Raw genomic sequence first — 72,089 nt, forward strand, 5'->3', positions numbered from 1 at the left:
AGTGCGGACTCTACCAGAGTCACCCGATGCAAAGAGAACCGCACTTTCTTCACCGCAAAGATAAACTAGGCATCGCCGAACGTTCATATACTTACATGTTGTCGAATTGGATCAGATGTCGAAGTTTCAAAACTTACCATGACTTCCTTCCAAATCGAAAGTTAAAGTATGATTTTGCTGAATTTTTCAATAATAAAATGGGGCCATTCAGACGCCATTCTTCTCCATGCATTCAAGTGTTCCGTTGGCCGGCATTTTCCCCCTGAACTTTTGCGAAAATCGCTTATAACGTTTGAACCAAATAATGGTAAGTTCTGGAACTTTGGCACCATCGTACCAACCGCTAGCTCTACATTTGGATGAAGACGGGGCATTCGGCCATGTATAGTTTATTCTGCAGTGAAAAAAAATACCGTATTTACTCGAGTGATAGCCGCACTGTTTATGAAGAAAACCTGAGGGTCCGCTTTTCCGCGAAGCACGCAGATTGCCAATCACCGCGAACGACAGCATGATCCCAGCTGTTTACAGGGCAGAGATAACGCTTTCGTGCGAAAATACCAACTGTGAAAATTGCATCTGTAGTGAGAACCGTGTTCTCGATCTGGTTATTCGCAATGTTATTTATGCGCAACGCAATGATTAGCTGTATATGTGTTCTGTGGGAAAGTAGGCGCAAGGGCCTTGTTCATAAATAGTGCGGTTATTCCTCAAGTAAATGCGGTACGGTTTCCTTTTCTATCACACACCCGGAATTTTTCGCCAACAGACGATTTCTCCGGCGCCACAGATGAGAGAGGCTAGCTCTAGAGTCTAAGCAAGCAGCAGTCGATAGTTGGACGAAACAACTGTTGTCAGAACTGGAGTAACCATCCCTACATCTTTCAGAATAAACTCTGCGTATACGAGAACAAAAAATCTATCGACTCGTTTATTTACAAGTTGGTACAATTGGACATTTTATACACCGTTTAAGTTGCTAGATAAAGAGCAGAATATGTTTTAAACAAGGACAAGGTGATACCGCGCTGTTAACCTGAGACACCATAGAGTGGTGGAAACACGCGCTGCCAATATTGCTAATCTCTTTATTTTATACTGATCGCCGTAAAGCTTCGCTTACGGCATGCACTAATAATTGCAAACAAATCCAGATTTACGAAACATTTAACGAGAAAAATAGATGGCATCCAGCTTACCCAACTCTACCTAGCCTGCTGCTTAATTAAGGCGACCAACGTAGATTTAACCGAAGTTTAAACGAAAACAATTAAGCGGTAGAGTTTAATAGATAATACAGAAAAATATTAACCAAAAATATTAACCAAAACTTGGCGTCTCCAGTCATGCAGAGGACATTCACAGCAAAGTAGTGTTTCCGAAACAAAGCAGAAACTAAAATGCCTCATCTATAAAGATTCATTTCTTCAGGTACAGTAGGCCGCACAAATACAAGGGGTGCGTTTCAGACGTTCGTCCGTCTCCTGAGTCGTGCACTGACTAGACGCAATGACTTGCAACTTTAGTGGAGTAATAACAGTGCCACCAAAGACTTGGACCCCCTCGAAAGCTTTCGTCCATTCGGACTATTTACACATCCATAGCACATGGTAAGCGAAACAAAATCCCCAGTGCATACACCCAATTAGGATTACTTTCGCACGATCGCAGATTCATCACATTTAAGCAATACAACTCGACCTGGCTCTGTTCTTTTGTTACACTATAGTTCAGGAAGCATTTGCTCGTGCAATCACATTCAACGTAAGAGGTGAACGACCGTAACCAAAATACTTTTGTGTTTACTTGAGTCTGCAAGTAACACTACTAAGTAAAAGAGACCAATCACAAACCAGAGCTGATGAGCCCAAATTACTCGTTCAACAATCTTAGGTGTCATTAAACAACAAAATGCCACATTTCTGCAGCGATAACAATAATAAACAATAACGCAACAAATATTTAAAAAAAAAGGGTCACCCACACGTTATCACAGATTGAAGTCCGCCCAGCACCGGCAGTCTCATGCAGAATGGACACTTCGCTCAGCGCACCCCAGTCGGAGGTCTGAGTGGCATCCACCTTCATTGTCGAACTGTTACTTCGCGGCGTCTTCTAACGGCTGGTTCACACTCTTGGGACTGCGTATGGCCTTGTGCCTCAAAACCTCCTAACGACGAGAACACACTGCCGTCAGCTATCGGGCAGCCCTGGAACACTTGGCAATTCCGTATATTATCTTTTTTTTCGTCATCCTTTCTCTTTTGAAATAGCTTCTGACAAGGTTATAGACAACCATTTCCCACAGCTATAGTACGTACATTTGATCTCTCAAATACCGCAAAACCTTCGCTCTAGTGAAAGCCGTTCCACGGTCACCTCCTAGTGTGAACGGGCCTTAACACGAGACAAAGCTTAAGACTTTCCACATCTGCCTCGCTTAGAGGTTAGTCAATGCTGAGCCCCGGTGCTCGCCGTCTCCAAGAGCCCGGCCCGGGGTCTCAGTCCTTCTCGACGCTCTTGACGAATATGCTGTGCATTCGAGCGAGGCGAGCACCCATGGAACTCGCACGCTTCGGGGGCTCCAGGTGGGACTTGCTGTTTGCCGATCCGTTCGACACTGCGGGGTCGAATGCCTGCTGCGGCTGCGCACTGGACTGTCCAGCGGACACCTTGCGTGGGAGGCGAGAACGGGTGTACGGAGACGGCTTGATGGTATTGGTGTATGGACACACTTCGACCACCGGATCGTTCGTCCACAGTCTCTGTAACGAGTGAGAAATTCGGGGCATTGAGTCGGTACCTTGAAGCTCGATTGACATTGCGTGCGACAAACTAAGACAATTTGCAGACGACGCGCTCTTTTGTCTGCTAGTTGCGCCTATCGGGAGGTGGCGCCACAAGTGACATTCATCGCTAACTCGGTCGTCTGCGAACACGTCCACCGTTGTCTTTGGCAAGTTTATCTAAGTTTTTTTACAGGAGCAGAAGTACTCCTTGAAATTTTATAGGGTATAATACACTACCTCAGTGAACTTTCAATGAAGTCTGAGGTTTATGTGCGGGTGCCGAGTTTTCCTGCCCGCTTCACATGATAAGGTTCACGGTGACCACCCTGTACCTCACGGCGGTAATTCTCGATCTCGAAGCAGACAACAGGAGTGACTAGCTGTAATTATACAAAAAAAAACACTTAACACAACTTTAATAAATATGAGACGTCTATCACAGCGTCTAATTAAAGCGGCCACGCCATCAACAGAAACTTGCCATAGAATGGGCGCTGTTTACAAAGTATGTATACCGCGAGTAGCACGTATAAAAGTATTAAACATGACAATTGAGAATAAAAAAAAAAAAGCTTTTGTTGCAGAACAAATATGTAGAAACATCTGCAATGTTCCTTGTGACCACATAAGTGTACCTCTTTTTCAAAGTTTAAATTTGATGCGTGTAAATAGCTAACACGAATTTCGTTTATGCATAAGTTATAAATCTAAAGTTTTGAAAAGTGTTCATAACCTCACTGAATCGCTTCTCTAGCCCACCCAAAGCTCAAACATTCCCCACCTGATGCACTGAGAATTGGAAGGTATTTTGTTATAAAACAACCTATGGTGAACAAATGCTGTCAAGTGTGCTTTCTAATATGGTTGATTTTCTGACCTCAAATAAAATTGATCCAGCTAAGTCATCAGTAAAAGGTCTTCGAGCAATATTTACAGATATGGAAGCTTAAACACGACTCATAACCACTGTTATCATAAACATTGTGTGTATGAATGCGAAAGCGTTCTTACACGCAGCGCATTCCTACCAGCAGCGCGCCAGGTCTCCCTATCGCACACGGCGCTCCCGCGGCGATATCACGCTCCCCCACAGCGCAGGAGCGGCGAACCCCGTCGGCCTCACGCCTTTCGTGACGATGCATCTGCGTTGCTGTGCTTTTCTTTGTGTTTTATTTTTCTGAGGCGCGTCCGCTTTGTACCTTGAGGGGTCCCGCCGTCTTCCGTGACGAAGCATCCGCGTTGCTGTGATTTTGGCCAATAGAAATTTAACTGCCGTTTCGCTGCTACAGATGGTTACAGACAGCGCCGGCTTCGCTTCATGGGACAGTTAATATATATATATATATATGTGCGTGTGTGTGTGTGTGTGCGCGCGCGTGTGCGTGTGTGTGTGTGTGTAAGAATCATCTGACCAGTTAGGAATGGCCAATGATACATCGTATATGCTCGCCAATGAGGAAAACTCTCGCTTATTCAAGACTTCATTTTGTTTAATGAACAGGAGTAATGGGATAAAGACCATGTTGCACTCCGGTAAAATAATACAATGGCGTGAATACTAATTAATTAAAATTGTACATTACTTTTGGCCAAAGGACGAGCTCGAAGAAAATCAACTGACCTCTCCTCCATCCTTGGTCCACTTGAGCACCGATTCGTCATCCCCGTAACAGCCAGCACCACTGATCACCAGGGACTCATCCTTACACCTAAAATATTAAGGGCGGATTGAGCTGGGCAATCTGCTATACAAACTAAGCGACTAAAACAGAAGTAGAAGAGACTAAAAAACCCACCTGAGTTCCAGAAGACTTCGAATGGCCTTGTCGGAAATCTTGAGCTTCTCCTGCAGCACCAGTTCATACCCGTAGGGAGGGTCGATGCTGCTGAAGGACACGTTGCTGCCGAGGTCACTGCTCAGATGACTTACGTCGTACGACGGCACCTCGGGCCAATCGTTGGTCGCCGCGCCGTGCGTCGTCGTCGAGTCCCCGCCGTCGTCGTTTTCGGTAAAATGTTCCAAGGCCCCGGTCTTCTCCTCGACACTCAGATAAACGCTGGGCACCTTCACCTTCGCCGCTGGCGTCGACGCGTGCCCCCCCGCGGCCTGCGTGCCTCGAAACGTGGGGAAGCAGTCGTCGTTGTACTGCACGAAGAAGTCGTCAAAGTCGTAGCTGTCGCTCGTCACCGAGGAACTCAGCGTGTCCCGACTGAGCCAGGTCGGGAGGCAGTCGGCGCTGGAGTTGCGGCGCTTCAGGAGTTGATAGTGCAGGTTGCCCCAGGAGGGTCGCTTCACGAGCCCCGGAAGTTCATCGATGGCCGAACAGCTGTCCGTTGTTTTGAGGCTCCACTTGCGCGCTTCCCGACTGCACAACTCCGTGACGGGACAGATGCTCGCTTTTTCCGACTTGGCGTCCGGGGATTCCCCCAGGCCGTTCTCTGGCGACGACGCGAACACATCGACGACGCTGGAGTCTCCGTGGCCATTCACCCGAGTTTCGTCTGGAGTCTGGACGTCCTGGACCGTGTCGTCGTCGGTCAAGCTCTTTGGGGAAGACGAAAGCTGTTCGGTGGACTTGCGCATGACGGTGCTGAAGGAGTACTGACTGCCGCTGGTATCGTTCACGTTGTCATCACTCCTGCTCTCCGCTATGGCTGACGTGGTCGTCATGGCGGCCATCGGGGTCAGATAACCGCTGTCATTGCAGGCCCTCGATTCTAGTTCGTTATTCGAACCAAGGTCGTAATTATTGACAGGTTGCACCTTGAAACAAAATAGAGAAAAACAGTCGCAAACGAAATTAAATTAGGTTAGTCAAGTCAAGCCGCGAAAGAGTGTCCGGTCCCTATCTTTGTAATGGCGTGCACAGCCGTCTGACGTGCTGTTAAAACAGAGCATGAGCCGGACACGGGAAGAATTAAGCAGTAAACGGACCGTTGACCATTGAAATGTAAAAATTACGAAAACGAAACAGGCATATAGAAGACAATACAGACGGCCCGTGTCGTCTGCATTACATTCTATGTTCCTCTTTCGTTTTCGTTATTCAGACACCAACACGCTAACCCGTCCACATTCAGATGTCCCTGGCAAATAGTGTAGCTCATCACAGAATGCATTAAGCGCCGCATTAAATCGGTACCTCCCGTTGACGAGCAGAAATGAAAACTACATATACTGCTTACAAAAGGTGCCGTCGAAGGCATTCCTTCGGTGCTGGAGTCTGTCTTGAAGTCACTGGTGGTCGCACGAGGGACGACGTCATAAATGACGAGGAAGCCTTCGGCAGTCCCAACCAGAACGCTTCCAGGCAAGGGAAGGACAGCCGTGATTCGTGCCTGGTTCAGTTCACCTTCTTCGTCCTGCTGTTAGCCGCGCCGAAAAGACACGAGACATAGTGCCGTCAGAGTAGGAAGAAAATAATACAGTTGTGGGTAGAAACGATTCAAATGTCTACAACTCCACAGCCTGCAGCGTGAGCTTGAAGATCAGCAAAAATAGCAGCCAATTGAGCTAAACACAGAACCAGCTCACTGCCAAATTGCTATCTCATCGTTAACACACTCACGCCCAAAAACATAAGTAAAACTCTCTCACACTATATTCCTCGCTGGTAAAAAGGAACTCACGCCCGCACTCGCCCCGTCCTCACTAACCCTCATCTAAAAGAGCACCGCGCCAGAAGACGGAGGAAGTGAGGGTTAAAGGGGCAGTGCAACGATTTTATGATTAATAGAATTTGCATCTCGTCATTTTTGCGTTGTTTATCGTGTCCCAGAGGATCGAGAAAACACTTCCTTCATTAAAAATGTCGCGATTCCACTGCATAATCGCAAAGCAAAAGTCGAGCTTTTTCCCCGACCTGCAGCCCCAAGTGGCAGCCGAAGGAACTACGGCGGAAAGATTACGTGACCTCGCTCGGCTCTAAGCTGCAGCATAGCGCCCGCTAATGTACGCAGAGAGAGGGAGGGGAAGCGTCCTCCGAGATAGCACACGGGAAGCTACACGGCACTCCGAATGACGTCACTGGGAGTGCGACCAGGTGTGACCCTGAAGACTGGGAGTGAGTTGAGGGGTGCCCGAAATACCAATCTTTATCTTTTTTTTACGCAAAAACTAGGACACGCAGGCGAAATCGGTTTTCTGTTCTTTACTTCAGAAGTGTCAGGGGGCAACTTCCAGAAATCTTTGACCGAAGTCCGAAAATCGTTGCACCGCCCCTTTAATGAGGGTGGGTGAGGAAGACTCCGAAAGTTAAGGTTAGTCTGTGTAAGTGAGCACAATCATGACTGAGTATTTTTTTTTGCCCATAGTGATTGGTATAGATTTAAACTGTTCACGGTAGGACCCCCTCCCAAATACTTACTCTGCGCAAGGTCCAAGGGCACTAAGGGCGCCACTCTCATAAAGAAACTCGCGTGCATACCTCCTTACATCCGTGCGCGACATTTTGTAATGCTTTCTTATCGTCTATGCTCCGTGTTATCTTACGATGGGCCGCAGAGAATGCTATACGAGCCATCGGAGCCAATCCCAAACCGCTTTAGTGTCACATGACCTTGGGAAAGGGAGATCACGCAAGGGGCGCGTGGTGACGTGACGCGTTCACAGCACCGGATTGGCCGGGATGGCTCGTAGCGTTAAGCTGTGGTCCATCATATGGTGAAACGGAGTAGAAGGATTTTTCACCGGCGGCCATATCCGAGTCTGCGGCTGCTGAGCGCGTGCTGTCGGCGAGCATCCCAGTTCGTTTGCAACGTGCATCCGCACCGCCAAGATTGCCGGTTTTGACAGCCATTCGTAAGAGTCAAGTCGTTCTGAGCATGCGCAGTGAAAAAGACACTAATATGGCGTCTAGAGAATACCCCCTACATACAACGTCCACCCTTAGGCTGAGACCGCAGCCAAGGCCACAAGCATGAGAGCTCGATGTCGCTGCTTTGAAGCGCATCTCTGAAAGCCAAAAGCGCGGGCTAGCTCGCGCTTGTAGCTTTGGCTGTAGCAGCAAGACGCGACTCGGTTTTTAACCGTCAGAGGAGTTATGCTCACCCTAGGCGACCGCGGGTACCTGTCCTCCCTGACGTCGTACAGCATCTTGCAGGTCAGGGTTTGCGAGTCCCAGAGCTGCAAGACCGAAGAGCCTCGGAGCGACAGCCACACGGCCTGGTTGGCGGGGTCGCCGATGGAGCAGGGCTGGATGAGCGAGATGTAGTCCAGACTGCTCGATGAAATTTGGAACTGGTCCACCGTATCGAGAGTCCTGCGGAGACAACGGGACCCGGAGTTTGACGCAGTAATTAGTACGCCTCACCCCTAACACACCCTCCGGCTGAGTCAACCCCCACCCCCACCCACCTCCCTTACAGAATTTCCTACCCATAGTACACAAACTTACAGTAAACGCTCCCCACCCCCCTCCCCCAGCCTCTCCCTGAAATTCGGAAAACTTTTTTCAGATTGACAATCCTGGGTATACCCCTGGCTTGATGCGAAGGAGCTGGTGACGACAAATGTCATGAAAGAGTCAAGAAAAATACCTCCAGAAGGCGTAGCAGCGAAATCTCTATAGTGTGCTATCAGCTTTGCGCCCCCCCCCCCCCCCCCCCCCCGACATTTTCATGATGAACTCCACAAGTGCGTCCGATCTAATGAATAAACGATCCCCATCATAATTACCTAATTCTTTCTTCGTGGATACTCACGGAACCATCCGAATGTACTTATACTCTCCCACTGCCCCCTGTTGTAACCATGGAACGGATTAGGAAATGCACGCACCCCAGTTCCCTTGAAGTTATGTTAGGATGAGTATTTCATTTGTTTTCCTCGTGATGCGTTCATGTACAATGACCATTTTTTTTTTACATGAACCTTTAGTTCCCTCTTGCCCGAAATGAACGAAGTCAACACCTTGTATAGATATCTAAGGGCTGTTAACCTCGTAGACCTGGTTTCAATCCCCACCCCAGCTCCTTTCGATCTGGATCAGCATAATACTGTTGTGCGGTCCTGTATCCCTACTGCGTGGTGCACGTTCAAGACCCCAGGCTCGCGATCGTAATGCACTGGCGAAATTTCTAATCTACTGCTGAGACACCAGGCGCCCATTGAGGACGTACGCGCAACACAATGTTTATATACGAAGCGGACCCGGCTGACCATCTGAACACCTCCCCGTCCTCGTCTACCGGCTTTATTGTGAAAGAAACACTTTGCTGTGAGAAGAGCAAACAAAGACAATACTGTTTCTTTGACTTTACAGGGAAATAATAAAACTAACTCGAGACAAGGAATGACGAACGTATGGTAGTATGGTCCACCTTGCCCCGAGTTTGTTTTATTCTTTCTGCGTCAAGTCAGCTTTACTAACGCGCTTTGCAGCTAATTTAAATACTGTTTATTCTCTGGGTGTGCTCGTATAAGGATGGTCATAGTGTCCTGCCTATTTCTTTGTTTTCAATTAAATTCTTATGCGCGTAGACGCAACCTTTGAGGGCCACAGGAATCAAACGGAACTTTCCAGAAAGTAAATATTTTTATACGTAAAGCACGCCAACTGGTTTATACATGAAGTAGTTATATTTATATTGTTTACGTTCATATTTCAAGTAAAATAAAATGACAAACTGCCTTCTGCGCAACGCTTTCATATTTAGGCATATTTCGGCGATTTTTTTAACACACCTTAAAGTTAAGATTTTATCAAGCTGAAACGTTTTGTACAGGGTACTTCATGATATGTTTATTTTTAACAAGTTAGTATCCGACTATTGGAGGTTCTTTTTGCATTGTGCCCGGAAATTTTATAAATGCCGAAAAAAAAGTCAAAACTGCAATGTGAGCGGCAATTAAGAAAATAATAATCAGCCTGAATTCTTTCCAAACTTCTCTCGTGGACCCTTAAAAGCCGTCAATTCAAAATCCGCAGAAACATGTTGCATTATAATGCCCTAAAAAAAAAAAGTTTAGCCAGTTGATTGTTCCATTCAATTACTGTTGAAAGGTTTCTATCTCAACTACTAGTGGTACTCGAGCGCCTCTAGTGGCCGTACTTGGTCGCATTAGCTCCCAGATTCCATGGCAGATTATACAAAAAACAAACAAAAACCAACTGGAAGTTGTGTGTGTGTGTGTGCGCGCGCGTGCGTGTGTGTTCATGTGTGTGTGTGTGTGTGTGTGTGTGTGTGTGTGTGTGTGTGCGTGCGTGCGTGTGTGTGTGTGTGTGTGTTTGAAGTGATGTGATTGATATTGCCTATGACGGAACTTCGCAGCACGTTCGGCACTTAAGGTGTTCTGCTTGGCTAACCGCTGTGCACTGCGCTACTTTCCCCTAGGTACGTACTGTAATGTGGGTAATCTACTGACAAAATGGTTCGATTAATTTCTCTAGACCTCACTACGATGAAGTGTAACGGACGTTAGGAGCTATCTCAGCCAATTCAGCGCATCAAGTGACACTCACATGGATTGACTTGTGAGGCTTGTGGCACCTTCTGTGGACCATCGTAAGGTAAAACGGAGCGCACAAAAGGAGATGTTATGGAATTTTATGCCCCAACTGATGGCGGGAGCGGCGAGGGCAAAACAATACCAGGTTGCGTCTAAAAAAAATGGACTAAGATCTTATTATTGGACCAGCGTTGCGCCGTCGCGAAAGTGGTGCCTCTGCTGTTTGTAACGCCACTGAACATCTTGTGATGTTTGCACCACACAGCGGAAGGCTCTGTGCAGGCTCAAAAAAGGGGGCTCCACGGAGGAGCTGTATCTCCTTCCTCAATCATATGCGACGCATGGGAGTAAAAGGGTCATAAAAAGAAAACATAGACGACGAAAACCTAAAAAAATATTGTAAAAAACTCTTTTTGATTATTGTCAGAAAATTTTGTTTTTCGGTATTCATCACACGGGTACGTGCCAATATCTGAATGTTGCCAGACAATCGCTCAAAGTGACATTTTTAAGAGATTTTTTTTTATAAAATATAAGGAATGTATTGATAGTATTTAGGACAACTGACCTGTACCCAGACATTGTTTCTCGAGATTAATGAGCTTAATGAGATTAATGTGCAAAGAAATATCCTCGTCGGAATGCTCCAATCCAAAACACGGTTCGGGCTTACGGCATGCGCACTGGAGACAACGTTATTTGTTTGATTACGCAAATCTTTTCCGTGCTGTATTCTAAAATTGCCTAACGTTATTACTTAAAGGGAAACTGAAGCGGTTCTGTATTTGAGTAAGGACACTTAAGTCGTCTTCATTTGGCCTCCAGGCCTCCACTCTCGCGTGTCTTCAGTGCCTATCAAAGCTATGCACGCGCCCTCTCACTATTTTCAAAAAAGAAAAAAAAAAGGTCAGAAAAAAACCTCACGACTGGTGTCAGTATGGGGGAATACATCTGGGCAAGCTTGCAATTGCACGCGCTGCCCACACGAGCGACGCGCGCTTGGCCGCCGAAAGATCCTTTCATGACGGAGCGACTGGTCGGAGGTTCTTCGTATTTTTTCGCGTTTGGTTACATTTTCGGAGAAAACGAACGTGACATTAAAATTCACGGGATAAAAATACTCTAAAATTCACCTCCAACTCGTTTTCTTTTCTTTTTTTTTTAATTTATTTATTATTAAACATGACCACACCGGCAGTGCATGAAACTTTGAGAGACAAGATAGCTCTTCGTGATCTCCGAGTTTTTGTGTGTGTCAGGAGGTTGTATTTTTATTTTTCTATTCAAAAATGTTTTCGGATTTGTTCATAGCAGGGATGGACAAAATACATGCAAATATGTATCGAAATACAAATACAAAATACTTCGTCAAAAATGTGTTTAATTACAGATATATAATTACATTTCCAAAAAAAAAAAAAGCATCTAAATACAAGATAAAATACAACCAAATGTATTTGGCCTCCTCCAAACACTTTTCCAAATACATTCCTCAAAATTTGCGTCAGCGACTTCAGGGCACAACGGGTTTCGGGGTATCTCATTTTAATTTTGCATCGCACACTCGGGAGTTAGTGTGCGAGGCTCTAGTAACGTAATAGAAATATAATCACAAAAAATGTAATCAGCTTGGACGTAATAGGTGAAAAAAGTACAGAGCTTCAAGCAGCTTCTTTTGTCGATTACATTTTGGTATAGACCAACAAAGAACCGAGACGACCAAGATGCGCCGTATACTAGAGAATTTTTTATTGTTGGAACTCGCACGAGTTAGGAAAATCTGGACGACCAACGCATTTAGAATGTTCCAGGCAAACATATGGATGGAAATCAGGCTGAAAACATCACAAGTTGTCACCGGCACTTATTTAGCCAGTCTGCCTGTGAGAGTCGATTTCGTCACTATTCTCGCCCTGGACTAGCACCGTAATCACAAAGTCACAAAACGCTTGTGCTTGATTGAGAGACACTGCATTCGGTGCAGAACGTAGTTTTCTTCCTGCTCTGGACAGTGCCTTTAATATAAAGCCAGAGGAGGAAAAGAAAAAAAGCCCCATGGCCGAATAAAGGATGGAGACTATATCTTACAACCACGTGCATAAAAACAAGATGTATTTTCACCCACAAAATTGTATTTAATTAAAATTGTATTTGAAATACCCACGTATTAGTATGTAAATACACACGCCACATACATTACCCAATTTGTAATTAGATACAAATGCAAAATACACGAAGTATTTGAAATACTGCCCATCCCTGGTTCATAGTATAAATTGGGCTATGACGTGTACAAAATAGCGAGTGAAATAAAATGGTCGACTATTTACCCACTGTTCAGTTTCATCTGAAATCAACACACACCGTGGTATTGGGTGGTTTCAGCCTTCGGTTGCGTGGTGTAAACATCACCCGATGTGCAGTGGCGTTACAAACACCAGAGGCATCGCTTGCGTGACGGCGCAACGCTGGCTCAATGACGCTACCTAGCTCTCCACTCCGTCCTTATTTATATCCATCGTAATTTGAAACGGAGTATAGGGATGTCTAGATAAATTAATATAATCATTTTGTCAGTAGACCATCCACATTACAGTATTACACTGGGAAATTAGCGCAGTGAAGCGCAATCAACCAAGCACAACACCCTATGGAGAGAATGCGCAGCATAGTTCAGTTTTCGTAAACAACATCAACCCAATGAAAAAAAAAATCTCGCAGTTTTTTTTTATAAATATTGGTGTGTTATGGTGTTTAGGAGATAATACGACCAAGTAAGGCCACTGTGAATGCGGGGCTCGAGTAATACTAGTCGTTCAGGCAGAAACCTTCCGACGGTAATTGAGTGCAACATAGACCCGGCAAACCGTTTATAAAGTAAAAAAGAAAAAGATGTATATATATATATATATATCAGGGTGTCGAACCGGAACCGAACCGAACCGAAAACCGGAACCGAACCGGTATTTTTTCCGGAACTGAACGCGAGCCCGAACCGTTATATTGTTATCGCGATGAACCCGAACCGGAACTGAACCGGAAAAGAAATAACGGTTACCGGCTCATGTCAAAACGGTTCGGCCACGCGCTGTTGACAATGAATGTGCTATCAATGCCATTTGTTTTTTAAGTGCCGTCAACTGACACACACCTCGCTTACATATTTTTCTTCTCCACTCAGTCTTAGAAATATAAACGCTGCATCCATGAATCTTGACAAACGCTGCATCCATGAATCGTGACATAGGAACCAATATTGCGCTGGTCGCGGCTTGCGCGGAAAAAAAAAAATTAAAGAGCTGTGCAAAAAAAAAAAAAAAAAAAAAAAATATCGCGTCACTGGATTTTATTTTTCTACAATCTCGTAAATCCTAAATGCTGCTGTGTGCTCATTTCATAACAGGTTTCTAGAACGCGCGAGTTCTTGAAGCTTGCTTCCATCGGAATGAGAAAAAAAAAGGCTGTGGAGTTTGATAATGTTTGAGGGAGAGAAAGAAATTTTATTTACAGTTGAAATGAGCATTCATGAATTATATCTGCTCTTCGCTGCCCCAACCACCGGTCAGAGTATATCGAGCTATGAAGTGTCAAGATTTACATGCCGTATTTTTTCGTACCGGAAACTCGATAAATGCGGGGAAAAAAACAGGGATACAAACCCTAGTCGCTTGCGGAGAAGCGAAGCTGCGCGCACTTTCGAATTTGAGGATCTGCCGAGCTTCTGTTGCTTCCGTCGCCTGCCCAGTGTAGTCATGGGACTCAAGCGGGCGCGTGCGCTCAAACCAACGCTCAGCAGACGCTGGAGTTAGCGCCCATGACAGACAGCCCTGTCATCAGACAGTCGTTGCTTGCCGCTTGCATTGGCTACAGGCTTTTATAAACGTTATGCACTACTAGTTTCGACTACTTTTCATTTGTTTTCATCGGTGTCCGTATTATACATGAATAAACGCGCCAGAGCGAATCGAATTCTACGTACGTTTGCCGTGACCCGTACACCTTTGGGGTGTGCACCCTCCTCTTTTTTTTTCTCTCACATACACGCCATTTGTCTGTACTTATTTCGCTCTGGCTTTCCGACGATGTTTTATTTGTAATTTATTTTGATGTAGCAATTTATCATTTATAATTTCCGAACTCGCGAACCGGTTCGCGGATCGAATTAATCGAACCGGAACTGAACCGGAACAAAATAAATTTACCTGAACCTGAACCGTAACCGAACCCGTATGTTTTTCGGTTCGTCACACTGATATATATATATATATATATATATATATATTACAATTTGAAGCAGCATGTTCCTGCCGATGTTGAATTACCCGTTTTAAAGGGTTGATTGAGGGAAGTTTGGAAAAAATCGAGGAGGATTCCTTCTTTCAATTGCCGCTCAAACATTGCATATTTCTTTCTTTTTCGATATGTAGAAAGCTTCCAGCCGCACTGCATGCAAAACACTTATGATAGGGGAGCGCAAACGCTTTTGTTAAAAATGAACAAAGCATGAAATAATCTGTACAAAAAGTTTCAGCTATCCTAAATTATGTTAAAAAATCGCCCAAAAATGCCTTAATTAAAATGAACGAGTTGCGCAAGAAACCAAGTTTGCCATTTTATTTTACTTAAAATATTGACTAAAATTAAAAAAAAAAAAAACATCACGTAGACCAGTCGGCGTGCTTTATACGTAAACATATTTAAGTTTTATAAAGTTATATTGTTTTATTTATGTGGCCCTGAAATGTCAAGTAAATGTTTATTAAATTTTTGGTTAGAGTCCCAATTTTTAGCCTTATGTCTATTCCTAACCAGGCAGAGGGCTGCCGAACGTTTACCTTCAAGTCCTCATCTGAACACACACTACTGCACCTTTATGTGGATGTGTTAGCTTTTTTGGTTCACTTACAAGTCAACTACGTATAGCAGAGTCCCATAGACTCTTAGGGAAATACGAACAATATAACGAAAGAGTTTCGTTTCCGGAGCAAGAATCGAAGCACTGAAGAAAAAAAGGATCGCATCCCGTCCTGACATCTGACGAAGTGTATTTGGAACGTCTCGCCAGCTGGTTAGGAGCGAGCACACGAGATGGCGCCACAATGCTACTTCCCACAGAAACTGAAGAGTAAATATGGAGAAGCGAGGAAGAGCTATGGAAGATTGTCAGTTGGGATGCCTAGTTTACGCAGCTTTAGGTAAAAACCAGTTGTCTATGCTAATTAATAACTGAAGTAAATGTAAGAAGCGAAAGTATTTAGGCGGGCTGGTTAGGAACATTATAACCTAAACCGTGAGACCTGGATAAATAAAATCACGGACGATACAACACAAAATCATGTCTTGTGCGTCATTTTATTTCTTCGTCCGTTTCTGACACCGTGGTTTCTGAGGGGTTTGATTATGAAGATAGATAGATAGATAGATAGATAGATATTTATTTGTACATTTAAGTACAGGTCGCATAGAAGGCGTTTCCGCCCGTACACTTATGTGCCTATGTGGCCAGCTAGACGATGATGGCGAGGCGAGGGTTATTGGATTCAGAAGTGTGGGACGATGATGATGGCATGGTGAAAAGGGTGAAAAGTGAGGTGGGTGACGTATGGATGAGGACGCAAGACATTTGTGGGTGCTGGTTCAGAGGTGTTTGGCTGCTGCCTTGCAGAGCTGTGTCACCTTGTCTCTGTCTGTGATGGGCAAGCTGGTGACGGCGTTAGGCAGGGGCCTCCAAAGTCTCACACCCCGGAGGAGACTTCAATTGTCGTGCCGTTGGGTACGCGCGAAGAGAGGGTCTATGCACGCGGTTCGTTCGTTGCGCCGGGGCACAGAGCGAAGGTAGTCGTCCTGCGGGATCCCAGGACCAATCACCTGAGCCAGCAACCGTACGGTGGCTACACCTCGCCGGTGGGACAGTGTACTCCACTTGGCTGCTCTCAAGAGTTGGGTTGTCGGGGTGTCACGTGGCAAAAAGCGAGGACTTGAAGAGGTTCGGCTGTAGACGCCGTAAGCTGCTCGCAGCTGTATGGTCTCTAGTGTCGCCTGAGCTGAGGCTCCCTGCGGCGACCAGACAGACGAGCAATACTCTGACAGGGGCAGGGCCAGCGCAGTGTACAGCTGCTCCAGCACAGCAGGCCCCAGACCCTTATTGATAATTTGCACGAATCCCAGCATCCGCCGTGCGCGTGAGGCCGCGGAGCGGACGTGTGCAGGGAAGCTCAATTTGCTGTCAAGGGTGACACTCAGCAGGGTTATTCTCTCCTTTTGTTCCAGTGGAGTTCCATTAAAAGTTAAAATTGCTGGTGGATTCTGTGCTTTCGTTTTTGTGGTGAAGTGAGTTGTAGCAGATTTTGATGCACTCAAGGGTAATTTGTTCCTGATGGTCCAGGCTTGGATGTGATCAAGGTCTTGTTGCAGTTGATTATAGTCTTCCTCAGATTGAATCGGTTGAAGGAGGGTGAGATCATGGCGGAGTCTATAACCTGGACGCTATCGTTGATAAAAATTGAAAAGAGGGTCGGACCACGTACTGTGCCTTAGGGGATTCTAGATTGAACGGTTCGAGATTGGGACCATGACCCATTGAACATCACACTTTGTTGTCTCTGCAGGATGAAGTTAGATAGTCATCGAAGGAGGGGGCCCTCGATACCAGTGCTTTCCAGTTTGGTTATCAGGAGCTTCTGGTCTATTTTATCGAAAGCTTTGGTAAAGTCGAACTGTACCAGTTCGCATGGTGTGGAGTTGTCCAGGCTGGTCACTGATCTGGTGAACAGCAGTGAGCAGGGCAGTCGCACAGCTTCGACAGGGCCGAAAGCCATGTTGCGCTAGAGACAGAAGAGCGTGGGCATTTAAAGGGCAACTCCATTACATTTTTACAATTTTTGGGTTATGATCTATTTAGTCGAAGTCGGCGATCCTGAATCACGAGATATAATTTGTTTTTCGGTAGTGTGTATAGTTTAGTAGATATCGCGAATCCAAGTATCGTTACGGCGGCACGGCGAAACCGAAACTACCGTCTGAAGCAGCCTGGCAACATTTATACTAGTAGCGCGCCGTCGGCATGACTTAGTTTTGGCCCGCGCTCCCGAGCCGACGCACCGACAATGTCGGCTCAGCCGCAGGTGGGGTTTCAAAACAGAAGGTAAGCTGCACATTTTCTTTTTTACCGCTTCACTTTGTTAATATGCACCAAATGTAGTAAGTTTTAGTGTACATTTATAAATTTGCCAGCCAAAAAGCGAATACGACTAGCTGCTAATGCTATAAATATGACGCGGTCAGTGCCGGCGCGGCGTGACTGTATTTGTTTCTTGCTCGCGGACCGAGAGAAAAAGCAATAATGGGAGATATAGGGAGATATGTATCCATAAGCGGTCTAAGTTGCTAAGCTAAGGTGCCTTTATGTGCACGCTAGTTAGATCAGCCGCGACCTGCTGCGTCCGCCCGATCGTGCCGAAGCAGCCGGCGGACGGTACGCGAAAAGCGACATGACCGTATTGTTCTTCAAAGACGCGAATTTCGTGGAGAAACACGCAACAGTCAGCAGCCGCAGATACCGTGTGTAGGTGTCTGACGTAAAGTGCTGGGAGCAGAGCTTCGCGTTGGAGCTCGGAGTCGACGGTCTTCCGAAGTCTATCCGGCGAACGGCACCGACCCACACCTTGTGCCTCTTCCGGTCTCTTGGGAACTTGTGGAACCGCAGCTCCGGGTTGCGCACCGGGTTGTTGGTGCAACGCACAGCACTACAAGTCGTGCTCGACATTGCCCAACGCGAGTCCGGCGAGTCCGGCAGCACCACTTCGCTCTCTTCCGCGCTGGCGCGGAAGCAGTGCTGGAGTTAAATGAACTGCCTGGATGCTAATAAAAATAGGAGAACACAGGATAATGTGGTAGACACCTTTTGCCGTCAGCAGAATCGCAGAATGCCACGGGAAACGAAGCGTCCGTGGCGTCCGTACGAGAGCGTAGGACTAGACCTACGTCATTGCCCAGTGTTGCTTCACTAGCTCACCCGGTACCAGCCTTGCTCACCCGCTTTCGAGCCGCTAACCGAGCCGGGAGAACATTTTAGAGCGCAGCTCTTAGGCGCCCGTTTCCGGCTTGAGCGGTGTCGCCGTCGCCGTCGCCGTCGCCGTCGGCGTAACCGCGCGGTGCATTAGGGGTAAATTTTCCCGAAGGAACCCGAGGTCCTCCCGAGGTCCTCGGGTTCCTTCGGGAGGGCCTCGGGAGGACCTCGGGCTCCTTCGGGAGGACCTCGGGTTCCTTCGGGAGGACAGGGGGGGGGGGGGTCACGTGACGATGCGGATGCCGATGACGTCATCAGTGATGATGACGATGACGATGCGGATGCCGATAGCGTCATCAGTGACTTCACTGATGACGTCATCAGTGACGATGACGATGGCGATGCGGAAGCCAGACTTCATCGGCATCCGCATCGTCATCGTCATCATCACTGGTGACGTCATCGTCACGTGACCCCCCCAGGACCTCAGGTCCTTCGGGAGGACCTCGGAAGCACCTCGGGTTTCTTCGGGAGGACCTCGGAAGGACCTCGGGTTCCTTCGGGAAAACCTCGGAAGGACCTCGGGTTCCTTCGGGAGGACCTCGGGAGGACCTCGGGCTCCTGCGGGAGGACCTCGGGTTCCTTCGGGAGGACCTAGGGGGGGGGGGGGGGTCACGTGACGATGACGTCATCAGTGATGATGACGATGACGATGCCGATGACGTCATCAGTGACGTCACTGATGACGTCATCATCACTGATGTCATCGTCACGTGACCCCCCCCCTTTCCGAGGTCAACTGATCCCCCCAGTACCCTTCCCTCCTCCTCCTCCTCACGAGCTGCGCTCAAATTAGGCGTTACAGGGAGTTGTAAACGGCTTTCATTTTTTAATATTGGTTTTAATGGGTAATGCGGCGTCGGTTTGACGTGATATTTTGGGTATGGCCGTATCATTTTGCCCCCCTAAAGCGATATCAGTCATTTCGGTAGGGTCGACTTCTTGAGTGGAGTTGCCCTTTAAGTATCTGTGTAGAGCAGAGTTTATCACTCGCTCCATGGTACTGCAGACAACTGATGTTGTTGAGGTTGGTCTTTAGGATTCTGGCTTGTCTGCTGGGGATCCTTTCCCGTTGTAGATGGGAGTGACATAAGCCTGCTTCCTTGGGGCGGGGACGCACCCAGTGTCCAAGAGCTGCTGGAACAGTCGGGCCAGTATTGGGGCTAGTTGTTGACCAGATGCTTCAAGGAGCGCAGGGTGGATGCCGTCAGGACCGGGCGACTGTGAAGTACTCAGTCGTTTGAGAACCTCCTTGACATCACCCTCGGTGATAAGGATACTGGTTAAGCAGGGCGGGGTGGCCAGCTGCGATGATGATGGGCAAGTTTTTGGTTGTGATGAGAGACTTGGTTCCCATGCTGCAGCGAAGTGCTTGCTAAAAAGTTCCGCAGTCTCCATGTCGCTCAGAGCCTTGCCGTCTTGGCATATGTTTAGAGGAGACGTATTCTGCTTGTTACGCCTTACATAGGCCCAAAATATCTTTGGATCCCTTACAGCTCGTTGTGCCATGTTCAAAGCATAATCTTGGTGAGACTTTCTTATCTGTTTTTGTTTTTTTTTTCTTTCAGGTTTCTCTGGAGGGTTCGGGGCTGCCTCAAGTGTGATGGGCCAGCTGTTTCGCTTTGCTTGTGCGAACAGCTGACGCTTCCGTCGGGCTTGGAGCACTATCTCCTTTGTTATTCAGGGTGCTCGGGGTTTGATTCGGCTTTTTCTGAGGGGACGCATTCATCTTCGATGGCGTGCATAAAGTCGAGCCATATGTCATATAGGTCTTCATGGTTCTCTTGGAACACCATGCCACAAGGGGTAAGGTGTATAAGCGAATTGGGGTGGTTGGTGTCCAATCTTGCAAAGTTATGGAGGTGTCTGGCATGGGAGGCATAGATTTAGGCGAATGATGGTGTGTGGTCGCAGTCAATGCTTTGTGGTCAGAGCCCGTGAAGGTGGGTTCTGTGAAACAGTTTGAGATGAGCATCGGGTTAGAGACGAACATGAGGTTGAGGAAAGAAACTTTGTTATTGCTGGTGACGTAAGTTGGCTCGCTGCATACTTGGGTAAGTCCGAGTGTTTCTATATGGTCGAGAAGGACAGTGGCAGATGCTCCTGTGGGCTTGGGAGAGCTTAAGTCTGACCAATTAATGTGCGCATTGAAGTCTCCGACAACTAGCACGTTGCAGTGCTTCTTCTTTGAGGGGGTAACGGAGGACAGCGACGACTGTAACAAATTGTAGCTTTCTGTTTTCTTGCTGGGGGGACAGGATGCAACACAGAGATGTAGAAGTCTCTGTTTTGAATGAAGGTCCACGAAAAAGGCCTCAAGGTCGTTCCGGTCTAGGACATGTCTTCTAGTGCATGCGATTGAGGAAGGTATGGCGACGAAAACTCCACCACCAGATCTGTTACGATCTTTCCTGTAGACTTTAAACAGTGTCAGGTCGACGAGCTGGCTGTCCTAAATGGAGTTGTCGAGCCAAGTCTCACACAAGGCGAATATGGTGTTGGGGCGGGACTGAGTGAGCACCCGGAACTCCAGCATTTTGTTCTTCACGGACCTGAGGCTGGAGAACCAGAAGGAGGTTGTTTCCCTTGTTTCCGTAGTACCGGGAGCCGTTGATCTGTCCCCGGCTGTGGTAGGTGATGCGATCGTCGTTAGTGCAGGCAGCTTCGGCGCTTCGAACAGGCTGTCGTCGAACGATGGCAGCTGGCACACGCCGCAGTACCATGGTTCTGTGCAGTTCAACAGACGCCGATAGGTGGGCAGTGAGAGCTGCTCGCATATCCAGTGGACCCAGATGTTGCACCCGTCGCTTTGTAACGCCGCCACGCTGTCGCAGAGCGGCCTGCAGCAACGGGGACAAGTAGGATACGGTCCCGGGTTGAGCGGTACATCTCCAGCACAGAGCAGAATCAAGTACATATCAGGTTGAAGGACGGAGGACGGGCGGCAGTACGTCCGGTTCTTCGCCAATGACTGGTTCGGATTCGGGTAGGCTTAGCACAACCGCGAGTGAGTGCCGCCGTTGTGCTCCACTCCAGACGATCGAAATTTGCTTTACGATGGGCATGTTGCGTCGCGAGGTGATTGCGTGCATAGAGCGCCACAGGCGAAGTAAATTAACACAATGTTTAGGTGGGCTTGTTGGTTCATGACTGGAAATTAGCGCCAAAGGAACGGGGGCAAGTGAAGAAGTGGACGAAGACACGGAGCGCGTAAAGTAGCGCGGGTAAACTAGCCTCGAGGGCACAGGTAAAACACCGATTCAAGGGGTACAATGGGATATCGAGTGGTAGTCATTCGAAGGCAGGTGGACTTTTAGGACAGGTCGACGGAAATGGATGAGGGACGATGAGCACAAAGATGTGTGTACTCAATCGCGTCTTCGAAATTCCGTGACTTGTACAGGTTTCCCCTGACAATTTCGGTTCCATTCCCCGATCATTATAAATAAACACACACACACACGCACACACGCACGCACACACACACACACGCACACGCGCGCGCGCGCGCGCGCACACACACACACAAACACACACACACACACACACACACACACACACACACACACACACACACACACACACACACACACACACAAATCGAAATGCAGAGGACGGGCTTTTAGTGGCCGTTCGAGCAGTTCCAATTTAATCCGGCGAATGGGGAGGTGGCCTACGCCGCATAGTGACGCAGCTTAAACCAGGGTGAACTTCGTGTTAAACGGAGCACAGGCCGACACGATGACACAAACAGGCCATCATTTGGCCGTACTAGGGGCGTCGGACAATCGACAAGAAAGTTGACGAGATCGCCGAACGCCATGATCAACCAGCGCCGCGCTACGATTGGCCAGCGCCTATTCAGGCGCAGCGCTGGCCAATCGCGGCGGTCGGTCACCTGGCCGACTTTCTCGCCGAATGTCTGACTCAGACAGAACCCCCGGTGTGGGCGGGCACTGCGCGTGCGCAGAAACCAGATTCGCGTGAAGCGTCTGCGCACGCGCATTACCGACAGCAGCGCCACCACAGCGGCGCCATACGCGGCTCTCTCTACACCAAGGTTGCTCCACACGCACTGTCCGTCCTACCTGGCACTGAGAATGGCGATCCTGTTGCCGGACGCGCACCAGAGGCGCTTGTCCACGAGGCGGATGCAAGTGACGGGACTGCTGCCGATGTGGATGTACAGCGTGTCGGGCCTCTCCCTGCTCACCGCGAAATTCTAAAAGGAGAAGGGAACAGCGGTTAGTGCCTTCCAGTGCGTCTGTATCGCTACTTCATCAGAAACACTCGAGCACTTTCCAAGTGACGCAATTGGCTGCAGTCAGGAGAACTGTTGTCCGTCACAACTTGCAACATTCGGAGCTCTACAAGAAACGGTGCTCCGCCCAACGTCCAATGCACCCGCGGGCGTGGTTAAGAAACGCGGGGCGTGTCTCGTTCATGCTTCTTGCTTCGTGATTCGTTCGTCGATGTTCTAATCGGCTAATGCTGCGCTCTCTTTGGCTGTGGAACGACGATGCGCGGGACATGCCACACGCTGCGGTTTTTAAGCTTTCAGCAACTACGGGCGAATATTTATTTTTCAAAGCGATATAAGAACAGAATGAAAGCCGTTTACCCCCGTAACGCCGAGTTAGAGTGCAACTCTTGTGGAGGAGGAGGGGAAGGGTACCGAGGGGAAGGTGCTGTAAACGACTTAAGTTTCGCGGGCTTAAACTTTCGCGGATCGGGCCAAAGCTGAAAATTTGAAATTATTCGCGGGTTCCAATTTTCGCGAATCGAGTGTAGCTTCCGTAGCGTTCACATATTTCCCGAATTGTTCGCGGGACGTATTGTTCGCGAATTGTAGGCGATTCGCGAAATTCGCGAAAATTAGGTCCTCGCGAAAATTTAGTCGTTTACAGTATATCCTTCCTCCCTCCTCCTCACCTCCTCATTCTGTCTGCTACCCCTACCTCCGAGCGGCGTCGCCGACACCTCACGAGGGTCACGTGACCTTACGGGGGTCACGTGACGATAACGTCACCAGTGACGTCACTGATGACGTCATCATCACCAATGACGTCATCAGTGACGATGCGGATGACGTCATCAGTGGCGTCACTGATGACGTCTTCAGTGACTATGCCAATGACGTCATCAGTGACGTCTCACGTCCCATAATGCACCGCGCGGTTACGCCGACGGCGACGCCGCTCAAGCCGGAAACGGGCGCCTAAGAGCTGCGCATGACCTGGGGGGTCACGTGACCTGGGGGGAGGGGGGCGTTACAGGGAGTAAACGGCTTGGCTTTCATTTCTAATTCTAGGTAATAATAGTTTATATAAACGAAAAAGTACTTTTCGAACATTAAATCTGTGCTCTACTTTGAAACAACATAAAAAAAAATTAGTTCACGCTTTCTGTAACAAGAGAAAGCGTATACGCGTGGTCAGATTACCCGTACACGTAAACGCAAAAGATTGAGAGGCCGGACCGTTACAAACCTCAATGACGGCCATCGTCCCGTCAGCCAAGCCAGCGAACACTTGGCACTGCTCGTCCTCTTCGTACGAGCACAGGCTCAAAACTGAGTCATTGAGCTGTACCTCCCATTTCATCTCCCTGGCATCATTCAAAAAAAAGTAAAGGGAATTCGTTAGTGGTATGAGCTACTGCACTTAAATAAAAAAAAAGAGAGAAGAAAATGGTATGCGCATGTTCATTCGTTGCATGAAGTACTTGAGTATGCTTCTTTTTGTAAGCCGGTACTATAGTGCTATCAAAACAGGCGCAAAAATTAAAATAATGATTAGTGAGGTGCTATGTGCCATGGAAGGCATCAAACAAACGTCTCACAAAACTTGGCACGCGCGCAAAAAATAGACATAAGCCGCCAACTTATGGTGCTTGTTCTCTGCTCTGCTCACCTCCTTAATAAACGCCTGCTTTTCTCACGAATAACGTTTCCTGACCTTCATTATAGACGGATCTAGAAGAGAGGAGGGTGTAGGATCTGCCACGCTTCTCGCGAAGTTCATTCAGTTCAATTAAGGGTTATTAAAGTCGTTTTTCGGTGCCTAATAATGTTACGTCGGGCCAGTAACCGAATGTTTAGTACAATTGGTTGCAGAAATAATGGCAGGAGCTACTCTCTACGCAGTGCTGCATGTTCATGAAGGTAACTTAAACGACAATAATCATAATAATTTTTTTTTCGATTGCACGATTTGACGTTTACACCGCAATGTTTCTCAGGCAACCTTTTTTGCGCAAGTGAAGTGAAAATTCTTCGAATGACGTAGATAGCTTTCCTGCAAAATCATAACCTACAAAAAAAGTATCTGCTGCTATTAACTGAAAAAAAAGAATATATATATATATATAGTAAACTTTTGTATTTTAATACTCACCTCGTTCTGGTGCTGTAAGAATAAACGAAATGAGAGAGAGTGCCCAGGAGCATAGTGTCATCGCCCAGAGAGTGCATGCAGATGACCCGAGCCTCAATCTGGAACCAAGAGGAAAAAGACTCTTCGCTTAGTGTTAGAATTAAGAAAGAAAGATGAGCAGACTTTATTTCAAAATGGAGACCAGTCCAATGAATGCGTTGCTTTGAGATCTCCCCGTTTCGTTCGATTGCATTCACAACGTTCATTAAAACATGCTCTGGATCATACTTTTTTTTTTCAGTCATTTCTCAAGAAGTATATACGAAACAACCGGATTGTCTCCCCTCCATCATTATTCAAGATCTCCCCTTGTACGACTATATTTTATTTTACCGTATGGTTTATTCGGGCAAAACCATTAGGCCACCACACGTCAAGAATGCATATAAAACTATCGCACAATAATAAAAATAGTATGTTTCTAACAACAAATGGCACACGAATACGTCATTTGGATGTACTTCAATGGCCCATTCTTGTCGACACTCTCTCAAAATTTCCTGCGAGTATAGTGCACTGCGATGCCCTTGGAACACCAATAATTGGTCTTCCTTTAGGTAACCAGGCAATGAGAAGGCATGTCCGTATCTTGCTCCAATGAATACACAGCTTTTTCTCCCCCGCGGCACGTGACTATTGAGCAAGATCAGTGACTGGTCTTCCAACTACACCGTGGCATGTCCGTGTACTCAGGGACGTTTGAGAGTAGCGCAACGTTGAAGTTTCCCGGAGCTTGCGTACTGACAGGCATAATATCCTCGCGACATAACATCTGCGTCATAAACTTAGGTCTCTAAATACTAGCTGTCGTACGGAGAGGAGTAAGAAAAAAGAAAGTCAGTCATTGGAATACCTTGAAGTGGTCGGGTGGGCGGAAGAAGATAAAGGGAGAACAAAACTTACGTTGATGTTCAACCTGTACATGACGTTGTCCTCGCAGTTCACTCGTGACAGTCGAGTCAAGTTGGCACTAGCGTGGCACACCCAAACTGTCGCTGAGATGGAAGAACGGGTCGCATTTTTGAGATGGTGCGATTATTGTAATGCTGGTAACGCATACAAACAAATGTCAACGGTGCACATGGTAAGCAGAAAACAAAAATGCACTACACAAACACGTAGAAAAATGAACGTCAAAAACATGGGCAAAGCCGCGACGACTCTGAACAGCCGCTGGCACCACCCCGACTGCGCTCATCTTAAAGGGATACTTCAACAAAATTTGAAATATAGCCGCTGTGTCCAGAAATAGGCTAAATATGATCCACAATGTCCGTAAATGACAATCACATGTTTGTATGCTGAGCCTGACGGCTGTATTTTTCGTTGTAAACTGCCCACTCTGGCAAGCGCTCGGAGAGCAGCCAGCGGAGAGCACGTGACATCAGCCGCAATCATGACGTAGTTTGTCGCGGGGCGAGGAAAGCTGCGGCGAGGCTGACGTCGAGAGGTTGTCCTAGTCGTTCCAGCCACCGAAGCTGCCGAAGCACGCCAGCGACCGGGCCACCGTAACTAACCCCAAAGCTGCTTTTGTACGAATTTTGAGTGACGGGTTAATCTTCTATAACCTTGTTTAAAGGACAATAGCGACTTCTGGGGCATACAAAAGAGCGTCTGGGAGAGCGGAGAGTTCCTCCTTCCCCTCTTTTCTGGTGGTGACCGGAGGCGAAACAGTCATCGTCACTAGCCGTCAAGCTTCCTAGACGGGTATTACAAACGAGGCGTTAGCGACATCCACCAGGTGCTCATTGCTGATCGTTTAATTCTTTTTAAAATTCCTTTTCATGCCTTTTTCAACAAGAGAATGGTGTGTCTGATGTGATACTGGCTCCCTTGAACATGAATAGACCCAGAAATAAGCGCCAAAATTTCGTTGTAGTATCCGATTAATTCAAGCGGGTCGGTGGCATTCAAAAGAAAGTTCGACTTGTGTTTCTTTGCATTAAAATTAACAATGACGGGTAACTAGGATGTCACTGTCGTATTTTGCGAAGAATTAATCTGACGCTGCGGAAGCGCATAATCATCGATATTCCGACTGTGGCCGGATATAACGGAGGACGTTGCACAAACATCGATTGTACATATGCCGTTGACAAGCTCATCGTGAATGACTAATAAGTTTGCAAAGATTCGCAGCTTACTTGCATCGCAGGCAGCTGCACACTCAATGATCAGAGTGTTTTCTCCCAGAGAATCTCCGGATTCGGCCTGAAACAAAAGCAAGTTTTGATTCGAAGGCGCTCAGCCAGAATTATGATCAGTTAAAAAAGAGAAAAAAGAACTGCCAGCTTACCCCTCTGTCACCGTTAAGGATGCTCATCTTTTCCATTTCTCGCTTCTTGGACTGCTCCCTGAGCGTCTTCTGGTAACACGCCTGCTTAGCGGCGATGTCCTGCCGCCTCGGAAACAGCTCCAAGTCTTCGAAGGCCACCTATAGATACGGGTAGCAAAATGATCATGCAATCAGAAAAGTTCCTTCGGGTATACATACGTGCCCTGCCACACAACAGTACACTGCAAACGCCAATGATTGGTCTTACTATGAGTCAATGAGAAAACGAGTCGACCCTCGCCTTTCTAAATGCAGATCTACGAGAGCGTCCCGTCAAAATAACACCTGTCCTTCCTACCGCATCAATATTTCAATTCTCATTTTCGTTTCCTCCTATAAATATCTTAGTGTTCATCTAGCCAATAACCTCTCATGGAATACCGGTCATGTCGAATATGTCACTAAAAGCGCCAATCAACTCTAATCAACTACTACGCCATCTCAAAAGAAACTTTTCGCTAACTCCTGTGCCCCTATAGCTTCTTTGATACAAATCTTTAGTTCACTCGAAAGTGGAATATGCGGCCTCTATTTGGAACACCGGTGTCACACTTGCATCAGCTGTTGAGTTCATTCAAACTCCTTCAGCTCGTTTCATTCTTTCAAACTATCATCGCACAGCCAGCGTCACCTCTATGAAAGCATATGTGTCCTTACCTAACCTCGCTTTTCGTAGAAAATGATCGCGTCTTTTTCACAAGATATAAACTCTAATCCCACCCTTCTTCAAACGTTATTTATACAACCACCTTACATATTATCACGAAAAAACCACCATTTAAAGGTAGACATCCCCCATTGTTACACCTCCTCATTTAATTCCTCTTTTCTTCCCCAAACTTCACTAGATTAGAATCGCCTTCCTGCGTCCATGGTCTCAACAACTGATGCTGCTGATTTTAAAATTACGATCACTAATTTTCTTGTTGTTTCTTAGCAAGTGTTCCTATTTTTGCTTTGTTTGTTGTTACAGTATTTTCTGTGTTAAAACTCACTCCTCTTTGTAATGCCTTCGGGCCCCGTAAGAAAATAAATAAATTGAAATAAAATTAAATATAGCACGATATAGCAAATGTAGACGGACGAAAAAGGTTAATGTGCATCACTGTCACTGCTGTTTTCCGGCAGTGTAGTAGAACGTTAGGAGAAGCATACCGCACAGAAGAAGCAGATGCGCAAATGTCCTATATATGAAAATGAAGATAGGTTTTAAAAGGTTCTCCGGGTCCAACATGTCCCTTGTATCTGCGGTCTTCAACATCTGATGTCTGTAGTCTTCTACATACGTGAAACATGTTTCTTGAAAACACTTTGTCGTTAAAATAGAAAATGTATTCTTACGTTGCCTTCTTTCGTTGGGAAAGAAAATGTACACCTTTCCAAGAAACCCTCGACACCAGGGGCCACAAACCGTTTCCGAGCCCAGTAACTGGGTGTGAGGCTAGACTCTCATTGACGCTAACACTGCTAGCAGCTAAATTCTCGTCTTTTTTCGATATATTTTCTGTTTCATGGTGTATGTATTTTCCCGAGGACATTAAGAAAGCATTGTACCACATTTAAAAGAAGAACAAACTGTAAATTATCTTTGTTGGGTACGCGCACGACATAAGAAATGCAACTGGAATGTTGTCTTTTTTTTTTTTTTTTTCCTTTACGATAAGTTTTGATGGCGCCGCCCGATGAGTCACGTGTCAAACAACAAAGCGCTTAGCTGTCGAAAATAATTTACAACAGAAGATAGCTGAAAGGCACGCATTTTTCACGCTAACAACTTGTTTACCGATGGACAGGACACGGACATACAACTTAGCAAGTGTTAACATTCGAACAATACATTGTACGTACTACACGATGCAGCGTTATCGAAAAAGAATTTATTTGAGAAAGATCTCAAATAAAAGAGTCACAGTCAACGACAATCATATCTTGACGATCGGTCGGAATCCAAGATGACTTCGTTTCGGGACACGTTCTGGGGAGAGCTTCCTTTTTTCACACCCTCACCAAGGCAAAGGAACGGGCGCGACTGTCTCCAACCCGAACAACTATTTTTGTCTATGACTGAAAAGTAGTCTACACGGATTATCTCCGGGAAGGAAGGAGAACAGTTGTCATTGTTTGTAAAATCGTGTCGAGGGCCGTTCGACGTCCTTCCCTTCCTTCGTTTCCCGTGAATGTCGAGCAGAAACACTTGAATGGCAGGCACTTACCAGCCCTATTTCTCACAGTGGAAGGTATCACAGTAAGGGTACGCAGCATGCATCAGAAAAATTAACTGGAAACTTCCAAGAGGCGCCAGCAAACGTCGAATGCAAAACCGTAAAACATAGCTAAAGAATCGCGCTGAGCGGGTTTTCACAGTCCAAGAGAGTGGGAGAAAATTTCCAGCTAATTGAGGGCGCGAGAGTCGCACCAGCCGCATCGGCATCAGAAACATGGCGGCGGCCTAGGAGAGTTTTTAGAGCGCAGCTCTTAGGCGCCCGTTTGCGGCTTGAGCGGCGTCGGCGTCGCCGTCGGCGTAACCGCGCGGTGCATTATGGGTAAATTTCCCCGCTAAATCTAGCGGAAAAACTTCCCCGCCAAATCTAGCGGAAAAATTGCCCCGCTAAATCTAGCGGGAAAACTTCGCCGCTAAATCTAGCGGAAAAATTTCCCCCTAAATCTAGCAAAATATTTACCCCGCTAAATCTAGCGGAAAAACCCCGCTAGATCTCGCGGAAAAATTTACCCGCTAAATCTAGCGAAAAAATTTCTCCGATAGCGGAAAAACTTCTCCCTAAATCTAGCGAAAAATTTACCCCTCTAAATTTAGCGGAAAAATTTCCCCGCTAAATCTAGCGGAAAAACCCCGCTAGATCTAGCGGAAAACTTTACCCGCTAAATCTAGCGGAAAAATTTACCCGCTAAATCTAGCAAAAAATTTCTCCGCTAGCGGATAAATTTCCCCGCTAGATCTAGCGGAAAGATTTCCCCGCTAAATCTAGCGGAAAAATTTCCCCGCTAAATCTAGCGGAAAAATTTCCCCGCTCAATCTAGCAGAAAAATTTCCCCGCTAAATTGAGCGGAAAAATTTCCCCGCTAAATCTAGTGAAAAAATGTCCCCGCTAAATCTAGCGGAAAAATTTACCCGCTAAATCTAGCGGAAATTTTCCCGCTAAATTTAACTTAAAAATTCCCCGCTAGATCTAGCGGAAATATTTCCCCGCTAAATCTGGCGGAAAAATTTCCCCGCTAAATCTAGCGGAAAAATTTTCCCGCTATATCTAGCAGAAAAATTTCCCCGCTAAATCTAGCGGGAAAACTTCCCCGCTAAATCTAGCGGAGAAATTTCCCCGCTAAATCTAGCGGGGAAATTTTGGTCACAAGACCCTTCCGCCGAGGTCACGTGACACCCCCAGGTCACGTGACCCCTCCCGAGGTCACGTGACCTTGGGGGGGCACGTGACTCCCCCTCCACGTGGACCCCCCTCCCCCCGGGTGACGTGACCCCAACAAGGTCACGTGCCCTCGGGGGGGGGGGGGTCACGTGACCCTTTCCCCTATGTCACGTGACTTCCCCCGAAAAACCGCGGCCCTCAGTACCCTTTCGTCCTCCTCCTCAAGAGCTGCGCTCCGATTCGGCGTTACAGGGAGTGGTAAACGGCTTTCACTTTTTGGAAAGGTGTATACAAGGGAGCTCGAGTGTTATGGGCGCAGGGCACCACTTTATCCTGAAAACAAAAACGGTGATTAGCGTAACATTTACGCCAAGAGGAACGTTCTAATTCTGGAACGAAACCGAAAGGGAAAGGAGGAGGAGGAAGAGGAGTGGAGGCGAGAGAATGAGGTGGAGGGGAGGGGGAGAGGACGAGGAGGAAAAAAGGGGAGTAGGAGGATGGGAGGGTACGGAGGAGGAAGGGCACACATTCTCCTCCGTACCCTCTCTTCCTCCTCCTCAAAAGCTGCACTCTAATTTCGCATTAGAAAAATTTGTAAACGTCTTTTAGTTTTTTCTTTGAAAATACAATGAAACCAACAGTGCAGTCAAGGGTACTGCATGGGCGTCCAACATGAGCTAAACGTCATCACCATCGCCCCTTTTTGCTTCTTTTTACTTCTCCGGGCAACCGTAACAGGTGACGTCAGCAACGTTTCCTCTCGGATCTCAGCGGTGTCCACGTGATTGGTGTTCACTCGTTATACCAAAATCTTCAGAATTGAGCGGATTTGCCCTTGAGCAATGCCACTCTACCTTTGTTAGGGTACACATCAAGGCGACACGGAGTACAGAAAGGTGAAGTGCTCACCAAACTTAAACGGAACATGGAAATTGCGTGTTTTCTCATGACAGCAAGATCTTGGATGAACCCGAACAAAGGCTCCCTGACCCCGAGATGATCTGTTGAGTGCTATGTCGGAAAACCGTAGCACGGATGCCGGCACGGTAGCACTCCCATGAGAAAAGACAGTTCGCGTGTTCCGTAGAAGTTTGGTGAGCACTGTACACAGCCACCAAGATATTGTTTTGGGGAGTGGGGGCGGGGGGCGCCCATGACAAAATGTTGTGTGATGGGGAGGGGGGAGAGGAGGCCCCAGCAAAATGGAAGATTTCGGGGGGGTGGGGGGGAGCCCTATGACCCCCCCCCCCCCCCCCCCCCTGGCTACGTGCCTGACTGTACATCTGTGCTTTGGCACGCAGACTCTGCATGAGGCTTATGGTAACGACGTGACTCGTTGCTGCTCAAGTGGGTGACTGGACACGCTTTCTCCTCTTGACACGTCTGTGCCCTTCGAAGAGGTCGCTCCGCGTGGCGTCTCTTCTAGCTTACCTTGATGAGGGTGTCCACGTCGTAGCAGAGCCTCGCGATTGCCTTGAGCTGGCGCATGATGGACACGGTGTCCGTCTTGGTGAGCAGCACTTCCTCGTGCATCTTCAGGATTGCCAGCGAGAACCGGAACAGCACCTTGGGGCCCTCCAGGAGAAAACAATCCCAGATGCGAAGCAGCGTCTGCGAGAATACAGAGGTCGAGCGTTTAAGTTCGCAGGTAAGCGAGTAAAGCATTGACGAATTACTGGAAGGAATTATTGATACACTTAAAAAGTTAAACTATTGCTATTTGCCACTTTCTCGCTATTTAAGCGCGCTTCTCAACCGGGGAATGTCAATATCGCGCCGAGGACACAACTCTGTGGCGTGTGAGGCTGGAATGCTAATTATTCTGTTTTCCAATAACATAGGTGATGCTTCTATTTCTGAACTCGATCACTCCGAATATCTTCGGGAGGTTACAGTAAACATAAAAACGCTCCAAACATTAAATTACGACCAAAGCTACATTATCTAAGAACTAGAGTATATTTTTTTAAAAATCTGGACATTTTGAAGAAACCGTATACGAGAAAATTCAAACATGCAGGTTTTCACTCATTCTTAGCGAATGACAAATAGACTACCGACTTTCCAGCAGCGACCTAAGATTGGCGTGTTTAAAATTTCTTCCATACTTTTGACAATCTTAAAAGCTGTATAAAACCAGCTTTCAACGATGGGAAACAGAGTCGACCGCTAGTAATCTTAAATACCCTATTTTGATCGTATTAATATATTAAAATCTTTGGACCTTCTTGAAACAATAAGCGAGAGTGCGACTTATCTCCTCGGCCATGGCTTTCCTTGTTCAGATTTCGCATTATCGTTAGAAAGCAATAACCTCAAGAACATGAGCATTAACATCGTAAGAATTAAGCTCAGGTCAGAAATGGCGCAGGATCACGGGGCATTTAGTGTGCGTGACTGACTTTGGTTAGCAATAGCAAACGCGCAGAGACGACGAGCGCCATGACGATGCATTTCTGGCACCGCTTGATTCGTTTCATCGAATCGGCTGCACTCGGGCTTGGTTTGAAACGGTGTATGGTCTTCCTAATGCGCTCCGTTAGTAGGATATCAGCTGTTCACGAACACGTAAAGGAAACAAACAAATGAACGAAGACGGGCGCTCGCAGAAACACCGTCCACTCGCGCACTTCCGCTAACAAACTTACACCGGCACGCGCGCTCCAGCGGATCACTGCGTGCGACACTCCGCGGATCAACGCCCGGCTCTTCCGGCAAAAGAACAAACTGTCGACCGCGACCAGGAGCAAACAAGGCGACTCTCGGCGAGACAGAATTAATGAGACGTACTCCAGCAACCCACCGAGCGAAACCAAAGGAACGCGCGCTGCGCGAGTCACATTCCGCAACTTCTTTGCCTGCCAGGCGCGCGCCCGCCCGACGCAGCAACATAGTCGCCCCCAGCCACGGGGCTCTAACCTCTGCGGCTAGAGTCAGGCGCACACACAACACACACACACACACTCAATGACAACATAGAAACAAGGAGTGCCTAGCTCCAGAAGCTAGCGAACTCCGGGAATAATGAAGTCTTGCCCGTTCCATCAAGTTAATGGCACAGGGAAATGTCACGTCGCACGGGAAAGCTCCTCCTCGTTTTCGTGCGGGACCATCGGGGAGCCATCGCTCGCTCGCTAGGTTGCAGTTGGAAAGCTGGGGAACGGGGAAGAGACACCGCGCCACACCGCTGTGTCTTTGAGCAGGCTAAAGGCAACAAGAAGTGACGTTTCTTCGGCGCTTTGCGAGTCTTTGTTTATTTCTCTATTTATTTTCCGTCCCAACCTTTTTCCTCCCCTTTTTCTCCGAACGTTTGGCAAATTCGAGTCGGGAAGAGACCCGTGACAGCTGCCTTCCCATTTCTACCTTTTTTTCTTCCTTATTTCGTTTTTATTGGCGTGCCTTTTTCCCTCGCTCTAGCTCTTGTGGGAGTTCTCGGGAAGTGTGGCCGGCGGGGGTTGAAGCAAAGGGCTGCGTCAAAGGTGCCTCAGGGAGTGCGCAATAAACCGGGCGAAGAAGCGAGAAGTGTGCGCTTCTTCGCGCACAGACAAAAGCTGCGAAAACGGAGTTGCGAAGGGGAGAAAAGAGAGACACTCCTATACTGCTGTGCGACGTTCGAGATGCGCTTTGATGTCGAGAGAGGTCCTTCAAAGAGAAGCGAGCAAGGGGGGACATCTTAAAGGTTCTTCTTGCTCGTAACACTTTCCTTTCCTCGGGGATAAAAGGGACCCCAGATTGAGTCACTTAAGCCTCGGCTAACCCCGCCTAAGAGGTAGGTAACTTCGTTAGTTGCGTGTCGACGGAACAGAAGAACGATATATCTCAAATTTAAAACGATGCGTCATAGCTGCTTGAACAGTCATGAGTCTACTTAGAAGCAAGAGTGGCCATACTGTTACGTTTTTGTTTTTGTTTTATTTCTCTCGAACCCTAAAGACGGGGTCACACTGCTTCTACACCAAGCAAAAGGCAGTCTGCATACAGATTCGAACGCGAGTCACTGCGAGATCCGTGCTTCGAATGCCGCATGGGAATGAGTTCAAGGAGAAAACTTGGCAGGCGGCATTCCAACCACGGATACTGCGGTGACTTGTGTTTGCAGACTGTCTTTTGCATGATATGTATGAGCGGTATGGATACCAGCTTTAAAGGGGCGATGCAACGAATTTGGTACTTTGCGCAAATACCGCTTAGAACGAATCCCTTAGGTTAATGACCAATGACACACGCGCTCGTTTTTCACCACACGCAATCGAAATAGCAGAAAAAAAAAAAAAAGAAACAGTAGCAACGTTCTCTTTCTCCACTCGCCGCCAGAACAAGCGGCCACTGAGTGATCTGGGGCCGATTATATGCCGCCAATGTCTATTATACTCACGCGCTGGGGTTCGCAAAGCACAGCCCTTACAAAAGTTATGGATGAGTTTCGATTGAGTTTCTTTTGTATTTTATGAGAATACATCAGAAACTCAATTGAAACTCATTGATCACTTTTGTCAGAAAGGACACGCGCTGAACTCCAGACGTGGTTATCGTTCGGCTACTGTCGTCACTGCAGCGATTGGGCGCGGGCCACCACTACCCCAATACTTGTAACTGAGCTATCGATTATGACGAGCCCAAATCGAGCGCGAACGCAATACTCGGCTTCAATCTATAAGCTGCATTCAAATACCGCCACGGGGGGATATTCGACTTCCACGCTACGTCATCAGATCTTGCAAAGAAGAGATTAAAAAAAAAATAACGCTCACTTTTCTCTTTGAAATTGCGCCGCAACGAGGGAGTTCCTTGATCAGTGACGTGGCGTGCGAGTATGCTTGGGTCCCACTAGTGGCAGTACGCTCGTGTAAAGTGAAAAAAAAAATGAAAAATACATTTCAGACGAATATTGATGCAGCACCCTTTCAATGTCGCAGCCGCCCTGCTCATACCATCTATGGCTCGTACATCCATGGACGTACCAACCGGGGGGGCAAGCGCTTGCCCCCCCTCCCCTAGTTCTCAGAGTGGGGGGGGGGGGGGGGAGAAGACATGTGTTTTGTCCCCCCCCCCCCTGAAATGGCCGCCACTGGGCAGGGCAAACAATCTCCGGCGGCGCCCAGGGGATACCGAGGACACCGCCCCCCGGCCTTGCAGGGGGGGGGGGGGGTGTTCTGGTTTGCCCCCCCCCCCCCCCCCCCCTCAGAAACAACTTGGTACGCCACTGCGTACATCATACAAAAGACACGGTGTTCATTGCAGACACAATGAGAGAATTATCGGCAGAAATGCCTCGAGCATGGTCCAAGCATGTTTCATGCGTATACTTGGAGCATGTTTGTAGACGGTTGGTGTGTGACGTATTACCACGGTGACTGCGGCCTTAAAGGGGTGGTACAACGATATTCAATTGGAATGTTTTTCACTTTATATACACGAGTTTACTGGCACAGGTGGGGCCCAAGTATACTGGTACGCAACGCCACAGACCAAAGAAACCTCTTTGTTGCGGTGTGGTTTCGAGGGTAAGAGCGAGCATTTTCCTTCGGCCTCTGACGAGGTAAAAAAAAAAAAAAAAAAAATTGGTTGTGGGGGTATGTTTATACAGCCTCGAAGTTAGTCTGCCTTCAACGAGCGACTTGCCTTCCAGCTTAGACGAACGATTTGGCCAGTGCGGTACCACCGCTAGCCTGGGGGCTCTTTGACGTGCACCATACAATATTGCGGAACACAATTGCACGCCTGTATACGATGCTCGTGCAGATCGAAACGGGCAAGGGGGGAGGGGGGGTCATTGAACCCAGGATCCCTGGGTTCTGCAGCGCAAGCTCTCGCTCCACGTGTACCGTGTGCGGTGTACCGTGTGCGCTAACCCATTCGGCAGCCGATCCCACTCTTTGATGACGTAGCGTGGGGGTCGCAGTGTCCCTTAGTGACGATATTTGCATGCGGCACTACGTGAGCACTCGATTTGGGTTGGTTATAATCAATGGCCCCACAAGCATTCGGATAGTGGCTAGTGACCAATCGTGGCAATGACAACAATAGCCGAACCATAACAATCCCTCTAACTCAGCGCGTGTCCTGTGCTTTGCCACCCTCAGCGCGTGGCTATGATCAACATTTGCGGCATATATAATCGGCTCCCGATCACGTGGCCGCTTGTTCTGGCTGCGAGTTGAGGGGACAAAGGCTGCTCGTTTTGATACTAAAACATTAACTGTCTCATGGTGCGAACCGGCGTTATCTGTGTGTGGCTGACGTTATCGTTGTCCGTAGCAGCGATAAGCAGCACCTAAACTCCCATTCGCTAAACGAAACGGCGCCTAAATTTTGTCTGAAGCAGCGAAAAACGGCACCTAAATTCCCCTGAGCGAAACGGGACCTAAATTACCATTGCCTGCGACGTGTCATGTGATCCCATAGCAACGGCGTCATCGTTGATAAGTATCCAGCCGAAATGCTGGCGGCGCAGCGGTAAAGGGGGGGCGGGGCATCACTCACTCACTCAACGTAACGCTTTGAGCAACGCTACTAGATTACCTCAGTTTAGGGTGACCATATTCCTCAAGGTAGAAAACGGGACATCCCAACCGGGGAGGGGGGGGGGGGGGGGGGGGGGGGTTTCATTGTTTTAGAGATTGAGATTAGAAGAAACAATTTAATGAAATAACTGTCTTTATTTCAAAACGTCATCATATCGCACTAAACTTTACTCTCTGGGTAAATATCTCCCGCCTGCGTTTACGCCGCTTCTCAAAAAACTATCAACCCCCTTGGCCCCACCGTACAACCAGCAAGCCAAGCTAACCCAAGCCGCCGGAAAGGGAGTCGCATTCTATTTAGTTCAGCAATGTTTCGTCGACAAGATTAGTTGTTTTTTGTTTTTTCTTCTTCAGTGTTCATTGTAAAAAATAAATGTAAATATTACCAAATGCACAACAAAAATGTTCGAAAAAAATATAAAGTTAGCACAGTCTCTGGATTGAACCTGGGTCCGCTGCGAATGAAGCAGGCACCTTACCACTAATCTACGCTACCTTTTCCCTTTTTTATTGCAAATTGAAGCTTTTGGTAACCATTCGTTTTATACCAGACCCACCAAGTTTAGCGTCGTGCGTATAGCCATTGTAAAATATACTTGTAACGAGCAGGCATAGTTTCGGTTTGGTGCCAATTTCGAAACTATGCACTCCTGCGAAAACGGGACATGATTCCTTATTGGGACAAAAAGACGGGACGGCAGAAGCGGACCTCAAAAACGGGACTGTCCCGGCCAAAACGGGACGTCTGGTCACCCTACCTCAGTTGTGGACCTCCCGCGGAGGGGGGTACACCCCCTCACTCACTTCAGTTCGCCTCCCGTCGTTCGAAGCGCCATCTAGATTTTCGTTTGATCATTGTGCGTTCCATAGAGCAGAGCTGAAACGCAATCTAGACGCCGTGATTCAAAACGTACGCATTCCATTGAATACACTGCAGTTACCAAAGCAGCCGTCCGGAGCGTCGAAAGACGGGAGGCGAGTCGTGGTGAGTTGGGGGGGGTGTACTGTTCCTGCAAGCACCGTCTATGAGCAGTTCCATAACTTAGCTAATCTAATAACGTTAGCTTTGAGGTCTAACGTCGTCAACCGGTACCCACCGCTAGGGCGATGATGATGATGAGAGGGCACGTGATTTCAGCACGCGCCGCGCTGAGCTTCGCACTCCCGCCGCTGCCTCACCCAGCGGCGCAGCGGTCACTAGCGAGCCAGGGATGCTTTCGCATTCACAACTCAATTAAAAGTGTTTGTGTCCTCGGAATTTTTTCCTTTAATTTTTTTTCTGCGACTTTTATTGCGTGAGGAGGAAAACGAACGCGTGTTTCATTGGTCAAAAACGTCAGGGATACATTGTAAGCGGTATTCACGCAAAGTACACAAACTGTTGCCGTTAGATCGCCCTTATAAGTCTCCGAGCCGGATGCTAACACTTTGTGGTTTTTGTATAATTTCTTTCTGATTTTACTCGATATGTTTTAATGATTTAGTAGGAGGCAATCATACTCAAGTGAGAATCAATGTTTCTTTTAAGCAAAGATACATTCGAATACGACACGAGTCCAGGGCATGATCAAAACTCGATTATCAATTTTTAAATTACGGAACAGGCTGCCTCACAGACTCTCATCAGCAAAAAACACATTTGCGCGAATTCACTCGCACATAAACTAGGAAAAAGTAAAAACGGTTCCTTCTACCTCCGCTTTCTATCGCACCATAACAAAGAGAAAGAATTTTTTTTATTATATTTTTGCGCATTACTTTATCGGTTTTGGATGAGGACCGTATACCTCAGAAGAAGCTTGCGCCTTTAAAAATAAATGAAACAAAACAAAACAAACACTGTATTTTTAAAAGAGCGCAACAGCGGTGGTCGGCGCGTATGCGAGCCTGCGGTCGAGAGTCTCTCCGTTATGAATCGCCGTGCCACGGCCAAACGTGTGCGAAGCAGTGCGAGAAATGGAGTCGCTATGCTAATGCACTCCTCCTCTTCGCCACCGCCACTCAATGCCCTACGGCTCGCGATTAGCTTCTCTTTCTTTCGTTTCTTGCTCTTTTATTTTGTTTTTCTCCCCGCGCTTAAACGTTACGCGCTCGCTTTCATATCCGGCCCGAGCCCCATCACGTATCTTCCAGAACCGGCGAATGGTGCCGCACTCAACTTTGCGCCGAAAAACTGCTTTCTGAAAATTTCAATAACGAGCCGGCGCACTTCTTAAGCACTCTTTCTATTTTCATTTTATTTCTCGTTTCTAAAGTGTTTATTTGAGTGCGTTTCTGCGTGCGCAGTTTCCGAAAACTCTTCTCACAACCTCAAACAAATAAAGAAGTACAGTTCGGAGGAGCGGGTTGTGTGTTAGCCGATCGAGATAGCAGACGCATCAGACAACCCCCAGTTTGGAGTGAAAAATGCCGATCGTTTGGTAGGAAACTTGTTGCCTAGGGGCGCGTGCTGCAAACCACTGAAGAACTATATAACAGGGCCCACACTAATGACTGTCTATTCCAAGGAACTGTTTTCTTTTCTACGGGTTTCGGTCTCTAGAAGGTCTGAATTTTTGGCGCACGCAGGGTGCAGTATAGTACCATTTTAGTAACAAAGAATAAGGTTCTGTACCGTCCACACCCCGTTAACAAACAGGCTCGCGTTCGGGTGTCAGGTTCGTGTGTGATGAAGCGTCTGCGATCGCTTAGTGCCATTTATACTGAGAGAGTTTGGCCTTCTTAAGAAGATTTTAACAGCCTGGCAACCAGAGCAGCGTAGTCTGACAACCGGGAGATGACTATTTCCGTCCGCCATTTTGGGGCTCTGACTCATAGGAACTCTATGCGATTTCTCAGGAATAAAGAAGAAAAAGAAGTAAAGCCATTTTGTGTTATCGCGCAATCCGCTGGTTCTAGCGGGCAAAAAGCTCCGCCCATTGGCCAAACTCTCTGCTTAGTGCCGACAGCAGCACCACCTAAGTGGCCTGACGTCTGAGAGCAGATGCCGTTTATCTGAGAGCACACCTGGTGGCCAAAAAGAGCAGCTTCGAGTAGTAATACTTCTACCGGTCTGCTGAACACGAGCGTGCGTCAAGGATCGGCAGGACACTCGGACGCCCGAGGTCGGGTCCACTGAATACGATTGGCTGCGTCTCAGAGTCGCGAGAATTCCGCACCAGGCAGCGCTACCTGTCCACCCAAACCGGAGTGCACAGCGCAGCGTCGCTAAGCGAATGGACAACGGCGCGCGAGCTTCAGCGGCGACCTGCGGCGTCCAGCAAGGATCTCTGCCGAGCGGGCGCCAAAAGAACAGGTGTTGGAAGAGGAGGGGGAGAGGGGTCCCCGACATTTGAGGCCGCGGGCAAGCCCGGCCACCACACCAACGACGCTGTCGGAATAATGAAGCCAAATGTACCCCCCACCTCTCCGCAGAAAGCTGTCCTTAGGGACCGATCGTTTTTCTTTTTATTCTATTTGTTTTCTTTCGTCGCCTTTCCCCTCTCTTCTTCGAGTTCCCTCCCTCACCCACCATCTGTCGCGTGGACTGCTCGTGGCAACGCGATCGCTTCCTCTTCTACTCTTTACGTTATTTATTTTACACGAATGTCTCTACTTCTTTTCTCGTTGTTTGTTCCATTTTATTACCCACTGAAGTTCCTCGTTTCAAACTTCAAAGCAACATAAACAAAATGGTAAAAATAGTTTTGCAATTCCGCCAGTTGTTTTTTCTCCTTTGCCGGGAGTTTGCATTTCCATCTATAACGAGGCGGCGGTGCTGACTTCACTGCACATCATTGAATCGGAACTTGTGGTCGCGTGCGGCGGCCCCAATCATAATTGCGCGAGAAGCTAAAATGTCAAGCTTTTGTCAAGCATTACAAACAACAACAAACAAATTTTTAAAAAGTAAAAAAAACTGACGTTTTTGAGGAGAGGCTCGCGCCTGCGTTCTCGGCATCTCTTGTGTATGAATGTCTGGTCGGACCATCGAAGAAGACCTGGTCGGACCGCACGGAGTATGGTTCATCGATTTCCTCATGGGCGGCGAAGTTCAGTTGCGACTGGTGGATAAAGGTATCTACGCCCTATCCTATTGTACAGTAATACACCGACGCGCGGTCCCGACGTCACGCCGCTTCGGTGGAGCTGCTGTATGCGCGCACACACTTCTTTAATCGGGTTCTTATTTTTTTCTGGTTCTCAAAATATTAAACGATAAAAATAAAACGAACCTGGGTCAGGGGCGACGGAAATCCCAACCCCGAAAGCGGAAACCAGCAACAAAGGACGAAACCGCCCGAGGCGAACCCGCCAACAAACACAACCAATGTCCTCACTTCCGTACCCGCACTTTTTTTTCACCGCCGCGGTGCACCACGCGACCCCCACGAGCCGGACACGTGACCCACGTCAGAACCCCGACCCCAAAGAAGATGACGACCAATCCCTTTTCCTTGAGAGGAGAGGCACGACGCCGACAATCGCGACGAACCCCAGTAAACCCCGCAAAGAGGCGCGGCTCGCCCAGAAAACATGCGCCAGGTAAGCTTTCCGGCAGCAGCCGCCGACCCTTTTAAAAAGCCTCAGGTGCACGCGCGCGCACGAACCTCGTACACGCCAAAGGCCGCACATCTGCCGCCGTGGATCGTCGGCGGCACGAGCGCAGCACGCGCGCGGCAGTACCACTGCACGCATCGACACTCCCTCGCCCATCTTGAGACGCCGCGAGCCCCGCGAGCCAGCTTCGCGAAAAAAGCGATCGACCCTTCGGTGCATGTCCTTTTTTGCTTTTCTTTTTCTCTTTCTTCGGGTTGTTTACGGCATGCTCGTAGAAGGTCGACAACAGCAGGTGAAAAGACCGAGAAAAACTAGTTTCTAGCCCGATCATCTTGAGTTCAGCCTACCAGTTTTTGTTGTCACTTTATTTATTTATTTATTTATTTTTTAAGGAGGGACGAGCAACAGCAGCTGCCGGTCGGTCGCTGAATCGTCCTCCTGCCCCTGACGTCTTTTGCGGCGCAAACGCCGAGCATCGCACGAAGAAGGTTTTCCAACTTGGCCCTCCCCCGGCCGCTCCTCTCAGTGTAGGTTTCGTCATCCTCCTCCTCCTCTACTCAGTGAGCTTTCTTTCGTCTTGCATCGACAACAAACAAGAAAAACGCAGACCCACACCGAAGCAGAGGTGCCTCCTTTGAGCCGCTCCAGTCCGAAATAAAGCGTCTTCGGAGCTCTCCCCTCCCGTTTAAAGGTCTGGCACGACCCGCACCCGGCGCACAGCTGCCGTTGGGAGGCTTCGCAATTCAACGGGGGCAGGTCTGCGTGTGCTAGGTCTACCAGGAGGGACCCCCGACTACCGTGCTGCCCCTCTACCCGACGTACGTGCGGCGGGCGACTGACCCGAGCCTCGGCGACCATCACGATACAAAGAAAAAGTAAATAATAAGAATGGAGGAGTAGGCGGGGAGGCCGCAATTCCTCCCGGCGGTGGAGGCGGACTTGGAGGACTACAAAACAGGCATCGGGTCGTGCGCGTGGCTCGGGAAGAGGCGATGTGCGGTTATTTATTATTTATTCATTTACCTATTTCCGGCAGGGGACGACCGGGCTTGGCTCTTGGCTCCGACTATTTGCTGTTTTGGATTGGCTCGCGGACGGCGAGCAGTCGGTCTGTTCGATCGGAGTGGACGTTCGCTTCGAGCGACTCCGCGAGGCTCGAGCGTCGTGTGGAATTCCATTCGTGGATCTGGAGCGATCTAGAAGAACTCCATACTCGCGCCTTCGGTGTGGGATCAGAGCGCTCGCTTGCACGCCCAAGAAGATATCAACAAAAAAAAAAAGTGCTCCGAAACAGCTCCGAATCCAGCGAACGCATAGACCTCGGTGTAGTCCATTTAGGAGAGTCTTCGATTTCACGTTAAGCTCATGGAGTGTTTTTTTTTCTTCTTTTAAGTATGCGGCAAAAGCAGTGAAACACTCCATCAAAAACTAATTCTTCTATCGAAAAAAAAAGTCCATCAAATGAAGACGGAGCCAAGAAATAAGGGAGGATTTGTAATGTTCCATACTCACCTTCGCCTCTATGGCGCCGGCATAATTCAATTCTATATATTCATAAAGCCAGAAAATTGGATTAGAATTACTCCGGCTGCAATACCCCAAGCCGCACTCTCCCACTCCGCCTGTTTTCTTTTTTTTTTTTTTTTTTAATTTTTAGATTTAATTTTTAGAAGTGAGAGGTTTCTGGCTATGCTCTTGCGCCGAATAATGATAATTATGCTGATCACTAACGATGCCTCAAGCATATCTATGCTCGAAACATGTCTGCATACTTTTTTTTTTTATAACGAATGTGTTAGGATTGGCGTACAAGGAAGTTACACACCTCACATCATCTGCAGACTGTACGTCGTATTATCAGTTATCAGTATTATCGTTTTTGTACGACGTATTATCAGTAGGGATGTCGCGAACCACCCTAGGTTCGATTTCGAAAGGTTTCGATATTTGCGAAGCGAACTGAGGTTCGATTTCGAAAAATTTCGATATTTTCGTACCGACCGAGGTTCGATTTCGAAAAATTCGCAACTTTTGACAACAGCGGAGTTTCGCATTCGAAAATTTCGAAGCTTTCACGGTTTCTAAAATTTCGAATATTTTTTACTTCAGGTTCGATAAATTCGAAGATTTCGAAATTCTTTGTAAAAAAAATTCGAAAACTTCGAACGCTTCGAATTTTTATAGACATGAAGTTCGAACAATTCGAAGATTTCGAATTTCTTTTTGCATAAAGTTCGAAAAGTTCGAAGGTTTCGATTCTCTTTTAACGCTAAATTCAAAAAAAAAAAAAAAAGAAACTTCGGAGATTTTGAGTTCCTTTCTAGTCCAGGTTTTCAAAGTTCGAAGTCCGGTTTTCAAGTTCCTCCACAGTTTCAGTTTCAAATAACGTTTTCACGACTCACTGGTTTTCACAAAATCAAGTTAAGAAAAGTTAGGGTGTGATATCTAGATTCTGCGAAGTTGGTCAGGCAATTAAATGAGACGACGAGTGTCCCGGATGTGCTGTAATATTTGCCAGTGCAGAATTGTGACCGACAGCCCCGGGGGGAGGTTTTTAACCTACATCACGTAGTAGTGATTGCACGAACACGCTGTTTTACGAGACTCATCCAGTTCGAAACGGCCAGGGGCGAGCAGGAGGTTGAGGCTCAAAAAAACCCTGAAGCGACCTGGCAAACTACCTCGCCACCCTTTGCACGCTGGTAGTTATCCGATCCGGTGAAGTTTATAATTGTCCTGGAGGTTTATTTTCTGGGACAGAGGACGGAGGAATCGCCTCGCAAAAAGCACAGAAGCCGACACAACTCGAGGTCGAGGAGCGTTCTACCATACAAGTGGCGTCGGAAGAGGAAAAACGGGGGGAAAGAGGGTAGCGGGGGGGGGGGGGGGGGGGGGGGGGGGGCTTCAGTTTCCTTCTCTTCCTTGCAGGTATTTCGGACTGTTAAAGAAAGCAATACGGAAAAAGAGGGCGTGGTCGAGCTTATTTTAATCTGAAATTATTTATGCATATGTATAGCTACTGCCGCTCTTCACTGAAGAAAGAATAAATGCGGGAATAAAAAGCAGGAGAAAAGAAAAAAAAAAACTATCAAGAATTCGTCGGAAGTGTTATATTCTTGCATATTCAGAGGTTCAGAACTTCGAAGCAAGTTTCTTTTACCAAAATGTGTACAGGCTAAAAGAAACACGTTCCAGGAACGTGAAGCGAAAAAAAAAAAAAGTTTTCTTTTAACGACGTGCTGAATTGAACACTATTAGAAATCTTCTCCCATGAGTTAATTAATTCCTTAACGTGAAAAAAACAATAAATATATTATTTTGTATTCTGCAGATGGCAATGATATGTACTGACTGTGGTGTTAATTTAAATGCGATACCTCAAACAACTTAGACGAAAATAAATATCAAGTTTAGGTCATAATTGCATGGAGATACATATTTGGCCATTTCTTCGAGACTTACGTTGAATAACAATAATCACATCTTAAGACGGCACTTACCTAGGCTATACATAGATCATTCTTAAAAAAGTATAACATCTCTACCATAAATAGCTCCGGCTGCAGCGTGCTTCAAATCTGGCACAAACGATAATCGTCAAAAACCCGTAGTCCTTCCTCACCCCTTCGGGGATTTATTTCTTTAAACCTAAGCATGCCAGAACATTGAAATAAACGACATTGCCTTTCGTAAGGAACGCAGCACCGCGTGTAAAAGTTCGTGAAAAAAAAAATTACGAATGTACCCCACTGCTTGAAATCAAATGAAACCGTCCGCCGGTCTTTCGAAGTTCGACGAACGTCGAACTTTTACCCTAAAAGTTCAAAGTTCGTCGAACTTCTGACTTTTCAGAATTCGAAAGTTCGAAACTTTTCGAATTCTCTTGATAAATAAGTTCGAAAGTTCGAAATTCATCGATTTTTTGGTCAGTCAAGTTCGAAAGTTCGACAAGCATCGAACCTTGCAGCGCAATAAGTTCGAAAGTTCGAAAAAGATCGAATTTTTTAGCGTAATAAGTTCGATGGTTCGAAAAGCGTCGAACTTCTTAGCTTAACAAGTTCGAAAATTCGACCTCCGTCGAATTTTACGATATAGGCAATTCGAAAAATCGAAATCTTTCGAACCTTTCGAACCGCTTGATTCGATCATCGAAACTTCGATTCGAAAAAAGTTCGCGGCATCCCTAATTATCAGTGTGAGCGCGACTTTAGGGATGGTCTATATATGCTGTTTTCTACACGCGACATATAGAAGGGGTAAGCCGAGCCCGGCGAAATAGCCGCCTCAATGAGGTTATAGTCAAAACTCAGGCGCGTGGCTCCTTCCGCAACACCATGTTTCCACTTCTGGTCACAACCTCGACATCACTCGCACGACCCTATAAACTCGATCGAATCGCGATGAAAGGACCGAATACGAACGACATAGCTCCTCTTCTCTGGGAACGAACTCCCATAAAACGACACCAGCGATCGATGTAAATCCCCCCCCCCCCCCCTTTCTTTTCCTTCCCTTTTCCCCATTCTACTCCGTTCTACTATTGTTCGGCACAACTTCTCCACTCGTGCGCGGCCCAGCAAAAGCCGACGACTCGTCGTGCGTGCGAGACGCCAGCAAGCTTCTCATTTGAATAGAGAGCAAGATGTGTAAACCATCGTGAAAAAAAAAAAATAATAATAAAAGAAATATTAAACCAGGCCTCGCTCCGACGTCCTAATGCATGCACGGTAAACAGGCGCTTCAAAATTCGATTTCCCACATATCCCCCCAGCTCGTGGGGACGGACGGCGGCGACCAGGAGTCGTCCTCGTTCGACACCGCACGCGCTGTCGTCGGGTAATTCTTCTTCGCAGCCAAGGACGCGCTGTCACATTAAAATGCAAATGAGGACGCGCTCCCCGCTGCGCACGGTCCGATAATGAAACGGCACCGCTGAGGCGACGACACCGAGCACGTAACGCGTGCGCGAATACGTTCGGGCGGCTTGTCGGCGGCGGGACCGGCGCGGTTGATAAGCGCCGGGGCGTTTTCGCCATCAGCTCAGTCGTGCTCGAGCCGGGAGGAGCGAGCGAAAGCGTCGATCTCGAAGACGATTCCAAGTAAATCAAATTTCATTTGGTGAAATGTCAGGGGATCGGAATGGCTTCGTCGAATAGTCTCTGCTTACTTTGGTTTGGTACGCGCGGTATGGAAAGGAAGCTACAGCACGACCTTAAAGGCCGCTGTACAGACTGGCCATTCTGCTTCCCTGAGTACTAATAGCTAACCGCTCGGGGGAAGAGGTAAATGGGGGGAGAAGGGCGGGAGAGGAGGTTGGGCGAGAAAGTGGAAAGCGTGATCTGTACAGCGGCCTTTAAGGGAGCCATGAAACGGTATTTCTACTTCCGCTAATTACAACTTAGAATCACCTTCTGACGTTAATAACTAAAAAACTTCCACTCCATTTTTTTTTTAATAGGCTACGGCAGTCGTTATAAATGTTTGAGAAATACGACCATCGTTCGTCTCCTCCAATCGGAGCCAGAACAAGAGCCCACGTGGCCTGGAGCCTATCCTGTGGTGCCAACTGGTGCCCCTAAATAAGCTATACGCTTCAGAGTAACGACAGTCGCCCATATTCTGGCTTAAAATCATGCTTGCCAGTTATCTGAAGCTTTATCTGAAATCACAGGAAACGCTTTTTCGTCCTCCACAAATGTTTAAACAGTTCACGGCAGAGCAAAGCAATATTACATGAGCTTCCTAACACCGAATCAAATGCTGAGGAGGCCGGACTTTTTAATCATGACGATCGGCAGTTGCGTCTGCTCTGCACAAGCACCAAAATGGCGGCGCCTACAACAATGTCGCGGAACAGAGTGGTCATGCTCTAAGCGCAGCTCATTTAGTGGCTCTGCTGCCATTGATGTAATCATGGCCACGCGCTGGGGTTGGCAAAGTGGAAAACGCGTGCTCCAGGCATTGTTAGGGTGCGGCCATTCTCAACGTCGCAGTGGTTGGACACGAGCCACGCTACCCGAGTGTCTGCCGATGCATTGATTGTTACGAGCCGAGGTCGAGCGCTCACTGGGGATCCCGGAACAGGGGAGGACAACGGGGCTTGAGCACCCGCTGACATTTTCCCAGGGCTGCTGGGCAATATGCTTGGCCCCCGTGCGTTTGGCTCAAGGCCTACTGAAAAATTCCTCCACCCCTTCCCCCACAATTACTCCATCAAGCCTTGGAAAGGCGAGGCTGAAAGAAATAGTCCCCTTTGATAATCCCAATTTCACCGCGACAAAGAAGCTTCTGAATCAGTGGCGGTCTGGGCGAGTATACTTGGGCCAGACGAGTACGCCTCTGCAAATTCATGAATATTCCAACGCGATATTGTTTCATGACCGCCTTTAAAACGATCTTAATAATGACTCCAAACTTGGTTGCGTTTTTCAGAACGGCTCCGTATATAGTAGACCCCTTTCAAAAGTGCGCGCCATCTAGCTGCTGCTGCGACAGTTATTCGAGTCGGCTATATTTTGGAACGTACTTTGAGCCTCTATGAAAACCAGCGCAACGTCAGCGTTCAGTGGGAACTCGGTCCAATCACACGCTTGGATGGATGGATGGATGCTAACGGCTGTACCCTTTAAAACGGGCGGTAGCTTGTGCCACCTAGCCTAAAAATGAAAAACCGAAAGTGTGATTTTTTTTTCTTCACCAATTCGCGTACCCTTTGCAATTCTGTAACTATCACCAGGATGACCTTTAGGGGACCGGGCGAACCCCCCCCCCCCCCCCCCCCCCCATCCTTTCCCAGCTGAGGGAGTCGCCAATTTTTCTCTGGTCAAATCTAGTCGGTGTTGCCCGGAAACCGGGCCCACTGGGAGACAGGGTTGAGACTTTGGGCCGGGGCCACGCGGGAGGGAGTCCCAATTTTTCTCTGTCCCGCCTGTCCCCAGCTGTGCTAGTTAGTTGTGCATTCCTCAATTCTTCCCAGATATTTTCCACCAGTCTACCAATATTCTCTTTGTTATTAAAATTCACTCATCCATTCTTCCATAATCGTCTGCAAATCCCAGCGCTCTGGCTACATCCGTCCTCCGTGAGGGCGGGGGCCCTGTGCACCTCAATACGTGGCTTGCATAGGACGTCATTTCCGTAGCCCTCCAGAGAAGAGGGGAAGAAGGAGCTCTCCTCTTATCAGGATCCTCCTTTGTGCCTCCCGGATTTGCACAGGCGTCGCTATTCTCCTCCCAGAAAATTATAGAAGGTTAACCTGTCACTCAAAATTCTTACAAAAGCAGCTTCTCTCTCCTCCTTTTACTTGGTGTTCAAATGTATGCGATGTGACGTCAGTGCAAGGAGCCTATATCACATGTTTCATTCTCTCGCTTTCCGCTTGGCATACAGCACACCCCGTATCCATTTCCCCATACTTTGTCATATATGTCCTAGTCCTCAATACTCTCGTTCTGGCCTCAAATAACTCCGAGCTCCCCCGTCTATTGTCAAACCGATGTTCCTTCCTTATTTCCTGTTTTCGTCCCCTATACATAGCTAAAGCTGATTTTGCCTGCATTCTTTTTTCCCAGATTTATCTCTCAGCTTCTTTTACTTCATTTTTCACAGAATTAGTCTGCTTTGTTACAGCACTTAACTGGTGGTATTTGAATTTCAGTTTTCGAGTTCGGTTTGTTCATTTCAATTTCAGACTTTTCATATATTATTGATGCTTATATACTTTTCTTGCCCATCGTGTATCCTCCATTGTCTTTAGCCATTGTTCAAATTTCAACTTACTGATTGGCTTTCTAACCTCAAAAGATACCCGCGATGTGAAACCAAGGACGGCATCCCTTTGGAGCCATACTAATTGCAAATTCTGCCCAAATCGACGGAATCCAAGACCCAGGCGGGCAACCCTGTGACATTTTTTAGACGAGATGGCGCGAGACGGTTCGTGCTCGCCGCGCAGAAACCTCCGACGAGGTTGTCGCACGTGCAGAATGACTAAAGCTCCGTCAATGCATTGCGGTCTGGCTGTTGAGACAGACAGGTCGGTCTGCCGAGACAGCCTCGGCAAATTCTTTTCGAAAATCATTAATTTTCAACGAAGCAGAACCTCTGCAAGATGTAATGATCGATCGATATAACTTCATCTAAACTGCGAACTCAGTGTTGACCTCAAGTGTCGGGTTGAACGCGTGCAAGTACTTAGCTACAATTTACTGGGGCATGTAGCGATTATCTTGTGTGCACACCACAGCTCGAGACAAAGCATCAATACTGACGACATAAAACACGGACAATGCTATAGGCGGCTTTTGAAGACTTCTTTCATTGCAAGAGCAGGTACACTAAATCAGCACCTGGCGCCTAGTGAACGTATCAGAGCGACAAGTGATTAACAGATCTCTCATTCAATACCTCTTGGTTATCTTTTCTGACTATCCGACGGAGAGAAAAAATCCAGCTGAATCACGCGAGAGCGCAACTCGTATGACATGCTACGCGCACTGAGCAGTGAAGCGCATGCAGTCCGGTGGATCTGACAAACCCCGTTCATAAAGACAAAAACATGAAACACAAAAGCGATACATGGGGCGAGTTTCTCAGCATTGAAACAATACAAAGACGAACTGAAAGGTTTTAGTGCATGTATGCGTATGCTCATGCACTCCCTAGTTCGTTGTGGTGACCTTTCTATTTCTATGTATACATATGCTCACTCCCTTGAGCCGCAGTCTGCCCATACATTATACAATAGACACGGTGTTCGACGCAGCTATTATTACCGAGCTATCTGCAGCCACGCCCCAAGCCTGTTCGAAGCACGTCTGCGTCATACATGTCTGCAGTCAGTTTTTGTGTGACACAGCCCAGGCCGTATTTAAAGATTTACTCGATCTAAACCTGGGGTAAAGGTTCTGCATACCTTGGCGTTCGAAAACCTACCCGCCATCCAGCGTTTCTCCAATACACTACTCCCGAAAATCCCTGCATGCAACACAGCAGGCGTTACTTTGTGCAAGTGTTGCAAGCCCAGCGTCTAGATGGCGCTTTTCCGTAGTCTATGGAACACAAAGTTTGTAAACGAAATTCCAGATGGCGCTTCGAACCACGGGAAGCGGACTGGAGTGAGTGAGGGGGGGGGGGGGGGGGGGGGGGGTACCCCCTTCCGCGGGAGTTCCACAACTGAGGTAATCTAGTAACGTTCCTCTGACTGAAGGATAGTGGGTAGACCACAAAGCGAGCTGACTGGATGTCTACCCTCTATCCTTCCAATCGAAGCCGATCGAAGCTGGGCGTTCTCAGGTCACCACAACCCATGCAAAAGCAGACAAACTTGTACTCCGCATTGTATGACGCATTAGTGGCGCGACCGCGGCTTCGTGCATGCCCTGTCGGGGCCCCCACAAGAGGTGAATGATGATGATGATAGCTAAATGCGTACAAAAGACGTTTTTCTTCCCATGAAAATAGTCCAGTTAACTTCCTCGAAACTCCTTTTGAAATGTTCCCGTGTTCAAGCACCGTCAGCCCCCCCTGCGAGCAGTTTCTCGATAGACTTTGGCGAAGCCTTCCTCCGTTACTCGGCGGGAACCGCCATCTGGCGGGATCGATAACGGCGTAGCACCCCGCCTCTGCCCGCCGCCTAATAGGGCTTTAACCTGGCCCGGCGCGCGCACGCTAATGCAACCACCGGCGCATCTATCGCCGCTCAAGTCGGCGGCACCGGCGGCGCTTTGTTATCCGACCTCGCCTTTATCGATGGTTCTATTCATGTTATTCGGATCGCTACGAGAAATATTCGGGCTGCGTCGCTCCCAAATTGACATCGTGACCCTTTCTCTCTCTCTCTGCTGGACGACGAGCAATCACGTGCAGCCGATGTAGCACAGGGGCGCGCTCGACCGGACCTGCGGTGTCGGGTCTGCGCGTGCGTATACGGGAAACCGTGGCTTCGTTTGGGAAAACCTTCGATCCGCTTCGTCAGCAACGGTTGAGCCAGGTTCGTCGTTGTCGGACCTCGTCGATAATCGATGGGATGCTTCATTCAGCCTAGGGGAGGTCCGCTTAATTTTTAAGAATAGAAGGAGGCAGGCTGGTGTTTCTTGCGTCTAGAATATAACCCGGTCGCTCCCCTCCGAGGCTCCTTCTGAGGAAAAGTAGCCCGCTTCCTCAAATAAAAAAGAATAAAAAAAAATAAAAAATAAAAAGAGTAATAATAATAAATAAAAAAAAAAACGAAACGGGATAGTGTATTTGCGGTGCTTTTGCCGTTTGAACATACATTAAAATGAGGTAGCATTGATTGCATTGATTTTCTCCTGCGGAGGCAATATTCCGCTGATTTAACTGCGACGAACTTTACGGCGGGTTTTTCATTCTATGGCGCTCAATTCTCGCTTCTGCGCTCTCTCCCCCGGCGCCCCTCTGGTACGTCAAGCACGGTAGTATTGGTCGTATTCTGCACGTCGCCGCTTCTGCTCAGCTACCTCCTGTCTAGTTCGCTTCTTCTTCCCGCCAAACATTTAAAGAGAAAAAAAATCTATAGCATTTTATTTTTACAGGAACGTTCCGCGAAGAGCCGTAGAGCTTTTCCTCACTGTATACGGTTCTTCGCACAGCCCCGTCACTCACACCGCTCGTATACATCGCACAAAAGACACGGCGTTGGTTGCAGACATGATGAGAGAATTATCTCCGGATACGCCTCAGGTATGTTCGAAGAACGTCTGCTTCTTATCTGTGCCTGCTTCGAACACGTCAAAGACAGTTTTTGCATGACGAATGTGATCGCCACAAAAGGAAGGATGGATAGATGTTAACGGCTATGCCCTTTGTAACGGGCGGTAGCTTGCGCCACCTAGCCTAAGTAACGCTCCTCAGACAGTGTATGCAGGCTGTCTTTTGTAAGATGTGTTAGCGGTCGGACTGCGACTTGAGACACTGCCAAGTTTCCTTGGGCACGGCAGCGTATACCGAATCGTCATCACTTCGATACACAAAGCGGAACACACAGCGGACTTTCTTACTTGAACTCCGTTGTCGACATTACGACCGGGTAAGGCGACTGATGCGACGTTAATGCGATCCAGCAAACACGCGTCGCGCCCCATCGAGGTGACAACGAGGAAAGGGAAACAATAGAGAACACACACTATATACCACCAGCGGAGCAAAGTGGCCCATGATGACTCCGTATATCGACCAATCTCGTCGTCGTCTCGAACGCGTCGTCGTGAACTCAGATGAGAAAAACGAGGAAGCTCCCCCCCCCCCCCCCCCCCTACACCACCCTCCCTCGCGCCCAGCATACACAGTGAGGGCAGATTTACGAGCCCTGTTTGACTTCACTTGGGGGAGGCCGAACAAAGGGAAGGGCCACCATACATTCGTCTTGCGGGGAATCGTTTGGGGAGCGCGTGTGGAGGATACACTCCTGTTTCAGCTCACCGTGGATCGCTGGGGACGGTACGAGCCATCGCAACCAATCCGGTGCCGGGTGAGTGTCACGTGAACCTCGGGAGAGGACGCAGCGCGATGCGCGGGGCCGCGTGGTCACGTGGTAACGTCCCGTACAGAAATGCCATATACGTCCATATCGAGATTCGGACGCAAGAGATCATACCTAGCAGCCATATTATGTATAAGGCGATGTCTGGACTCATTTGCGCAATTCTTGATCTGGCCATATATGGCATTCCTGTGCGGGGTGGGGCGCGGCGTCCCTAAGCTGACAGTGCGGCGGGAGCCACGCGCTCGCCGCATCGATCAAGCGCCTCCCTTTCATCACCTGACCTCACTTATCACTTGGGCGAAAAATGCTGAGTCACTTAACTGTGGACGCGTGCGTGGCGTCTGATGTTCCGCACAACAGATACACTATACTGTATTACTGCGCGTCCTCAGAAGATCTTTCATAGTCCAGATAAAGATGGCAGCGCGCAGCAGGCATTTTTGGAATGATCCACAGGCGAGAGTGTGATCGCGTGGCTGGTCCGAGCGAGTAGCATTTACCGCATTGTGAGCTCAGAGGTGAAAAGTCTAGATTGGACGGGGTGGGTCGTAGGATTCGTCGCGGTCCACCGGAAAATAGAAACGAAATCCAGAGCACGAGGACTTCGAAGAGCGGTTCTTCTTCTCTCACCACCGCTACCGACAACACGAAACGCCGAGAATAAAAAAAAAAAAAGTATTTTGAGAGAATTCAAGACGGAGGCGACGTCCATCTCTGTTCACGTTTATGTTTCCCTCGGAGTACAGGGCAGCAGCGCATTGGCCCTGTTGTTGCGTCCCCGATGTCTGCGCGCGGGGGAAGGGAGTATATACCGTATATATCTTACTCAGGAGATGGACTTCTTCTCGAAAATGGACGTCGATATGGGATCCGTGTCGCAACTCGCAAAGGAATCTCTGCATGCGTGTGGCGCAACGTTCGGTGATATGGAGAGGACGGCGTTGGAACGTACCAGTCTTGCGTATATAGTTCGTATATACGCGGTCATAAAAATTTGTGAGCGGAAATTTTTGCGACAGAACGGGGGAAAGAAAAAGAAACGGGCGTATTCGTTGAAAACGCATATTTCACGACCGTACTCCTCGTACATTTTTGCCGCCGCGACGCGGTGGAATGGAGGCAGTTTTGGTTTATAGCCTATAGAGCTGGCTGCAGCCTCCACCGCAGCGCGGGTATTTCGTTCGCCGAATGTACAAACGACATAAAAACGAAAATGATGTTAAGAAACCGCAACCACAAGTTTAATGACTGTACGAATCGCAGCACGGTTCGGAGACACTCTTGGTGACCTTGTACCGAAAGTATAGTCTGGCCTTGGGCGTCCTTTCCAAAATAACCGTCGGGAGCATAAATTCAAAGTAGCGGGGCACTCAAGCCGCGGTGAGACTGCTCCTGTACACCGTACAAAAGACACGGTCCGCAGACATGATGAGAGAAGTATCTCCGGACATGTCATGAGCATGTTAAATTCATGTTTGTTTCATTTACATATGTATGCTTGTAACATTTCTGCAGGCAATTCTTGTATGACTAATGTAACATGCCTATCATAGAAGCAAGAATTACGCCTGAGACTGTTTCTGCAGACGGTCTTTTGTACGTGTACTAACAGTGTCACCGCGGCTTAACGAAGTGCAGAAAAAAAAAAAGTACAGCACTAGTGAGACAATCGCATAGAATAAAAATAGTGAGACACTGGTAACACAGTATAGGTTCACGGAACTAGTCACTTATGTATAAGATTTATTTCCAGCGTACCTGGCTTCTCTGGCACTATATAAACACACGCATATGTGTGAACAGCCGGAAGCTTCATTAATCCCCAGGTTGTCTCCACAAAAACTCAACCGAAAACAACAACGGGGTGGCGTCTGGCGTGAGATAAGCCCTCGAAGCAAACGACAGCAGGCGGACCAAGAACGACGGCACGCGACCTGTCAACTCCTCTATCCACAGTCACGCAACCCTCGCCAAAAACTGTGAGAGGCTAGCGGCTCAAAAGCCAACGGCAACCCCGCACCGAAAGGCGGCACGCGTAATTCCGAAAGATAAAACGAGGAGTGTATACTTTGTTTCCAATCGAAGACCCCGTCGACCATCTGTCCCCTGCTTCCTGGACGCGAGTCAGTCCAAAAACCCTACATGCACGAGCACACGCAAGCGCGTGAGAGGGCGTCGAAGAGCTCCGGCGACCCTCAGGGCCCAAGAACACACTCACAAAAAATAAGAAAACAAGAAAAGTGGACGGCGAGCTGCGCGGGCGACGCAGCCATGCACTCGGGGCCACTTGGTGCTTGCCCCGAGAGCGGCGGCGGCAGCCTGCACTCGACCGATAGGCCGGCCGCCAGCAGAGAGCTCATCCCAAAGGGCCGACGGCACCAGCCTTCCAGCAGCTGTCGTAGTTCCGCATTTCCCCGACACCGCAATGTCTAAATTCGGGCCGGTCTTGGGCCAGGTGCGCGCGAGCCGCTCTCCACATGTAGCTTCCCCAGCTGGCGCGCGTCGTTTCGTAGCCGCCTGTGCCGCCGCTGCGCACTTCGCGGCTTCGCAATTACGGGTCAGCTTTCCTGACCTCATTCGCCTCCTCTCCCGCACCCAAGTGTGCCTTGACCCCCCCTACTTTCCCGGACCTCAAAGTCCCTCGGACGGTTCATTCCAATACGAATTAGGCGGGCAGCAGGCCAAAGAACCGCGTTCCTTGTTCAAGTCCGTTAACCAATAAGCTGACAGTGCGCTGGGAGCTACGTGTTCGTTGGACCAGTTATACGCCCATCACACTCCAGCCCAGTAGCATATATCTATATATATATATATATATAATTTTTTTTTTGGAATGGGGGGGGGGGGGGGGGGGGTGTTATGAAGCTGGGTGTGAAGAGTGTGTGTGGGAGGCTCGATTCCTAACCCCCATTGCCTATGTCACTGCTGTCGCCCATACCACGCGAAAAAGAGCGGGGTCAGGTGATCTCACGAAGGCGGTTGATTGGTCCGGCGAGCGCGTAGCTCTTACCGCACTGTCAGCGTAGGGGTGAATGGAGGCCTCTTCGGAACACGCTTCGCGGCTCGGCGCCACGCGAAGTCAACGAGGAAGCGACGGGAAACACACGAAGCCCAATTTGTGCGCCCGGTGGCCGAGCCTCGCCACGGCGTCCCGTGCGGGCCGTGGTCGTACTCGGAGTTGGAAGAAGCACACGCGTTGTCTGGGCTTTCGGTCTGCAATTAGCGGGGATTACGAGTATTGGCCGGAAGGCAGAGGGCGATCGGGACCAGCTGCGAATTGATTTTGGATGAGCGGGCATCGCGTGGCAACGGGAACGGTCACAGTGGACTGTTGGTGTTGTCGGGCTTCCGCGTTCTTTTTGTTTTTCCTTCTTTACGTGGTATCAGCAGATACCAATGGTGATAGGGACAGCTGAGGTGCCGAAAAGAAATCGGCGGCTGTTCTGTTTTTGTTTTCGAATGAACTCTCGACGACTAAGAAAGGTCGAAGCGTTTATCATTCTATTGTAATTCATGGTGAGTTTACAAACCCTGAAATATTCCAGCGCTGCAAAAGACCCCTCCCCCCCCCCCCCCCCCCTCCCCCCTTTTCATTCCACATGGCTACAAAAACCGCTTGACGTAGAAGAAGTGCGTGGTTTAGAGTGTGATATTTTTAGGCAAGGAATTGTTCGAACAGATTACTTAGCGGAATTATGCGCCTTCAAGCCAGGAGCGTACTTAAAAAAACATCGTACAGCCTCACTTTGAATGTGGGCAACAGTAGAAAAGGCTATAGGTGCGGGCTCTTGGCTTTTGAACGCGTCTCTGGAGCACGCTCGTGCAGCAGGATTACAAATCAAAGATACCCGCTCGTGCTTGTAGACTGGGCTGAAGTGCATGGTAAAGGGAGACGAATTATAAATCGTAACGCTTCTAACGTATAGGTAGAAGAAAAAAGGGGGAAAAAAAAGACCCAAAGCGAAGCTACTTTAACTTTTCATACATTCTAAGCACAAGTGGAACAAAGAGCAAAGGACTAGAGAGAGAGAGAGAGAGAAAGGGAGATCAAACTCGAGCCAATCTAACCTGCCGAAATAATCACGTTAACAAACACGATAAAGTCTCTTCACGCAATGTTGTCAGGCCCGTCTCTCCGAACCGAGAAGCTCGAACTGTCAGCAGCAACTCCGCGGCAGTTAGTTCGAGTGCGCGCTCGACACAACCTCGCTCCGACGTGAAGCAGCAAAGGCGAAACAACAACGAGAGACAGACGCACTCCACTTCGTTCACCCCTAAGCTGGCGGTGCGATGGAAGGTACGTGCTCGCTGGACCAATCATACAACACTCGTTTGTCACGTGACTCATGCACTTAGAGCGGAGTCGGGTGATGAAAAGGAGGCGGCTGATTGGTCCGGCCAGCGCGTGGCTTCAATCGCACAGTCAGCTTAGGGACGAAGGAAGTCTAGGGCCGCCATCATCAAAGGAACGGCATGCGTACCCTCGACGCGACGCGAACAGGAGGGAGCGATCCAAGTGGGTGCCGCTACGACGTTCATGCACCAGCACGCGCCTCACCCGCAGCAAGTCAGGCTCCCTATTCCCTTCCCCATTTCCCCCCAGTATAGTGCCGCCTGGAGCCGGCAGGAGCCCGCCTTTTGTTTCGGGTCGCAGACAATGGGGCGCTCTCGCCGAGAGACAAAAGCCACTCGTATCGACGCAGACGCAGCGGCGCCTTTGGGGAAGAGCTTCTGGCGGCGGAACCTCCCTAACGGGGAAAAGGGGAAGGAGCGACGCTAAAGAGGAGCAACTGCGTCGGATGAAAAGGGGAGTAAGAAAAAAAAAAAAGGGGGAAAACAGGGAAGGGGGTGGGGGTGAGCAGCAATACGCCGCCACACCGAGATTCGCGAACAAAAGATGGTAACAAAGGGGGATAGCGGCAGCACAGAGCGTACGTCGTTTCGGCCTTCTCTATCTGGTGCCTGCCTTTCTGGCTCTTGGCTTATTTATTTTTTGTTTTTCTCCGGGCCAGAGGGCGGCGATCTATGGACGCACAAAAGAGGCCTCCCGAATGTTTCGCCGTGCAAGATTGACTCTGCCGATGAGATTCCACCGTCTCGCACCATTTTGTTTGTTTTCTTATTCCATTTTTCGTCATTTGCTCCCATCCTCGTTGTTGTAGCTGTAGCGCGCGAAGATAGTTTAGGGAGTGAGGTGGAAAGGAGTCAGAGAGCGAAGGTAGGCGGAGGAGGGGGGAGGCCAGCATATAAAAGAGGAACCACATTTCCATAACGTCCGAGCAGATCCAAACTGTCCCGACTCTTCCTTGTGTTGTCTGGAGACTGGAAGCGGCGCTGCTTCTATAGGTTTAACGTCCGACCAAGCTGCCGCCCGAGGCTCTCCCTCGATCGCCGACAGGCCCCCGGGTGTCTTTGTCGGGAGTCATCCGATCAGGCACTGGACCCCGAAGCGGAGATTGCGGACAAAGGAACACTCTGCCGCAGTAAAGTTTTCGCGAGAAGAGCAAATCGAGGCATTCGTCGAAAACCAATCTCGAGGGCAAAGACGTCGCGAACTCGTTCGGGTCAACAACAGCTCTCGACCGGTTAAGCCGCACTTTGACTGCTCCTACATTGTACAAAAAGACACGGTGTTGGCTCTAGGCAAGGTGACAGAGTAATCTGCAGACGCGGCTCAAACAAGTTGGAAGCAGATTTGCATCATGCATGCTTCAACCATGTCTACAGACAGCATTTGAGTGACCAACCGGTTAAGATCGTCATTATACAAGTAAGATTACACGCCTCAGACAGTGTTTCACTCTAGCCGTTATCAGAGTCCCTGCTCCCTATCATCGTGTGCTCATCGATTGATATGCTGCAACACAAACTAATCGGGAAGCAACGGCCGAAGCGCTGCTTTTTTTTTTTTTTTTTTTTTTTTGTTCCGTGAGCACAGAACGTTCACTCAATTGCGCCATTAATGATAGTGCTCGCTCGTATACTCGGAGGGGCACTGAATGAATTTTTGAAAACGCAGTTAAAGAATTGAAATTAAACTTCCCGCCTTGAGACTGCTGATGAAATTAGTTAGGTCCGAATGCAAGATACGCCAACACAAGATGTGTGTCACTAGCATAAAGGAAAATAAAAACCCTTCTAGTGTGCAGCTTGGCTCCTGACACCAATACTAATAATGCTAAAAGTTGATAGGTTCCACTACCAGTAAGTGGTGCTATTAGTATTGGCAAACCGACGTTGGACTTCTCGAAAGGAAAGTGTTACAACTAGCGGCCGTTTTCAGTAAGACCCAACCCGTCTTCAGTGGACGAAAGATAGCGGTGTATCGGTGCCCTTCGTCCATTTGCCTTTTCGCCATTCCAGTTTTTCCATTTTTGAACAGGTCATCCCACCAGCGTCAACAGGAACACACATGCTCCCTGTTTCGTACCATTCTCAGTCGAAATAGTGTTCCTACAAACCTCTGCGACTGCAAAAAAAAAAAAAAAAAAAAATGAAAACTGCGTCAATACATTTCGTTGTAAAACACGAATAACGAAAAACCGATCTACTTGTTTCCTCGCAATGCAACGAAGTGATGCGGCGAAACCGACCTTTAGAGACCGCGGTGTTACAGTCGCGGAGACCCGATCTGGAGCTGAAGTGCGCTGGAGGTCTAACCCCTTGGGGAATAAACAAAACAAAAATTGCATCTTTCCTTTTTGAGGTAAAGATAATCCGATGTCTGAATGAATAATTGCTAATGTAAAAAAGAAAAAAAAATTAAAAAAAGGGGGGGGGGGGGGGGGGTGTGGAAGACAAAAATGCTTCAACGCGCTTCCTATAGCTGGCCGCGTCCAGCTTCGAAACACTCCCGAAATCGAGTAGTCGCTCAATGGCAAGCAGCAGACCACCGCATTGTGTTGAAAGCCGATTTACCATCGTGGCCAGATACCTAAAGGGAAAGTCGAAAGGCGCCGACGCCTGCACTTCCGTCCTGTTTCGAATTATACGAATGAAACGAGACAACAAAGAAAAAGGAAAGCCCCGGAGGGAGGGATAAAACAATTATACAAACAAAGAAAACTGGGAAAAAAGGGGGGGGGGGGGCGTAAAGGACATAAGAAATTTGGCAAGCTGAACTATGTAAAAGAAAAGAAGAGATAGAAAAAAAGAGGCCCAGAGTGACCGTCTGTCGTCGAGAATTTTCAAACTCGACGATCAAAAAGAGAACTGCGCATTGTTATTGCCATTCATGTTTTCTTTTTCTGATGTCTACGCTGCGAGGAGACTACGGCCGATGCGCTTCCGTAACATACAAAAGTAAAGTAAGCAGAAAAAGGGCTACAAGGAAAGACGATTGGAGCATGCTGCGTCGAAGCGGAAGCCCAGAAACAAAAAGACGAAAAAAGAAAACAAGCATTAAAAACAAAACAACAAAACTTGGACAGAGCGGAGCTTGTGGTAGTCAAGAGTCGCTCGCCACCTGGCTCCCTGGACCATTTCGGGCCAAGTCAAGGTTGGGGAGCCACGCTTCTTCCTGAACCCGCTCCTGGAAGTCTCGCTTCACTTTGCACTTTCCCAATCCGTCATACGATTCACGACGAGACACGTGTGGCTTGAAATCTCGAGAGAGCGGCTTTTTTAAAGTAGTGTTGCGCGGAACGGCGTTCCGAGGAGCGACGTTCCTGGAACGCGTTCCCCTTATGGGGAAACGGACGAACGCCGCCGTGCATTCTTGCGTCGGCGGAACGGGAACAGGAACTGGTTACGTTTTCTAAAAAAAGCACAAAAAAAAAAAAAACGTATCGGTGTTTTTTTTTTGTCTGTATATTTACAATTTTAATTGACTTCAGTAGGCATTTAGGATTTTTTATTCGACTATTTCAACCTCCGCGTGATCGTGGCGACTCGGCACGTTTAATGCGCATACTTTACCTAGCTCGCTTTATATTATAACAAAGATTATACGGCGCAATATTTAATTAAAATACGTAAACGTAACGTTGATGTAGCGACACTCTCCAATCTCAGAGAAGTAAGGAGAACGCGTTCCTTTCGAACCCCTGGTACTCGCAACGGGAACTCGATCGGAGATTGAGAAGGAACGAGGAACGAGCTGTCCTTCCTTTTTTGGAGGAAGGTTCAGAACGCGGCTTTCTTAGTCCATCTTATCGAATACTGCGCGCACGCTCGAGGTACAGCCACCGAATAAGGTATACGCTTAAGCCGGGGTCACGCTGCTTATACATCATACAAAGGACAATATGCAGAGAGATCCCAACGCGAGTGACCCCGCGAGATTCGTGCTTCGAATGCCGCATGACAATGAGTTCAAGAAAGGAACTTGGGCGCGGGGCATTCGAACCACGAATATTGCGATGACTCGTGTTTGCAGTCTGTCTTTTGTATGATATGTATGAGCGATGTGACCCCGACTTTAGAGTATTGGCCCCGCGGTCGCCACCATTTTTGCGCCTAGTACAGAGAGGACACAATTGGCGATAGTTACGGTATGAAAAGGGGACTTCCTGTACCAATATTGATTTGGAGATCCGTCCTGTATACGTATCACTCCATCGAGCTAAAAGTCAAAACGAACGTCTTTTATGTTCCTGCCGAGAGATTTCCACGAAGAGCGTCAGATTAAGAGCCAAGTCGCAAAAGTAAAATGGCGGCAGCCCCGTCCACTCAAAAGCACTCAGCCTTCGAGTAAGAAAAATAATAGAAACAACAATGATAAAGAAGCGAACGCACGTCCTTACGGTAGGATGATTTCTTGTGGCGATAATCAGAAATGAGAAAGATACAAAACAAGGATAACAATTAAACACGAAAGAAGAAAAAGAAACAAAGAAAAGAAAAAGAAAAAAAAAAAAAAAAAAGGATGGCCAGGAACAGTTTTGCGAAGCGAGAGACCAACGGTTTTCAGGGTTGGCCAGCCAAACGTGAAGCCACAGCCGGGAACGCCGCCAGAGCTCGAGCCGCGGCTTCAACCGCAGCGGGCGCGGCAGCGCGGAAACCACGGCAAAACAATAGCAGCGCCCCGAACAAGAACAAGAATTCAAAGAACGAACGAGATCGGGCTGCCGCACACCCAACAACCGGAAAACCCGGCACACGCGAGACAGACGCACACAACCGCAAAACGCGCTCGGCACAGACCGAACAACCACACGCGCATACGCACACTGAACCTCCGAAGGGCCCGTAGAACAAAGAAGAAATAATAATACTAATAGAACTGAGCATTTCTGCGTCCTACGCGAGCGAAAAAGAAGTCAAACCGAAAAGTATGGCAAACAAAAAGGTGGCGTAAAAAAGGCGGTGTACGTATATATATATATGCCAGTCCCATTCGTACAACATATAACAGTTTCACGCCTCTTTTCTGAGTGAGTGCACGCGCGCGCGCGGGAGCCGAGCGCGTAAGCCCAGGCGCGCTCTCACATGTGTGAGTTCGTTCCGTTGTCCGCGAGGATACGTAGCGGATCCTTTCGTGCGAGGCGCGCGTGCGGGCGTGAAGGAATCGCCGGCTCGAATTAATGATGGCGAGCGCAGAGAACCAGTGAGTGAGTGAGAGAGGGAGAGAGGAATGTGGATATATCCCAATCGCGCGCATCGCTGCACGGAACTCGACGTATCTGCGTGGGAAGTGTTCGCGGACTCGTAAGCTGTAATAAAGGGGAGCGTGTTGTGTAAAGTGCGTCGTGGATTGGGCGTCCCGTGCTCTGCGTCGTTCAACTCTAGAAATATACGGAGCGATCGATGGAACGAGTGGTTCGTGGCGTGAGGGCCTCGTTCTAGCGCGGTTAATTGAAGAGAACGTGACGGGATGATGAGTGGACAACCCGCACGCTGCGCCGCGCTGCGTTGTAAAACGCGTTATTCTACTGCAGGTTTGAGACTTTCTCTTTCTTTTTTTGCCTGACGTTAACTTAGTCCTTTACTCCCTTCCGTCCCATAGTCGAGGACGCAACAAACTCTACACAAACTGCGAAGCGTCGACGTTTGGACACGTTGAAGAAGCGGTCATGTTCGCCCAAGTGCTCCATCCAAATACGCGTTCGTGCAAATCAGACACATCCATTGTTCTCTCCTTCGACATACCGAACAAGTGTCACGGGTTACATCTGCGTACAAAGCCGATTCAAGGATTCATGGACACTTTCATAAAGCGCCGTCTATTACGAACGTTTCTTTTTTTCTTTTTTTTACGGAAACCATAGTTCCCCCGCTTCAATTAAAAGAAACTAACCTAGGCGAATTAGGACGTACAACCACAAATTGTCTCACGGTGACCAAACACCCATTATTTTTGACGACTGAGCAGCCAATAATACGTTTTTACAATTAACAAGGAGAAACCAATTGCGAAGCGACAAGTGTGTCATAATTAACGCGCCATCCAATAAGCACCGTTTACACGTAACTCGTAGGCGACGCACTTCAGATAGTAGACACTCTAAAGGTCCGTTCACACACTTGCCTATGCTGACGACGTTCTTGCGACCTCTGGCGACGACAAAACGCACTGGCACGATCTATGAGGTGATCCTGGAACTGACTTTCACTAGAGCGAAGCTTTCGCGGTATGTGCGAGATTAAATGTACGGACTACCTATAAAAAATAGTCCTTATAAGTACCAAAAAAAAAATGTACACGAAAGATAACAAAGAAGAAAGAGGAAATGTACGGAAACAGCAAGTGTTCCACGGCTTCTCGATAGATGGCGTTAGTGTGCTCTCTCGCCTAGAGTTCCTGCCTAGAGTTCCCGTAAGAGATTGCCAGGCTTCGCTCATAAGCAGTCGCACGTGTATGAACTAGCTTTAATTCGTATACGGATCGTTAGCAACGCAGTAGAAGACATATTATGTTGTTGTTTCTTTGTCTGGAGTTGAAAACGAGGTGCGTGAACGTGGTGGGGATGGCACCCTGAGTCATGACAAATAACCCGCCATTCGCTTCGCGGACGCTCTGCGTGGGGCGGGCCTCCGACGGCGGCTGAAGCCCAGCTGCATTCCTTATCGTCCTTTCTGCCTGTAACCTTTGAAGCCGAGTCCGAGGCCGCGTTGCCTTCGCTACACTGTGCGCCTCGTAGTGCATGCACGGCACGCACTCCGAGAAAACATCCGGCGCGGTGCACGGCAGCGGTCGGCCAGCCATTTGCATGGCGCTGAAAACCGTAACGCCGTACTTACGTTGCGGCTTTCGAAGAATGCGCGAAGGAGCGAGAGGAGAAGGAGAGGCACATTGTGACGATCCAAAACCGTCGTCTCGGAGGGTATGGTACCCTCACCGACCACTGTCCAATGAATCGGAGATAGCCAGACTCGGGATCCAAGCGGCGTATAGACAGTTTTTTCGTGGCAGCTGCCATGTTGAATTCCGACGTAGCTGAGTTGAGGGAAAATAGCAAATCTCTTTAGTTGCCGACTGGGAGGTGCTAGGATTCAAGAGGTTCGTGCCAATAGCGTTACATTTTTCTTGCTTATACTTTTTTTATTGCGGTTATGGTCTAACTTATATTTTGTCGCCCATCCCAACTACGTCATATTTCAAGAGGGCAACAGTGACACGAAGAGTGTCTATGGTTGGCAAAATACGTCATGACTTGTGTCCGAGGAAGGCGCAACATTGGCCACAAGCGTTGATTCATCGAACGATCGACAGTCTTTCTCCATAGTACAAGACGGTGTGAGAGATTGATATACTCATATATATGACAAAGTCCTTCTAACAAAAAAAAAAAAGAAAAAAACTTTAACAAAAACACGTTCTTGTTTTCTAATGAAATAAGACCCACTGAGTCGAGCAATTTTCTGGAATACCCAATATCAGTGTTTATTCATCTATACCATTCATTTATTTGTTGTGGAGAGCTGGCGACTACCAAGAGCAAACCCGAGGTCACAAGTGAGGACCATCTGAGTTATATACGAGCGGTATACCTATTTATCGTGACGAAGAATGTAGAGTGAAGATTGGAGCGTGGACGCTACGAACGCGAGGTTTGGGAGGTGGGGACGTCACGCAGCCCTTCTTCGACGATGCATTCAGCCAGGGTATCTCGGTGCTAACAAATCGGTCCTAAAAGACAGCGCGGCCGCTACGCTCAAATTATCAGCACGGCCTCGATTTGCAACCCAGGGAAATTGTAAGGCGTGGCCGACCAAACACTTGGCAACGTGAGGGCGGCGGAAAACGCAATATACGTAGAGCTTAGACAAGAGAACGAGCGCCCAGCCTCTAAAAAAGACAGAGCCTCGGCACGAGAAGTCCGCAACGTCATTCGGTCGATCATAGTATACTAACAAGGCAGGAGTGGCAAACGCCATGAACTTAATACTCGCATTCGACCTAAACTTTAGCAACGGTTCGCAAAAGCTAAACGTCGAAGAAAAAGGAGAGAAAAACCATCGGCATCGCCGCCATTTCTCTTTGGAGCCCGCGCGCACCAGAGAAAAAGACGGAGAGGGGGGAGACACGGAGACATAAGAAGCCAAATGCGCGGCAGGTGCACTCATTGGAAGCCGCTGAAATTCCGCTCACGCGCCACCATCTCTTTTCTATATGCGAACGTATATAAGAATGGGAGGCGGGGAGTGACCAAACAAACGCAGTCCCACAAAATGACAAACAGAAACGCAGGCAGAGGAGAAAACGCGAGTGGAAAACTTCTCCAGGAAAAAAAAAGGAAAGCCGATAGCTATCGGACCTCCCTCCCCAAGTTCATCGAGAAGACCGCAGCACTGGCAGCAGCATTGCTGCAATCGGCAGAAGAACAACGAAGAGAAAACAGGGGGAACGGAGACAGAAGCGCCGTTCGGGTGCCTCTGTAAACCCTGCGGGGAAAACGGCTGCAGCGTGCCCAGAGTCCGGTCCGGAGGGGCGCCGAAGCCGGCTTCAATCGTGGCCAGCGCCGCTTCCTTGCAGGAGTGCAATGGAGCGCGCCTGCGGAGACGCGTGGACAGCCTTCAAATGGACGCCATGACGGCCACGGAATGTCGCGCATGCGCCACGTGAAAAAAAAAAAGCGAATGAGAATGTGTGTTTTTAGAGCTTTTCTACGCGGGTGCCGCCATCTTGAATAGCGGAACTTCCGGTATGCGGGAACACAACGCCTTTCTCTCCCCACACCGCTGGGAGCAGCTCACGTTTTAATCGCGACTGCCTATCATTCTTGTTTTACCTTTTTTGTGTTATTTTATTTATTCCAAATTGTAATGCCCCGCTTTTTTTTTTTTTTCATTTACAATTTATTTAGAGTTAAGATTGCTCAAATGTTAGAAGAAAAAATTGGTCGCTCCATAGGTGTACTATGCTGCACAAATTTCCGTAGAACTGCGTGTGGGTGGCAAAAGAGATGAGAGGGGTTAACGCTTCGCCGAGCCGCGCTTGAGGGTCCTACTCCCGTGAACGGCCCATGCCGCAGAGAACGCGAGCTCGTCCGCTGTCCAGAGTGAGGCGTGAAGATTGTGGAATCACGGCTGCCGGAGCGGCGTCTATCGCCGTTTCAATCAGGCAGGAGCGCGTTGTGTTGAAGCGAGCAAACGAGCAAGCCAGCAGATAAGAAATTACTGGAGAAGCTACTATTGTTGGCGGTCTATGAATTGCGACAGCACTCTCTAGGACAACTTCAAGGACGACGTCTACGACAACGTCGAGGACGACGTCCTAGAGGACGACATCAATATCTTCTAAGACGATCTCTAAGGCGACCTCTAGGATGACGTCAAGGACGAAGTCGAGGACGACGTTCAGGGGGGCTATGCAAGACTGCGGAACGAGGCGGGATGCAGGGACCGGGACATCGCCACCTGCTGCGATTGGCCAGCGCCACGCTGCTGACCAATTGCAGCACGAGGTGATGTCCCAGTCCCTTCATCCCGGCGTCTTGCATAGCCCCATAGCACGACCTTTGGGACGACTTCAAGAACGACCTCAAAAATGACAACAGGACGACGTCAAGGTCGTCAGATCCTTCGAAGACGGTGCGAATGTGAAGGAGTGTGAGAATGTCAGCTACAGTGGTCTACTGCGCATATCTAAGTGCGTGGTTCTCGGCAGCAGGCGTGGCTCGCCGTCAGGGAGCGCGGCGATGCAAATCGGTCGGCGCTCCGGTGTTATGTGAGTGACGTCACTTCCGTGACCAAGTTTTCGAGACATCAATCTCCCAACTGTCCACCCCCTTCCAAGCGCGGAGAAATACGTAGTTACGTCAAAAACAAGTGAACCACGCAGCAATAAAGCGAATATGCAAAGTCCACGTGCCCCGGCCACCGATCCTCGTTTTCTGCATGACCCTCGTGCAGAAAGCAGCTGCGACATTGTGCGAGACTTGGGGAAGTGGTGTTCCCCCTGAAACGACGCTGCAGCAGACGTACACGCACAAACAACACACGCTCAAACAACCATGGGCTTTTTTTTGTTGTTTCGCTCGTGTGTTTTACAAATAGAAATTGAGTTGGAAGTACGCCGTGTTCTGTTCGCATGCATCCATCTTCTGTCCCTCTCTTTAGGCGTTCTAGTTCAAGAACAACTTCGCTCAGCGAGGTATTTCGAAAGATTTTTCCGCAATGGAACCTTATACGGCGCCTAATTACGACGGTCCGCAGAAACCTAGTCGATGCGTGCTCCATTTACACACTAATAGAGGTGATGGCCACACAACAACTTACTACACGCGTATTGCGTGTGACACGAAAAACACTTAGCGCCGGTGCTTTTTTTTTTTTTTTTTTACTGTTTGGTTTGCGATTAGAGCCAGCAATAAGATACGAGAAGCGGCGGTTGCAGACACGACAGTTCATGACCTTAATTTGGCCATGCGCACAGAAGGCTTTTTTATAGAGAGCAGTTTTTTTTAAATTTTATTTTGCCATATATGACGTATTATTTGCGAGAAGGTATTCCAAGACTGCTTATCAACATGGTACCTGCATAACTCCCCCCTCCAAAAAAAAAAAAAAAAAAAAAATTAAGTTATTTTTTTATATGAAAACAATTTCTTGAAAATTGGCAGCTCCGAGCTCCCCTCTCCAATTCTAAGTGACTTAAATTAACAACTAAAGAAATACAAACAACCCCATCTCCGCGGTGGTGAATGATGTTGATTGGGGCGAAGCTCTGGTGGTGCTTGTCCGCGTAGACGCTGAGCCGCAGCATGCCGAGCCTTTGGTTCGTTTTCATTCATGTCACGCTGCGGTCAGATGCTCAAATGCGTATATAACCACGTTCCATACCACACATTCTCTTTTTGACATGGATGAAAACGAACGAAAGGCTCGGCATGCTGCGGCTCAGCGTCTACGCAGACAAGCACCACCAGAGCTTCGCCCCAATCAACATCATTCACCATGTGGAGATGCAGTTTTTTTTTTGTTTTTTTTTCTTGTTTTTTTTTTAGCCCAACACGAGCACGGGAGCACGTGCTCGTGACCCGACGGCGGACGGACATACGGACATGGCTAGCCACGCTGTCTGGACTATTGGCGACGTGAGCGATCGAAAGCGTCGCTGTGATCGGCCCATCACAATTGGCCGAATGCTGGCTATGACGTCAGCAAAGGATATCAAATCGACGCAAATAAGAGCAATGTAAGAACTTCAATTTTGACAGTGTGGGCAGTGTTACTTCGAGAGCGCTATGATTTCAGGCTTTCACCATGCTCATTACAGACACCATTGAACTTGTTCTTCACGAGGTAATGACGTCACGAAAGGTAAACAAACGAGGGCGCCACCGAAACATCTCGCTGCTAATAAACGTTTCCACTGTTTACAAAAATCACAGTCCACACGTGTTAAATCACAGTCCAGAACGCGCATGTTCGCCGCTTCGGAAAGCGAGCAAATCACGCGCCATACGCACGAACACTGAAAATGGAACCTGCCAAGTGCCCTTTTTTGGAAAGGTTTATAGGGAGTATTCACTGGCGGCCATAGCTGTTTGCGCGAATGCTGACTGCGTGCTGGTGGCGAGCTTCCACAGTTCTTTTGCAACGTGCATTCCGCACCCTCAAGAGTGCCGGTCTTAGCAGCCTATTGATGTGAGCTCGTTCTGAGCATGCGCTCTAAACAGAACCCACAAATATGGCGTCCAGTGAATACTCCCTATACAATATTCTCTTTTTTTTTTCTTTTAAATTCGATCGTTATCAACCGCTTACCCGTCCAGGGCGACAATCGCCCATGGAGATTGTCCAGATCGTGCTCTTACGCGATTAGCATTAGTCAACAAGAAGAGCTGAGTGTGTTGCTTTCGCCCTCAATGCCGTCGTGGATGACGCTCAAGGTAGCTGTTCCAAAGGGGACAACGTGGATCAAGCTCGATCTTGACGGTACAAACACCCGCTGCGTATGGTCGTAAACTCGTTAATACATAAAAGTAAATGACTGGGGAGTCTTTCGGGATCCACAGTCGCGATGCCTCTGAGATGAAGCAGGTTTGCCCGCTTATTTACCTTTGTCTTAAAACAACACGAAAAAAAAAAAAAGAACTCTAAAGAAAAGACAAATTATCAGTCGTACTATTTTACTGGTAATAATTGAGCGATATTTCTTGGGGAACTAACAATTTTTCATTTTTTAGCGGGAGAGTAAGAAATAGATAGCAGATAAAAACGAAATAAATCTTTTTTTTTCTCTCTCTTTTATCCAAGCTTTGCCCGTGAAGGGAATAGAATGGTAACGGCGCGGAAAATACGGTAATGAATCCTATATTTAAAGTTTATGAACACCAGTACACTGAAAGACTTGATTTGAAGAAAACCTGAAAGTATGTAGTTACTACGAAAGAAACAATCCCCGTGACTTTCCCAGTCTCTGACAACACATTAAGCCACGCTAATGATCTCGCTTCAGATGACTTCGTATTTTACCTTTAATATACTTCTCTGTAATAAAAAAAATAATATTAATTGGCTGATGTCATGACCCAATTTTCTAGAGCTCGGTACAAATATTCTTTTCTCTTCTGGGAAGAAAAAAAAAGGGGGGGGGGGGCGCTTTAGTTCCGAGTACCAACTGTCGACACAACCCAATTTTCTCGCGAAAAACGGCCACCATACTTCACCAAAAAAAAAACGAGCGGAGTGGGAAAATTAGGAACAATAAGTCGGCCGAGAAACAACGGATAGAGCAAAGCTATGAGAAACAAAAACAAAATACGCGGAAAAAACAAAAAGAAAACGTTATGGGGAACGCGTCCTGCAAAGAGCGGGGTAAATTGGGGAACGTAGCAAAAGCGACACAACCAAAAGAGGGGCCGTTTTCCTAGCTTCCGCGCTTTTAATGCGCAACAAATCATTCTAAGTGGAACAACCAAAAAACACGTATACGGACCTTCGGTCAACGACGACCGTCATGAATCATCGCAGCGCTCCCACGAGCACGGCGCCAGAAAGGAGGAGGTAGGGGGACGAGCCCCCGCACGAAAATAAGGGGCCCGCAATCCCCCAAATTGCGCCTTGGCAGGATCAAAACAGAGCCACGCTAGCGGGTCCAAGGAGACCATTGGATTTTCGAACGGATAGCGGCGAAGACAGACGCAACTCGAGCGAGGCTGTATAGAGGATAAGGCTTCTGCGTTTCTTCGTTACTTTCGACGCTGCGAGTGCCGCCATTTGTCGCACCCGAAAGAATAGCCATTAAACGACGACATCGATTACAGTACTTGACGACAACGACAAAGCTATACACTTCCATCGACTGCCCTCTGTAATGAATCGCTGCAGAAAATAAGAAAAAAATAAGAGGCTATGTGGGCAAAAGGATTGGTCGAAGTCCAAATCGGGCCTTTGTGGTAACTTGTGTCTATTATTTTTATATGTTAGCATTTTGTTCCAGAATAGAGCGAAGCTAAGCAAGTTATAAGTCGATGAGTCCACGTTCCCCAAGGCTCGGAAGAAAGTGGGGATAAGTTATGGTCGTGTGAATCGTCTTTCCGAGACACCTAATTTGTTGCTGATTGCTCACAGCACCACGCAAGTTGGGAGTAACACTATCAAAGGTACAGGAACGAAAACGTGGCTTTACAGAGTGTATAATGTCCAGACCAGCACTCGCGCGTGCTAACTTTAAAGCACTATCCAAAGCTACGCGCTCGTGCATAACCATTTTACCACGCTTCCCAGCGATCATGAGGTAGAGTTGTACGTAAAGAGGTAAAGCTTCATGTATCTCTCGGCGTCTGAAACGTTGAAGTCTGTGTGTGTCGTGACAAATTGCTGTCGTTAATGTAGTCGAAGTTAAAGTGCGTTAAGCCTAGACCACCAACCAAAGCTGTGTACGCCCACTTTTGTGCACGTGCACAAACGGGAACATGGAGAACACAGCTTCCAGTGCTTCCATTTTTTTCCGTTTGCGTTTGCCTGCGCAATAATTCACGTCCACCGACACACTCCGTCTGCTGTATAAGCCACCTCTCCATCCTTCTGCTTGACCCACCGAGCTGGTGCAGAGCGTCACTGTCTGTAAGGTCTAATGGTGCGCGGTACACGCAGAGACATTTACCAAAGCCATTGACTCCCCCCCCCCCCCCCCCGCAAAAAATAAAAGAAAAGAAAAAGAAGATGCGCTTTAAAACTTCCCTACTCATTAACTCATAGACGACCATCAATATGCCCCGAGTCTCCACACGAACACACAGTTCCCGACGGGGCCGATTCCCACAAGCACTATTCCCTTCTCAATCACTCTCGCGCACACAGACGGCCATGTCTACACGCAGAACGCGAAGCACACACAACGTGCACGTTCCACCTTCCAACGCCGGCTCTGCCTACATACGCACAGGAAAGACTTACGCAAGTACGCGCGCACTTAATTTCCATCTGGCCGCCACTCTTAACAACGCCTGCCGCGCTTTCCCCCAAATGAGACGAACGTGAGCGTCTAGAACACGCAGCGTGCAGCTCCGCGAGTCGGCGAAGACTCCCCCACCACTTGTTCACTCGGGAGTGCGTCGGACCCCCGGTTTCTCACAACCCTGCGGTAGAGGGCCTAGACTTCAGAGACGGCCCGACCCGAAACATGGAGAGCGCTCGCAATTTAATGGTGGAAGCCCACCGGGAACGCTGGTCGC

The 72,089-nt window shown here is 48.2% G+C and overlaps 1 protein-coding gene across 1 annotated transcript; it reads right to left on the reverse strand.

Moving 5' to 3' along the window:
• Positions 1 to 912: 912 nt before the first annotated feature.
• On the reverse strand, positions 913 to 32,098 carry LOC8052187. The gene is made up of 12 exons (XM_029979528.4): positions 31,888 to 32,098; positions 27,038 to 27,175; positions 26,886 to 26,952; positions 25,645 to 25,736; positions 24,703 to 24,800; positions 23,797 to 23,914; positions 22,396 to 22,529; positions 7,840 to 8,050; positions 5,976 to 6,155; positions 4,586 to 5,553; positions 4,411 to 4,498; positions 913 to 2,765 (listed from the first exon to the last, which is right to left on the reverse strand). The coding sequence occupies exons 1-12, from the start codon at positions 31,987 to 31,989 to the stop codon at positions 2,502 to 2,504; spliced, it is 2,460 nt and encodes an 819-aa protein (XP_029835388.4). The 5' UTR covers positions 31,990 to 32,098; the 3' UTR covers positions 913 to 2,501.
• Between the last annotated feature and the right edge of the window lie 39,991 nt (positions 32,099 to 72,089).

The sequence above is a fragment of the Ixodes scapularis genome, unplaced genomic scaffold (assembly GCF_016920785.2).
Source record: "Ixodes scapularis isolate PalLabHiFi unplaced genomic scaffold, ASM1692078v2 PGA_scaffold3__209_contigs__length_174095766, whole genome shotgun sequence".
Classification (NCBI taxonomy): domain Eukaryota; kingdom Metazoa; phylum Arthropoda; class Arachnida; order Ixodida; family Ixodidae; genus Ixodes; species Ixodes scapularis.

Coding starts and splice junctions, on each gene's coding strand:
- LOC8052187 (XM_029979528.4), bottom strand. CDS start 31,989: ATGCACGAGGAAGTGCTGCTCACCAAGACGGACACCGTGTCCATCATG. Junction 24,801..25,644: donor TGTACAGGTTGAACATCAAC/GTAAGTTTTGTT, acceptor TCTTGGTTCCAG/ATTGAGGCTCGGGTCATCTG. Junction 8,051..22,395: donor ATCGCCATTCTCAGTGCCAG/GTAGGACGGACA, acceptor TTGTCTCCGCAG/GACTCTCGATACGGTGGACC.